The sequence below is a fragment of the Eucalyptus grandis genome, chromosome 11, assembly GCF_016545825.1.
Source record: "Eucalyptus grandis isolate ANBG69807.140 chromosome 11, ASM1654582v1, whole genome shotgun sequence".
Taxonomy (NCBI): domain Eukaryota; kingdom Viridiplantae; phylum Streptophyta; class Magnoliopsida; order Myrtales; family Myrtaceae; genus Eucalyptus; species Eucalyptus grandis.
In genome coordinates this window covers 32,329,725-32,399,196 of record NC_052622.1, presented here as the reverse complement: position 1 = coordinate 32,399,196, position 69,472 = coordinate 32,329,725, and the positions used below count along the sequence as shown (strand labels likewise).

The window sequence follows — 69,472 nt, the reverse complement described above, 5'->3', positions numbered from 1 at the left end:
AAAACATCATTACATTTAAGATCATTTGTATTATCCATCGGCCATGCCATATAAGACCGTTGACACTAATTGGATTATCATGTCAGTGACTTCCAACCTAAATTGAATGGGTAGGCTATATATAAAAATTGTCAAAAGGTTTAGAATTACATTAGCCAACTTTGAAAGTTTATGACTCAAATGGCAATTGTAAAGTAAATTTAGAAATTTCTTAACAATTTTTCCATTGGAGTGTCGATACATACTTTACAGGAGAGCAAAGAAATCCACTATAAATTGGAAAATTACAAAGTTAGAGTCACTCAAGTTTTTCCCAACCCTACATTATATTTTCAGCAAAACCCACAAGTGTTATCTCACAATCTCTCAAAAAAAAAAAAAAAACCTCACTCTAAAAATTCATAGAGAAAACACCCTAACACTCCTCTTATATGTGATTTTCGTATTTATTTATGTGACTTGCTAACTCAAAGTACAAACTTACTCAAATTAGAAATTCAACTCCAACGTGGAATTTAGTTCAATATTTTCAGCTTACTTGAATGTTAAACCATAAAGCTTACCATGATTCACAATTTCTACTTTGATCGAGTTTTTTCCTACTCACACTTTGAAAATGGGTGACTTATTATTCGGGAGAATTACCAAAAAAGTCTTAAACCTATTACAATTGTGTCAATTCAGTCCTAAACCTTTTACAATTGCGCTAATTTAGTCCATTCGGCCAAAATTGGCTAGCTAGCGCTAATGTAGACACCGGCCGTTTGGTGAAAGTTGACATGGCAATTTTGTAATATATATATATATATATATATATATATATATATATATATTTTTTTTTTTTTTGAAATTTTTTTTTTTTTGAATTTTTTTTCACCTTCTCTTTTCTCTAGCCGGCTAGAGGTGAGGGCCGCCGAGGCTAACCTCGTTGGCCAATGGCCAAGCCGGCCTCGCCATTGCTGGGCGAGGGTTGACCTCGCCAAACCGGCGAGGTCGACCCTTGCCATGGCTAGGTGGGGCCAAGCCTCGCCAGATCTAAGGCGAGGGTCAACCTCATTAGTGGCCAGCAAGGCTCCTCGCCATGGTTGGGCGAGGCCGAGCCTCGCCAGATGTGGCGATACTAACCTCGCCAACCACCGGTGAGGTCGACCATTGCCTTGGCTAGGCGAGGCCGAGCCTCACCAGATTTGGCGACGGCGGCCTCACCGTTACTGGGCGAGGCTCACCTTCACCAGTGGTCGGCAGGGACGAGTCTCACCGGCCAAAGGAAGGAGAAGGAGGAAAAAAAAAGAATTCAAAAATATTTAAAAAATTTAAAAATTGCCATGTCAGCTTTCATTTGACAACCAAATGTCCACCTCAGCACTGGCCGGCCAATTTTGGCCGAATGGACTAAACTAGCACAATTATAAAAGGTTTAGGACTAAATTGGTCAAAAAAAGTTAATAACTAAATTGGCACAATTGCAATAGGTTTAGATTTTTTTTTTGTAATTCTCCCCTTATTATTCATCATATATAAAGGAAGACAAATGATGATATATCACACTATGCAGAGAGTGAGAAACCTGGACAAGGGTAACACCAAGAGATCGAAATTCGCCACGAAGTTGTAGACTGGAGGGAGGCATTTGAGGGGTGGCCGGTCGAACGAATAGGAAGGTGGGGTGGCCGAATGACGCGCTAGCCCTCACTACATGTTTGCCGAAGTAACCAGTGCCTCCAAAAATGAGTATCTTGCTCTTATTGCAACTATTGCTCGTGATCTCCATCTCTCTCTCTCTCTCTCTCTCTCTCTCTCTCTCTCTCTCTCTCTCTCTCTCTCTCTCTCTCTCTCGATTGATAACTGAATAGATCTACCTCTCTTTATCCAACACTACTTATATAGGATCACATGCATAGCTGATCTATCTTGACTGCACCGCAATAGTATACGACTTCCCTCCTGCTCCATGTGATTAATTTATGAGCATTTCAATCCTACATCATAAGAAACTTAAAGTAAAAGGTACAACAATGTCTTTGGGAAATGTTTACAAAAAAAGACGAAAAAATATATTAAATGATGCTTCTAAGATCCTATTTTCCATCCTAGATGTGCCCATACAATGTACGATCCCTCAGGGAAACCACAAAAAAAGAAAAAAAGTGACCTATGGTGTGGCCCTGTGGGAAGATTATGCTTTATCGCGTTACCCCTCTAATAATGTTGGAATATAATACGCGGAAACAACAGAATTTTGCAATTTATGTCAACGCGAAATTATCAAAGAAATAAATAAGAAATAATAAGAACACCAGAAATTTACGTAGTTCAGTTTGAGTATCGGTACCTACGTCCATGGGAAGAGCCAGCAGCAAATAATCCACTATAATCGGAGAATCAAAGTTTACAATCGCTTACACGCTCGAGTGTTTCACACACCTAGATTTAACCCCAAACCCAAAGTGTTTATTAATAAACAACTCACTTGGACATAAACTCACGGCACAAAAATTGCCACGCGTTCAAGCTCGAAACAAAAACGCGCATGGCTCTCATTAGCTTGACTTGTGCGGCTTGCGGCTCCTTTTTCTTTCTCCGGCGGCTTCTCACTTCTACATAGAGCTCCAAATCCCTTTTATATGTGTGGGCCAAAAAGTCAAAGGCCCACCTCCTTCCGTTTCACGTGCAGAGGCCACCCTTTAATTTTGCAATTTACGTCAACGCGAAATCATCAAAGAAATAAATAAGAAATAATAAGAACACCAGAAATTTACGTAGTTCAGTTTGAGTATCGGTACCTACGTCCACGAGGAGAGCCAACAGCAAATAATCCACTATAATCAGATAATCAAAGTTTACAATCGCTTACACGCTCGAGTGTTTCCCACACCTAGATTTAACCCAAAACCCAAAATGTTTATAAATAAACAACTCACTTGGACATAAACTCACGGCACAAAAATTGCCACACGTTCAAGCTCGAAACAAAAACGCGCATGGCTCTCATTAGCTTGACTTGTGCGGCTTGCGGCTCCTTTTTCTTTCTCCGGCGGCTTCTCACTTCTACGTAGAGCTCCAAATCCCTTTTATATGTGTGGGCCCAAAAGTCAAAGGCCCACCTCCTTCCGTTTCACGTGCAGAGGCCACCCTTTACTTTTGCAATTTACGTCAACGCGAAATCATCAAAGAAATAAATAAGAAATAATAAGAACACCAGAAATTTACGTAGTTCAGTTTGAGTATCGGTACCTACGTCCACGGAGAGAGCCAGCAGCAAATAATCCACTATAATCGGAGAATCAAAGTTTACAATCGCTTACACGCTCGAGTGTTTCCCACACCTAGATTTAACCCCAAACCCAAAATGTTTATAAATAAATAACTCATTTGGACATAAACTCACGGCACAAAAATTGCCACACGTTCAAGCTCAAAACAAAAACGCGCATGGCTCTCATTAGCTTGACTTGTGCGGCTTGTGGCTCCTTTTTCTTTCTCCGGCGGCTTCTCACTTCTACGTAGAGCTCCAAATCCCTTTTATATGTGTGGGCCCAAAAGTCAAAGGCCCACCTCCTTCCGTTTCACGTGCAGAGGCCACCCTTTAATTTTGCAATATACGTCAACGCGAAATCATCAAAGAAATAAATAAGAAATAATAAGAACACCAGAAATTTACGTAGTTCAGTTTGAGTATCGGTACCTACGTCCACGGGGAGAGCCAGCAGCAAATAATCCACTATAATCAGATAATCAAAGTTTACAATCGCTTACACGCTCGAGTGTTTCCCACACCTAAATTTAACCCAAAACCCAAAATGTTTATAAATAAACAACTCACTTGGACATAAACTCACAGCACAAAAATTGCCACACGTTCAAGCTCGAAACAAAAACGCGCATGGCTCTCATTAGCTTGACTTGTGCGGCTTGCAGCTCCTTTTTCTTTCTCCGGCGGCTTCTCACTTCTACGTAGAGCTCCAAATCCCTTTTATATGTGTGGGCCAAAAAGTCAAAGGCCCACCTCCTTCCGTTTCACGTGCAGAGGCCACCCTTTAATTTTGCAATTTACGTCAACGCGAAATCATCAAAGAAATAAATAAGAAATAATAAGAACACCAGAAATTTACGTAGTTCAATTTGAGTATCGGTACCTACGTCCACGGGGAGAGCCAGCAGCAAATAATCCACTATAATCAGATAATCAAAGTTTACAATCGCTTACACGCTCGAGTGTTTCCCACACCTAGATTTAACCCCAAACCCAAAATGTTTATAAATAAACAACTCACTTGGACATAAACTCACGGCACAAAAATTGCCACGCGTTCAAGCTCGAAACAAAACGCGCATGGCTCTCATTAGCTTGACTTGTGCGGCTTGCGGCTCCTTTTTCTTTCTCCGGCGGCTTCTCACTTCTACGTAGAGCTCCAAATCCCTTTTATATGAGTGGGCCCAAAAGTCAAAGGCCCACCTCCTTCCGTTTCACGTGCAGAGGCCACCCTTTAATTTTGCAATTTACGTCAACGCGAAATCATCAAAGAAATAAATAAGAAATAATAAGAACACCAGAAATTTACGTAGTTCAGTTTGAGTATCGGTACCTACGTCCACGGAGAGAGGAAGCAGCAAATAATCCACTATAATCAGAGAATCAAAATTTACAATCGCTCACACGCTCGAGTGTTTCCCACACCTAGATTTAACCCCAAACCCAAAATGTTTATAAATAAACAACTCACTTGGATATAAACTCACGGCACAAAAATTGCCACACGTTCAAGCTCAAAACAAAAACGCGCATGGCTCTCATTAGCTTGACTTGTGCGGCTTGCGGCTCCTTTTTCTTTCTCCGGCGGCTTCTCACTTCTACGTAGAGCTCCAAATCCCTTTTATATGTGTGGGCCCAAAAGTCAAAGGCCCACCTCCTTCCGTTTCACGTGCAGAGGCCACCCTTTAATTTCCATCGGCAAAAGAGGAAACTTAGGTGTGAATATTGTGTGTGCGCGTGTGCCCAAAAGTCAAGGTCTTGACATTTGGGCCCCGCCTGGATAACAACCTTAGGCAAGCTTCCGCAGAAAAGAAGAAATTCGTATCTTTTTTTTTTTTATTTCTTCTACTTGGAAAATCTTTATCAATAAATTTTGATTTAACAAATCGTCATCTGAATTCAAACTCGAGACATTAATTTAATAAATAAAATGAAAATAAATAATTGCAAATGTGACAGATACATCTTCAAAAACAAAAAGCTCGAGTTAATAAACAAAGAAGACCAAAGGTCACTTGTGTAGGAGAGGTCTTCAAGGCCGGCCTGTCAATAACAGTCGACATCTAAAGACCTAAATCTATTAAAGTAAAAGAGTTAATACTCTGAAAATTTTTAAATTGATACACTTGTATGATAAATTTATCTTAAATTAATTTTTTGACCACCAAAAATTCTAAATTGATACACTTTTGACAAATTTACCCAACTAGTATATCATTTATTAGTTTCTGTTAAATTTTACTATCAAATTATAAAATTAGATAAGACCTGACAATTGATCGATTTATCAATTTGAGATTTTATTCATCATTTGTCATAGTTGTACCACTTTTATGGTATTTTGTGGTGTTAGTCTAATTTAATGGAGAGTATATTTGTAACGGTTTTTAGTAGTAAAAAAAATTAATTTATGATATGAATGGACCTAGACTTAGAACCAGGGAAGAAGAGTAAATTTTCTGCAGGTATGCATCCCACAATGGGCGAACAACTCCCGTTCAAGCCCTACAGGGACAGCCTTTTAGCAGGAAACCACTCGCCCTTTAGTTCAGAGCCTAGAGACACTCAGAGATGCCAAGATGAAAACGTTTCTAACCTACCCAAGCTGCATTTCTTGGAGCATCCTATCAGGCTGGAGAAGAAGAGGAGTTTAGAAAGCCATAGAGAGAGTTTTCATAAGACACTCACTTTACTTCAAGGGACTCTGCCCAACACATTACACCCTCCATACCTTATATAGACAACTGGAGGTCACAAGGCAACAAACAAGGACCAAGCTCACGAGTCTAGAAACAAACAGAGGCACCGGAAACTTCCGGGAGGGAATTATTCGCACACTATGAACAGTAAATGTACTGTGAACAGTACTTTTCCTAGCCTAGTGTTACAGTAAAAATGAACAGTGTCTTGCTACAGTGAAATTGTACGGACTTAGCGGTCTCGTCCGTCACGAGCATTGTAGCTACAAACTGAGTCTTCTGAGCTGTCTTCTAGGAGATGTGCCTCGTATTTCTGTTCAAGGTCTTCAGGTGAGAGGATTTGGTTCAGCCTTCGTGATGAGGATGCTTGCTCATGAGCCCAATGTGATGCTTCTTCTTCAGCCCAGTTTGTGTTTTCATTTTCTTGAGCGTCGGCAGGAATTCTTGGCTGAGGCCAGTTGGATGCCTGTGCATAGAAAGATATGTCCATGCTTTGGAATAAGGATGAAGGTCTCTGTTCGTAGGGATCCTGGGACAGAGGACCTCCAAAGCACGCATAAGGGTCCTAGGTGGATTGGACAATGTCATCTTCACTGGTCATTTCATGCTCTTGGGACGATGTAGCTTGTCTGTATTGTTCGAGTGCTTCCTTAGCTTCTGGTGCTAGGTCATAATGATCCCACGTAGTGGGTATATTATGCCAAACATCTCTGGGAATGGTTTTGTTTTCCTGGCACAGGATTCTCTGGAGTTCTCGGTATTCGTGTTCACAAAATCTAACAGATCTTGGATAAGATTTGTGAATCCATGCTTCTCGGCTGTCCAAGTAAGGTTTATAGGATGTGGTTCCTATTTCCTGTGAGGCATCAATGATTCTTCCATTGTTTGTGAAAAAATGCCATGGACATCTAAAAAATATGATGGTATGGACTTTGGGATTCGGTGTCATGGTTCTCAGTTCCTTCTCCAAGAATTGTTTCCAGTAAGTAGGAGAATATAACCAGTTAAGAAAGTCTAAGAGATTTTTATCACTTTCTTTTTCAACATTTCTTCCAAGTAAGAATATCTTGGTGAGGTTGGCAATGAACCTTCCGGTTGGAATTTCAATGGCTATCAGGTACTTATTGGTTAAGTACCATAATAACGTCTTGAGCTGTTCAGGGAAATCATCTTCCTTCCAAATAAGAGGATGAATAAATGAATAATTCATATATAACCCAAAAGGGTAAAGAATCGAGCCTCCATTGAATCTGAATAGGTCCATGTGGCTTTGCCACATGAGATTCTCCAAGTTCTCAGTAAGGTTGTCATTCTGGATTTGCTGAATAATCTCCTAGGGATGTTTCCAGCTTTGCAAATATTTGATCTTCTCAATTTTGTATTTCACTCCATGATTGAGCATATGGAATGCAAGCCTCTTGATGTACATGTTGATTTCGGCTGGTGCTTTTGGCCTTGATAAGAAGTCAGCAAGTACATTCTTCTTTCCAGGAATATGTTTGGTTTCAAAAGAGTATTTTGAGAACCATTCAGCCCATCAAAGTAGTTGGGAATTTGGAATCTGTTTATGTTTAAACTTAGTCATCTGAGGGAAAGATGCCATGTCTAATTCTACCAGGAAGTGGTGGCCTATGAGATGAAACTCAAACTTTTTTATTCCATTTTTTACTGCTAAGATTTATTTGAATGTGGAATGGTAATGCATTTCAGCTTAAGAAAACTTTCCACTTTTGTGAGCACAGAGGTGTCTCTTACCATCAATTTCTTCAAAGAGGATGGCTGCCCAGTATTCATCACCGGCGTCAGTTTGAAGGATTCTTTTCCCTGTTGATGGTATTTGTAGTGGTGGGAGATTCTACATAATCTCCTTAAGCTCATCGACTGCTTTGGTCTAAGTTTTTCCCCAAGGTGAGGAGTTCTTCTTCAGCATGGATTGCAAAGGAATCAGAAGCTTTGCAATGTTTGGGACAAAAACCCTGAGATAATTTATTATCCCAAAAAATTGCTGAACTTGTTTTGTTGTGAAGTTATCTTGAGGAAACTTCAATAATTCTTGAGCGATATGTGGCCCTGGATAGTATGTACCTTTGTTGAAGTGCATACCAAGAAATTCGATTTCTATTTGGGCAATGTTCATCTATCTTTGAGAAAGCATAATACCATGCTTTTTCACGATTTCTGCAAACTGCTCAAGGAGTTGACAGTGTGACTGCTCATCAGGACTGTAGAGCAAAATATCGTCGATGTATACGGCTGCACTCGACAAGATTGGTTGAAAAATACGACACATGGCCTTTTGGAAAAGGGATGGTGCTACATTTAGGCCAAAAGGAAGAACCTTCCATTGGAAGTGCTGGTTCGGGATACAGAATCCTATTTTGGATCTGTCTTCAGGATGGATGCCTAATTGCCAAAATCCAGCTTTGAGGTCGAATTTGGAATAGATATGGGCCTTGGTTAGACCAATAAAGAGAGAATCTCTAGATGGTAAAGGGAACTTATCATCTTGGAGAAAAAGATTGAGAGGTTGATAGTTGATCACCAGTCTCATTTTTCCTCTGTTTTGCTCGGCGCGCTTATTGACATAAAAGGCTTCACAAGCCCATTGAGAATCGGAGATTTCAATAAGGCATTGTTGCAATAGTTCCGAGCATTCCTTTTGAGCTAAAACTAGATGTTCTGGTTTCATTCCCATGTGGCTCGCCTTGGTTAGGTTTATGTCTTCATTTTTCTTGAAAGGAAGGCGAACAAAAAACTCTGGATTTTCCCATAAAGGATGGGAACATTTTTTAGCGAATTCTGAATGGGATTCCGAACAAGATTCTAACAACTTTTGCATGATTGGATCTAGTAGACTCATCTGAATGGAAAAGAGTCTCTGAATATTGACGAACTCAGAGAATTGATCTTTATATCTAAGACCTTTTCCAGGAATGATGCGAAGCTAAGAGATTTGAGTCATGATGTCCCACCAAATTATCAGGTCTTTATTGGGGAGGTTTGATCTAAAGATTTTTGCATTTATAGAGCACTGAGAAAAGAACTGGACAGCCGATTCTGGAGTGGTCCCGACATTTGTGGAGAAAGTATCTCCTGAGGCAGAGTTGAAATATCGGACATAGGGAGTCCAATATTCTTCAGGCAGAACTTTAGTATCTAAGATGGAACAACTTGCTCTGTATCAATGAGAGCAATGACAGTGATAGGTTTGGCAAACTTCAAAGTGAGAATTTTTACAGGGAAATGGGGACAGTGGGTTTGACTTGAAAATATGTCAAGATTTGATTCTGAAGATGTGGGGTTTATATGAAAAATGTCTTCAGACTCTGAGTCTGACTCAGTCTCACTGGAAGTTTGATAAGAGGGAATGACACAAAGAGTTTGTTTAGATGGTTCTTCATCAGCAGAGAATAGGGATTCAATATCATCATTTTCAAGAGAAATACCTGTTTCATTCTCAATGTGATGAATTAAACGATTCTGACATTTTCTCGCTTGAGGACAATTTTTGGCGAAATGTCCTTTCTGATTGCAAATGTAGCAACGGTTTGATTTTTTGTGGCCTGTGCGATCCTTCCTTTTGCGTAGGTATCGCCATTTCTTCTTTTTCCGGAAATGCTTGGAGCCGTGTTTGGATTTATTTATCCAAAACTTCTTGTAATGTTTCTTCTTCCGGGAATACTTGCCACAAGTACCATCACAGTCTTTCTTGGAGCATTTGATTTTTAACTTCACGGCGAGAACAAGCGATTCAAGGCGCTTGTCGTCTGTGATGTAAGTACGGACCATCTGGCGCTTTAAGCACAATTCTTCGAGACATAAATGAACTTCTTGCTGTATTTCTCCCAAGGGAATATCTTGTATTCTCCTTTGTTTTCCAAAGAAAGATCTTTCAACCATCTGGGATAGTTCTTTAGGGATGGAAGTAAGGAAAACATGCTTCAGATTTGGATCTGGTCCAACTTGGTAAATAGGCTGAAGCATTATTCAATAATGCTTATCAAGATGCTTCTCCTGGAGGGAGCAGCATCTTCTCTCGAAAAACTCTCTTCTTTTTATCTCTATGAGATCAGTGGGTTTTCCCACAAAGACATGATATAAGAGAGTGATGGCATGGCTGAAATTAGGTGACATCAGAAAATGAATATGGTCTTATTCTAAAATTGATTGCCACTAGAGTTTGAGACTTCCTGTGAATCTTGTAACAAAGTTGTATAGGACATCATTCATATCATGGTTAGTGATAGACTAAGTATTCAGCCAAGTATGAAATTCTTCAAGCCTTTCTGGCCATTTGTGATAAGGAATATCATCAATGGTGAAGAATTGTTTTGATGCTATAGACACATGCTGAGCAGGATTGCTTGTCTGACCAATTTCTGGGTTAGAATAGTTTGATTCCATTTCATCATCTGGGGGGTCAGCCATGAATGTTGATGAAGTTACTGGCGCAATGGGGAGGGAATCAATTGTAGGAATTGAGAAGGATGAAGAGGAGGAGAGGGATACTTAATCGATTCGCATCGGGAGAAGTTTGTTCCACTGGGAGCAGAATCTGTTTTTCTGGAACGACAGGATCAGGCTGTTGGATAACAAGGTCAGGTTCCTAAGTACCTAAATCCTTTAGAAAATATTCTAATGGATTTGATAGCATCATCTGATCTGGCCTTTCTCTTATAGCAATGGACCTTGATTCTGTAGGCGGTATTTTTTCTTTCCCTTTTTCCTTCTGCAGGGCCTTAAGGCAATTTCGTATTTCTGCCATATCTGGTTCTCTTCTGTAGGGATCTTCTGGAATAGTGGCAAAAATAGATGTCTGTGGCGGTGGAGGTAAATACCCGGTTTTAACAGGAGGTGCTAATGGGTCAAACGGTCTGAACCTTCCTTTTTCAAGAAGTTGAATTTGCTTCTTGAGCTTCTCTATTTCTGGCTTTGGACTTTCAAGATAATGATACCCAAGATGTTGTCCTGATTCCAAGGCGTGAAGCCTTTTCTGGAATTCAGAAAGTATCTTTTTGGTACTTTCATCATACCTTCGAAGATCTTGTTGCACATTTCCAATTCTGGAATCAATTGCCTTGAAGGCATTGTTTTATGCCAACAGAGTCTCTAATTGCCAATTTAGAACAGCTTCAGCGGCAAGGGGTTTTTTTCTGTCTCCCATGTTCATCCACATCAGTGGGAGTAGGGATTTTAGGAACATGGCGGTATCTGCCATGGGGATCAATAAACTCTTCTGCAGCAGGGAACGAGAGTTTAGAACTTTCCTTGACAAGAGGAGGAAAGTCGGTATCCTGGAACATAGCGATAGAAGAAGTGGGTGGTGCTTCTGCTGAAACTTCAAGGGGGTAAGACTGCTTCTTAGCCCATTTGAGGATTGGCTTATAAAATGGAGAGAGAGCTTGCTTTTTCTGGGGAGGAGATGGTGGGGGTGTTTTTGGTGGATCTGGCAAGGCTTGGGATGTAGTACTGACCTCTGGCAGTGGGGGTGGTGCATAAGCAACCATGAACTAGTATTTGTCACATTCACCGAGAGTATCAATGGAGGAATCTCCGTCTAAGTATCTTTGGTACATCTTATCCTTTGGCCTTTTCCGTCGAGGTGGAGGTCTTGCAAAAGGGTCTACCTCGTCAGGAGAATTTGTACAGGAGGAACATTGGCAGAAAGGATCCCAAAAACAATTACCATAATTGTCTTTATAGTAATGAACAGGATGTCCATCACCATTGAAGTGTCGAACAAGCTTTTTTGGATCTGGCTCGGAAATAGATTGAGGAACACATGGTTCGATCATAAAGAGGGTTTGGAAGATAGAAGGACTTTCTTCCTTTTCCTTGCCAAATTTGATGGAAACAATTCCATCTTTTTTTCCGAACGAACTCAGAGTCCGTGGACTGGAATGGTTTGTTGTGCTGATGTAGCTTTTCGTAGTTGGTAATCCAAGTCTCTAGAAGGAGCTTGGCCAATGTATCCTTCGGGATCTGTCTAGGAACATGGATACAGGATGCTTGGTCATTCTGCATGGAGATAAACAAAGCATCTTCATTACCATTGTTAAAGTTAAGATCAAGGGCATGGTTCTGCACTCGATAAACCATTTGGTAATGTAGTGTTACAGCTACAAAGTCAGCAGTTTGAGGGACTCCAGTAAGTTGGACTTGGACTTTCAAAAAAAAGTAGCTGAGGATCTGAAAGAGCGATGTTGAAATTTGGATATAAAGTCACAAAGACTGTTCCGACATTCAAAGTAGTTTGAACAGTTCCGATGCAAGCATGCTGGTATTGTAAAAATCTGGTATCTAACAACGCGATTCTTGCCACAACTAGCAAACCCTTACGACCATGGAAGTTGAGAGCAAGACGAACGGCACCATAATGAACATGAGAATATCCCTGTTGAACCCATTGTCTGGGAAATTCTAGAGGGATCTGAAGAGTAACAAAGTACTCTTTTTAAGTAGCAGGAATAGGATGCTGGTCAAATTTGGAGGATTGGACGTACTCCTTTACTTGCTTTGGGGTTTGATGAATGAGCTGGCGAATGGAACGGATGGGTGAAAATGACGAGTTTGGTTTGGCAAGGCGGAGTAAAGATTCATGAGAGGAAGTTGGGTTTCAGAAATCTTGGTTTCATCGCTAAGAGAGACTTCATAAAGATAATCTATCTTAGAAGCATTAGAAACACGAAATTCCGGAGGTGTTGAAGATGAAGAAGAGGGAGCAAGAGAAACTGGTGCTTCGAGGATTTCTAGTTCTGTAGACATGATGAGAAGAGATCTTCTCAGCACTGGATTCACCTGTCAAGCGCATGGAATGGATAATATCAAAAACGAAACCATGGCAAAAAATTAATTTTATGATTTTTTATGATCATTTGAGGTAAATTTATCATAAGTGTACCAGTTTTGAGTTTTTGGTGGTCAAAAAATTAATTTGGAGTAAATTCGACACAGATATACTAGTTTAGAGTTTTTTAGAATATTAACCTAAAGTAAAGGCCTGTTCCTAGCAACTTTTGCTTCTTCTTTGTTTTTTCTTTGAAACTACGTAGACAAAGAAAACGTTTTGGATTTCAAAGAATTACAAAATAAAATAAAAATCATGTAATTTTCAATATGTTGAAACGATAAGATTTTGCAATTTACGTCAACGCGAAATCGCCAGAAAAATAAATGAGAAATAATAAGGACACTAGAAATTTACGTAGTTTAGTCCGAATATCGGTACCTACGTCCACGAAGAGAGCCAGTAGCAAATAATCCATTATAATTAGAGAATTAGAGTTTACAATCGCTTACACGCTCGAGTGTTTCCCACACCTAAATTTAACCCCAAACCTAAAGTGTTTATAAATAAACAACTCACTTAAACATAAACTCATGGTACAAAAATTACCGCGCGTTCAAGCTCGAAACAAAAACGCGCACGGCTCTCATCAGCTAGACTAGTGCGGCTTGCAGCTCCTTTTTCTTCTTCGGCGGCTTCTCACTTCTACATAGGCTCCACAACCCTTTTATATGTGTGTGCCCAAAAGTCAAAGTCTTGACTTTTGGGCCCACCTCCTTCTGATTCACATGTAGAGGCCACCCTTTAATTTCCATCGGCGAAAAAGGAAACTGAGGCGCAAATATTGTGTGTGCATGTGCAGCCCTGCTTGGACAACATCCTTCAGCAAGCTTCTGCATAAAAGAATAAATTCATATCTCCTCTTTATTTCTTCTACTTGGGAAATCTTTATCAATAAAATTTGGTTTAACAAATTGTCATATAAATTCAAACTCGAGATATTAATTTAACAATTCTCCACATTAGCTCGATGTTTGAAATCAAGTTATAGTGCCCATCATCCATGATGCTCTCTCAATGCCCCGACGAGCGCTTACTCTCCACAGACGTCAATAAAGCTCAAGCTTTGCTTGAGCTTCGCCAAAAGAACAGACTCAGTCATCATGTATGCCAAGTTATAGTTTAGGGTAAATGTGTCACACAGATAGAAGTTGGGGAGCTATCTCACAACAAACTAATCGGTGAGGTAACAAAAAAGTGACTATCCAAAAGAAGAAAAGGGACTCTCTCTCGAGTCACTGTTCATCAGCTCGAAGTGATGCCGATTCCCGGAGTTCTAGACGTCGGAATGGGATGATTTTTGGAGGGAAGATCCCTCTCTTCCTCCTCTCTACTTCCACCGAAGGATTTCGCTAGAGCTCCTCTACATTTCGAGATCTTCCTCGACCTAAGGGGCTGGTCGAACTGCAGTCCTCTGCTGGTTTTTACTGGGCAGCTCGAAGTGATGCCGATTCCCGGAGTTCTAGACGTCGGAATGGGATGATTTTTGGAGGGAAGATCCCTCTCTTCCTCCTCTCTACTTCCACCGAAGGATTTCGCTAGAGCTCCTCTACAACTCGAGATCTTCCTCGACCAAGGGGCTGGTCGAACTGCAGTCATCTGCTGGTTTTTACTGGGTTTTACTGGTTTTATTCCTTTCCTGGAATGCGCCCGGTTCTGGTTTGGGACTCACTGTGGGCTATCGAGCTATCACCTGGTCCTAAATTTCGTGAAGCTTTCGGCCTCTTTATGGCCCTTTCTCGGTTTCTATAGTAGTGCACGCTACGTGTTCGACGAATGGCCTCAACCGCTCTTGGCAGGGTTGGGCCTCCCTCTTCGAATCAGTTTGCTGCTGGAACCTCCCGTGGTGGTGCTGGGAAGGAAATTATGGGAACGACCGATCATTCCCTTGCTGCCCCGACTGATGTCTCGGCCCATGCCCGTTCAGACCAAGTCCCTGCTGTACCGAGAGGTAGGAGGAGGGGAAGATCGGGATCCAAGCGCCCTCAGCGGGCGATATCCAGGAACTCCAACTTGCGCAACTGGGCTAGTGTTGCGGTGGCAAAGGTGGCCTCCAAAGGCTATGACTTGGAATATTTCCCCCCAACTTATGTTGGAAATAGAGCGGTTGCTGAGATGACCGAAGACGACATTCAAGCGGCCGACCCTAAACTCAAGGAATGCCTAGTTGGCTTTTACATTGGCAAGCGTATACCGTTCAAAGTGACTGAAGCAGCCTTCAAGAAAACTTGGGGGTGAATCTAGCCAAAGTAATGGCTAATGGAAGAGGACTTTTCTTCTTCCACATTCCGGATAGAGAATTTCGTCGTAAGATCCTTGAAGGGGGGGCTTTCACAGTCTCGAAACAGCATATTGTTCTCCAACAATGGAGGCCAACCCTGGAACTTCAAAACAGCACCCTCATGTATGTGCCGGTGTGGGTTAAACTCAAAAATCTTCCCATTGCTTTTTGGTCCTCTCAGGCAATTAGCAAGGTGGCAAGCTTTATTGGGAAGCCCCTTTATGTTGATCTAAACACGGAATAAATGGAAATGCTCGCCTTTGCGAGAGTGTGTGTGGAGATCACAGCGAATCAGCAACCATGTGAGTTCGTGGAGGTGGTTCTCCATGGTGAAACATGTGTCGTTGAAGTCGAATATGAGTGGAGACCTTTGGCATGTGCTGAATGCGGCATTTTTGGCCATAAGTGCTATCCTCCGCCTGCTCAACAATCGGCCAAGAACACTCGCCAACCTGGTGTAGCAAACCCTCATTCTCCTCGGGGTGGATCCTCCTCTTCCGTTCCTGACTCTCAGCCGGCACTTCATCCACAGCAAGTGCAGATCAACGAAAGAACAAGAGACAACCCGTTGTATATCAATAGGCCTGTTGCAATTCGTGCCCCAGCTGCTGTGGACCCTATCGCTTCGGACAAGCTTGCCGATTCGGTTGCTATTTACCCACAGCTTTTCTCTTCGCCTGCTGTGTTGGTTGATCCTATCGAAGACTAGGAGACCGCCCCGCTATCGGTTCCTATCATCCCTCCTTCTGCCTTGGACCCCTCTTGGAAGCAAGTCAAGCGCAAAAAGAAGAAAGGCCAAGGGAGCAAGGTGGCTGCCTCCTTCAGCTTTGACCCGTCAAGTGAAGATGGCCATCCCCAGGTGCCCCGCAAGCTCATCGACAGCTCTCTTGCTTCATCGAAATCCCACGCAAGTTCTTCCTTGCTGGCTCGGCCGAAATCTACCACCGTACCTGTGTTGCTGCCGGATGGTTCCGATGAGATATCTAGTGCTCATGCTAGCGCAGATGATGAGGATCTCTTATCAGTTGGGTGCCCATCCCCAACTTCTTCTCCTTTGGGTGCTCCGGCCGAGTCTATACAAGATAAACTGTTATTGATTTGCCCGGACCCTCCTCCCTCCTTGGCTCCGTTGCCGATTCCTATCAGGAAAAAGGTTGCCAAAAAGAGGTAACCCCTCTCCTCCTTGTATATATGTATATAGGAATATGGAATATTAGAGGCCTCCATGACCCCTTGAGGCGGGCCGAAGTTAGGAGTTTTGTCTTCAAATATAATCTATGCTTCGTTGGCCTTATTGAGACGAAAGTCTCAGTAGCTAACTTTGATTCAATGTCATCTTCTTTGCTAAATGGCTGGAATTGGATTGCAAACTACGATTTCTCTAGTCGGGGTAGGATATGGGTTGGTTGGAACCCCGATGTCGTTAGTTTTGATACCTTGGCGATCAATGACCAAGCTGTTCATGGTCGTCTAAAGATCAACCTATCTGGCGAGTGTTGTTGTGTTTCTGTAGTTTATGGGGAGCATACCTTCTCCCGTCGTCGGCCTCTTTGGGATGATCTCCTACATATGAGCACTATTCTCCAGGATTCGGCTTGGTTAGTGGCCGGGGATTTCAATGCCATAAAGGATCCCTCTGACCGGTTCGGAGGCACCAACACCTGGATTCCTTATTTTGATGAATTTGCTAACTGTTTAGCTCAATCTGAATTGGAGGACCTTAGATATATTGGACTTCGGTTCACTTGGTCGACTTCTTCTGGGTTAACAAGAAAGATGAGAAAAATCGACCGGGTATTGGTTAACTCCAAATGGAACATGGATTTTTCTTTCTCGGAGGCATCATTCCCGAACCTCGGGCATTTGAGACCATTCTCCTATGGTTGTCAGACTTCTTAATCCGATTTTTAAGAGAAGACCCTTCAAATTTTTTGATTATTGGTCAGACCATCCGAATTTCTCATCCATTGTTCAACAGGCTTGGGAGACACCAGTTATTGGATTCTCCATGTACAGGCTTGTCTCCAAACTGAAAGTGCTGAAAGGTAGTCTGAAGCAACTAAATAGAGAAGCCTTTTCCAATATTTCTTCAAGGACAGAGGAAGCTAGAGAAGCCCTTCGGCTCATGCAAAATGACCTTCAACTTGATCCAAACAACTCAGGGTTGGCCGATCTTGAGAAGAAAAGCCGTAGAATTTTTGTGGACCTGCGCCAAGATGAGGAATCTTTCTTCAAACAAAAATCCAAAGTTCGGTGGCTTAAGGAAGGTGATCAGAATACCAAATTCTTTCACCTTTCCGTCAAAAAAAGGCAACTCAGAAATAGAATCCTCTCGGTTAAAAATATATCGGGCGAGTTGATCACGGACACGAATACGGTCCCGCAGGTTTTTGTCTCTTACTTTGAGGACTTGCTTGCTCCTCATTCATCACTATCCAAGCCTTCGTTACAAGAGGTTAAAGAGTTCGTTCGAAGACCCTTATCTACGAACCAGGTTAGTTCCCTCTCTAGCCCGGTTCTTGATTCGGAAATTCGGGATACTGTTTTCTCTCTCCCTAGAGGCAAAGCTCCAGGCCCCGATGGCTTCACGGCGGAATTCTTTAAGAATAATTGGGAGATTGTTAGCCCTTCTGTCATAGAGGCGGTCCAGGAATTCTTCACTTCGGGTCGTCTCTTAAGAGAGGTAAACAATACTATCCTCGCCTTGATACCTAAAGTGCCTAATGCCTGTGCGGTCTCTAACTTCAAACCCATTGCTTGTTGTAATACTATATACAAAGTCATTACTAAGATCTTGGCTAATCGCCTTGCTACTGTCTTGAACGAAGTGGTTAATCCTTCCCAAAATGCTTTTATTAAGGGTAGGAGGATAAGGGATAATATATTGATAGCTCAGGAAGTCTTTGCTGGATTTCACCTTGACCCGTACCTCCCTAAATGTGCTGTGAAAGTTGATTTTCAAAAGGCCTATGACACGGTTGATTGGGATTTCCTTGAGCTAACTCTAGTAGCCTTTGACTTTCCTGATTTCCTGATTCGGTTGATCATGATATGCGTTCGGACGCCGAAATACTCATTATCAATCAATGGAGAACTTCATGGGTTCTTTCCTGGTGGCCGGGGCCTGCGACAAGGCGACCCGATGTCCCCTTATCTTTTTAACCTAGTGATGGAGGTATTCTCAGGAATTTTGAGTGCTCGCACCTCCCACAAGAAATTCAAATACTTTTGGCGGTGCAAAGCGTCAAGCTTTCTCACCTTTTCTTTGCCGATGATGTCTTTCTTTTTAGTCAAGCTGATTGGGCGTCCATTACCTTGCTGAAGAAAGGCTTGGACTTGTTCTCTTCATGGAGTGGCTTGATTCCAAACAAGAACAAGAGCGAAACTTTTCTCTCGGATGGTTCTCCGTCTCTTCGCAACTACATATCCTTAGCCTTTGGGTTTCAAGAAGGTAAACTACCAGTACGCTATCTGGGAGTGCCTATCATATCCTCAAAGCTTGGGAAAGCTGACTGCATCACCCTTATTGATCGGATTACAGCTAGAGCCCAATCTTGGGCTCATCGTTTCCTCTCTTTGCTGGAAGGTTGCGAGTTAATCGAGTCGGGTCTTGCACTCCATCCAAACCTTCTGGTCGAGTGTTTTCACATTGCCGGTTTCGGTTCTCAATAGCATTGAAAAGATTTTAAGGCAATTTCTTTGGAAAGGATCCGCCCTCGGTAAGGGGGGGTCGAAGGTGTCGTGGGATGATATATGCCTACCAAAAAAAGAAGGGGGACTTGGTATTCGAAAATTGAGAGATTGCAACAAGGCGTCCATGATGAAGCACATTTGGATTATGTTCACAAATAAAGAATCCCTTTGGTGCCGTCGGATTCATTCCAACTTTTTAAAGAGGAACAACTTCTAGAAAGCTTCATCTCCTAAAATTTGCTCTTGGGCTTGGAAGAAAATTTTGCAATTAAGAAGTGACTCTCGGCTTTCCTTCCTTTGGAAGATTGGAAATGGACGCTCCACTTCGTTATGGTTTGATCATTGGCACTCAAAAGGCCTTCTTGATATTATTATGCCGATCCCGTTATTCAAAGGGTCCGGTCTACCCAAGCATGCAAAGTGGTGGCTGATCTCCTTTCGCCTATGGGCCTTTCATTTCATAGTATTATGGAGAGCTGGGGTCTCTTTATCCCAACGCTCTCCCAAGCTCCGGACCGGTTTTCTTGGCGTTGGCATCCGTCCGGATCTTTTTCGGTAGGATCTGCCTGGAACCACTTCAGGACCAAAAGAAGCGTAGTGCCCTGGGCTTCGCTTATTTGGAACAACGTCATCACTCCCAGGTTCCAATTCAATCTCTGGTTGATTGCTAGAAATCGTTTGCCTACCCAGAACTTCTCATTTCCTATGGTGGAATTGATTATGCCACCCGTGCCCGCAATGATGTTCCTGACTCTATAGATCACTTGTTTTTTGATTGCCAAATATCGGCTTCCATTGCTTATTTTTGGGCTTCTCGATGCAACCTTCCTTGGCGCCCAAGGCCGTGGAAGGAGAATCTCCAATGGGCTACCTCCTTCCTAAAGGGCAATGATTTCTTTCACAACTTAGCTCGATACTCTTTTGCTGCCATGTGCTACTTAATTTGGAAGAAGAGGAATGCTATCATATTCCGCGACGAAGCTGTGGTTCTTGCTACAATGAAAAATCACATTATCAAGATGGTCAAGGACAAAGCTCTCACCTTCTCTGATGTCCCGAATACCCCTAGAAATAGAAGGCTTGAGAGAAATTGGGGCTTCGACCCTTCCATCTTCGTTGATCGTGAGGAGAATGCGTAGATCCGGATGAAGACCAAGCTGTGCGATCTTTTCTCCTTCCCTCCTTGGGTGTCTGGCCCTCGGCCTTCTCCTTAGGCGGCTGAGGTTTTGTTTAGCGTTTTCTTCTCGCTTGTGACCTGTTGGTCTTTGCTTCTTGCTTGTGCTTGTCTCTTTTTCTTCTTTGTAATCTTTTTTGTTTCGACTCCCTAACACTCTCTGTGCGTAGCGCCCTGAGAGTGTATGCTTTGGAGCCGGTCCTGTATTCTTGTCCTAAGCTATAATACCTTTTACCTTTACCCAAAAAAAAAAAGATAGAAGTTAGGGGTTTTTTGTATCACGAAAAAAAGTTTGAGGTAAATGTGTCATAATTGACAAAATTTGGGGTTTTTCATGTAACAAAAAAAAAAATTGGATAAATTTGTCACTTTGGGCAAAATTTGGGGATTTTGGTGGTTTTTTCCCTTCAAATTACTGTAGTTACACAAGACAACATGAAACATCAAAGATGTTAAAAATTAAAATATCCATAGATAATAAGAAAAGGGTTAATGTCACCAAAACCTCCCAATTGGTACTCATGCCTCATTTACTCCAAACTAATATTTATGTTACAAAAAATCACAAACTAGTATGCACAGATATGACATGAATATGTGGTACGGACGATATAAGAGTTATTGTAACACAAAAATTAGTTTTATATGAATGTGGCACGATGTGTACTGATTCTAGAATTTTTGTGACAAAAAAATTAATTTGAAGTAAATGTGACATTAGTAAAACAATTTGAGGTTTTCAGTAGCATTAATCTCAAAAGAAAAAATGCCCACGAGAGGTCATACTTTCAATCGTTTACCAACTTCGTGTGGGCCCGTACTCGATTGAGCACGTGTCGTCGTGCAGCGAATTCAATCGTCTTCGCAAATTCGGGATTTTCCACGCGATCAAAATGATTTGGAGTGCGCATTAGAAAAGCCAAGCGCTCTGCCGACGAGTCGCTCACGCAAGTCGTCTTTTCCAAAAGAGTGACGAATCGTTTGATTGTTTCCACTTCTGGAAATGGCAGTCCATTGGTTCATGTACCTTTAGCTTTTTCCGGTGCTCGGCCTTATTCATCCTCATCTAGTCAAAAAAAGATTTCTTGTACTCTCACATTCTTCTGTTTGGCTTTGGACATTCGGGAGCCTTTGGACTTATGGTTCAACTCAAATGGTATTTGAGCGGATGAATCCCACCGGCACACGTCCTAGGTGGTCGATGATTCCAATGTCTTATTTTATCTCTGCGTAGCTAGGTTAATTATTCAAAAAAATCACAAACCAATTGTACGGCGGCTAATTCAGTTATAAACACTTTGACTCTTTCCTAATATAGTTCTTCCAGCTAATTTTGGTAAGAAATTGCTCATGTAAATGCCAATCATTTTACATGGCACAGCTAGGGCTGAAATTGACAGTTTTTTCAATTTTTTTTTTAATAATTTCTGAAAGCAATAATCGAGAGGTTCCCTTACTTCAACTTCGACAAAGCTTAAGTGAGCAAGAAATAGTTTAGCTGATTCTTAACTTCCCTTACATCTCAGGAATATTTTCCCACATTCTTTTTGGGTCTTCTATTGGAGGGAGGTTGGCAGCAATGTTGGGAGTTATAACGTTCTTGATCCAAGTGCGGACAAAATCATTGCATTCGTGCCAAAATCGTCACATTCAATTGTTGGTCGGGAAGAGCACGGTACTATCGATGAAGTCCTCTTTGTCTTTGGTTACGAGGGCTCTCCGGAAATCTCGAACCCAAGCGGTGTAATTGTTGGGTCTAGTGAGTTGCAAGGAGATGAGCCGAAGCTCCAATCCGTCGGCCGTTGAGGTATATAATGGATCGCTGGGCTCCATATGGTAAGCGGCAGCTGGAATTGCATATGAGTAGAGACCGAGTTGCGGTCCCAGGTAGGGATTTGCCCCTTGACCCGTCTAACATGTCGAGGGTAGCCAACTCGACCCGTCGGGGTGAGATTCGGAATTTGCTTCCTCTCCGAGTGAGCCGCGTTGTCCGCTGGTCCATTGAACTGGAATCCACTATATTCGTAGCCACTAAATTGGAGCTAAAGACCCAGTGTGTTGCACTGAAACGGGTGTTCTAACTTGATTCGGAGACGAGCATTGGACATCTTGTTGAATTTGGATCTGATCAACTTGATCCAAAGATCTATTCAAAAAAACAAAAAATTGATCCAGAGATTTGTTGTTGGATAATTCCTCCATCATAAGCAAGTAAGAATGAATTCCCTTTTGGTGTGTCGACTTGTTTTGCAGGATGAAAATGCAACAACAAAAAATTGAAGGACTACCGAGGGCTATTCTGATGGATTTTTGTGGAAGTTAGATCAGAAGCAATGTTGCTCTAATACCATGAAAGGAAATGAAGACGATATGTATTTGGAGGAAAATATGATTTTCATTGTATATTCTCTATGCAAGTATGCTTATATTTATTATAGTACAAAAGAGAATTAAGGAAAGAATAAATATGATTATATTTTCTTATTCCATTTTCGAATATTCATGACCAAACCAATTAGAATCAGAATCAATAATAAAATCAATTCCTTCTCAAACATTTCTTCTTCATCTTCACAGAAAGAGAAAAAGCTGATTTCCGTTTTAAGACGGGTGTTTGACGACAAATATAAGAGACAAAGAATAAAATGAAAAGAAAAACGGAAGCCCGTTGACTAAGAAAAGATGGAGGTTTTTGGGGCCGGCAGGGCTTTCGACGTGGGCGGGGCTGCGTGCAGTGGCCGGGCAGCCCGACATGAGGTGGCCGTGCATGTTTTCCAAGAAGGTTTCCGACATAGTGAAAGGATTAGTTTGTTTCGTGAAAAATCCAATAATTTGAAAATTACATTTTCTAAATGGAATAGTTTGCTTAGCTTAAAATGATTAGTCGAATTTTTATTATTTTTATTTATTTATTTATTATTATTATTCGCAGCAACGTCTAATTATCTTCGCCGAACATGACGTTCCCTTCCGTCTATTTATGTAAGAGTTTCTGTTGTCGATGGCAACTGGGTGGGCCCAGAAGGGAGCGGCCTGGGCCGGCAATCCGGATGGGGGCAATTCCGTCATTTCGGGCGTTGCCCAACGGAAATAATTTTCGCTTTCCTCGTTTATTTGATATTTGAAAAGAGAAACAGTGACGTCAGTTCCTTCCTCTTCACAGTACCCACTCTTCTTTTGCTACGGTTACCCTGCAAAGATATTGCCATTCTCTCTCTCCTCTTTATCTTCAAATTCTCCATCTTTTCTCCGTTTCGAAGGACAAAGATTTATCCTTTCTTCGTTCGTTCGTTCGATCTTGAGAAAAGAGGGGATGTTCGAGGCGCAGGGGTTCGTGGATTTGGGGGGCGAGGGCCACCACCCGGGCCTGGCGGTGGGAGGAGATCCGAAGCATCTCTGGCTTTCCGGGGACGCCAACTCCGCCGCCTCGTCCCCGACCCGCCTCCCGGGCGGCGGCGGCGGCGGCGGCGGCGCCAGCAATGTCGACCGCGTCCTCTTCAACGACCTCGTCGAAATCGTCCCTCTCGTCCAGTCCCTCATCGTACTCTCTCTCTCTTTCTCCCCCTTTCTTGAACTTCTTGCAACTTTGTTCGTTTTCGATCTTGAATTTGGTGGGTTTCTTGGGAGTTCTCTCTAGCCGGGAGGCTGTATCGCGTGTTTGGATTTTGGATTAAATAACGGTCGAGCGCGTGTCTCGAGCAATGCGCGGATTGCTCGTGTTGTTCGTTCTTGATTTGGGGCCAATTGAGCGCGATGTTGGTCCTGAATTTTTAACGTTCTTTCTCCGTCTTTGCTGTCTCTATGTTGCTTTTCTTGTTCTTTTTGGCTGAGATTTTCCGTTGTCCTAATTTATGTCAGGATCGGAAACCGAGCAGTTCTTTCACACGGCGGGGATCCATGGTATACACTAAGACGCCTTCCAGAGAATCGCTGTCCAGAAAAGTAAGAACATGACAAAGTTTTGATGTGCTTACCTCGTGGTGTTTTCCTGTCTTGGTCAATGTGCTTACCCCGCTGTGTTCAATCAACTTTAACCTTGAATTTGAATCCATGGTAGTCGTTTTGAAGTATATAGGGAAGGTCAATGTAACAAACATATATCTTGACTGCAAGAGTAGACTATGGAGTGTTGGCTTCTCTTTTACATGTGCTCTTGGTTGAGGCATCCAGCCTTTTAATGCGGGGGAATTTTTCTGTTATGGGTTTCTCTATAACAAACAAACAAGCTTTGCCTGAAAATCTACAGCAATTTAAAAGATTTCTGTTGCTGAATTGTGAAATGCTCATTCTTGCTGAACGCAGATGGAAGTCAACATCTAGTCTTGTTTACCTATTGACCTTGTATTCTTTGTTCTTTCTGCTAATGCCAAACTTCAATTTGTGCGTGTCATGATGCCCTTCAGTTTTGTACTTTCAAATACCTTGTTATGTCCTTGAAAACATGATGTCCAATGGTCACCATTGTATGTGATGAAGGTAAATGAACCAAAAGTCAGAAATGCGGCTCAGTCCATCCCTGCTAAGAAGAGAAGGGATACTGTTGATAAAGAACAAGGTAAGAATGGCAGTGGCAACAACCAAGATGCTGACAACTTCTCAATTTACTCCTCAAGAGGTTTGGAAGCAGAAAGAGAAGAGTTGGTGCTCTTAAGAGCACAAGTGGAAGATCTTCAAAGAAAATTATTGGAGAAAGAAGAACTTCTCAAGTTGGCAGAAGTTTCCAAGAACCAGATGAATTCTGTCCATGCACAAGTTGAAGAGTTGAAGCATGAGGCTTCACAAAAAGATTCTTTTATCAAGTCAATCCAGATACAGCTTTCTGATGCAAAGGTATTGAGCTAATTTTTTTAGTCTGATTAGGAACACAGCAAATGTTCCAAGCAGGATTATGGTCAGTATCTAATGACTTATATAAGTATCACAGAGTTGAAAACTCATTATGTCTGAAGCACTCCAAAAACCCGAGCCTGTGCTGGATCTGTCAAAATTGGGTATTAAACTGCTGTTTGAGCCATTTATAAAATCCTTCAATGGTTTGGGTGGGCAACAGCTGGTGGAGATCTCAAAACCATATTGAGATTGTTCAAAATAAAAGAAAAACTAAAAGGCTTTATTTTTTCTATGTTGATATATCGACATGAGTGTGCCAAAACACTTTTAACAGGCGACGCTTTTTTCTATGTTCAACTGGTTTCTTTATGAATGATCCATGGAACTTCCACTACCCTTGGGGGCAAGGACCTGACCATTGCTAACATTACTTACATTGTTAACTGATACTATTACTTATATGTCTTTTCAGATTAAACTTGCAGATAAGCAAGCTGCACTAGAAAAGACGCAATGGGAAGCAATGACATCTGACAAAAGAGTAGCAAAGCTCCAAGAGGAGCTTGATGCCATTCAGGGTGATGTTTCATTAATCATGTCACTTTTTGAGGGCTTGACAGAGAACGATGCAACTCTATATAGTGGAGATACTGATATCACACCATGCTGTGCAGATGATATTCCTTGGATGGTAAGATACCTTCCTCGACCAGATTGTTGTTTCTTGTTTTTTCTTTGTATATATGAATATATCTCTTAATTATTACAAGGTAACCATGGGAAACCCGTGTAATATACTGACTTTTGAGCAAATTAGCATCATTTTTATCCATCAAAATTGCCAAAGATATTATAATTGACAGGGTATTCTAATAGGATTGCTGATGAAAGTTGAACTTTGAACTTTAAAATTAACCTACTAGTTGTAAGAAGCAAGAGTGATTTTTGTCAGAGCCACTTTTGTTGTAATATCGGCAGTTAATCTAGCACATTATTAGGAAAATGTGCTTGGCACTGTCACGGCTGTTGGCTCCGAATTTTTATGGAGTAAGATTCTGCAAAAGTTAACCTTTTACAGATTTTCTTTTGTTGTGTTTTTTTTCTAGGCACTAAACACAGTGTTTTGTAATTTTTATCACTTAAAAGGTCTTGTGCAGGTGCACATTTAATGAGTTGCAACTATTTAATCTTGCTAGTTGCTTGTGTAAAACCTCCAGCTAAATCTATCTATTATTCATCCGATTTCGGAAAAAAAAAGGATGACTATGAAAACATAGTGTTGTTACTAATTGAGGAAACTAGAATATGAGTGATTGTTCAGAAATGGTACATATCGTTTGATCTGGTTACCAGTAAAACTGTCTCTTTCTAGTTTGTGTCCTAGGAGCTTGTTCCTGGGAATGCCACCATAACAGTTTACTAATGTGTCATCAAAAGTTTAACCTTTGAAGCTGTGACTGATAGTCACAGTTTCCATACTCAGCTCACTGTCTATAGAAACTGTCAAGAGAAATCTTTCTTTTATGAAGTTCTCTTTGATAGAGTACTGGTAAAAATTATGCATGAATGCTTAAACCACCATAGTCAAACTGTCTCCAAGAATGCAACTTCTATATAGGCATCACCTACTGTCTTCTGAGTTGCTTCGAGAACGTGAACCCTAGTGTCTGGAGCTGTAGAGTGGTGAGTTTGTTTCAACCCTTAAAACTTGAGTCTGAATTTCAAGTTTGATTCAACACACAGGAAGATTTGGATGCCACTAAGATGCAGAAAATGGAAGAAGCAAGAGAAGCTTACATCCTTGCTGTGGCCACTGCAAAGGAAAAGCAAGACGAAGAATCCTTGGCCCTTGCAGCCAAAGCAAGGTCGTATCTGCAGTCATTTGTTTTTAGAACTGACGATATCTGTGATGACGAATTCGAATGCGGATGGGAACATGCTTAACACTGAGATTTGGCTTTCTTTATTTTTTCTTCTTCGGGAAAGTATCTCCGGGGCTGTCTGTTTGTGTTGGCTGTATGCTTATTGATGCTATGTACATGTTGATCAATCCCTCATTGTAAAACTCCACTGGGTCTGATGTAATGTTATGTTACTCGTTTGTGTTATTGAGAGTTGAATTCCTGGAGCACAAGATTGCAAGCAAGATATGCGAGATAGTCACTGACAGACAAAAGAGTCGATTTCTATATGGAGGCACTGGTCTTTTTCCCTTGAACACGAGATTGTGAGCAAAATGTAACTTTCTTGCCCTGTACCTTATTTGTCTCGTGATCAAGGATATTTGAGATTTTTTGCTTATGTGAGTTTTTTCAATACTTCCATGTCAGGATTAGTTACTACTAGCTCCAGATACAGTTTTTTTTTAATTTTTTTAATTTTTATTTTGGGAATTAGTTGGAATTTGTTCTTATCTAGTAATATATCTTTGGTCCTTGCGACTTGGTGTGGCGATGGCTCGTCGAAAGGCATGTCTATAATGAATCGTGTAGGTGATTTTGGTTAATTGTTAGAAATTTTGGTCTTTAATGGATGGTTGATGGTTTTGAATTTCAGGATTTGTCCTAAATATTCAATAACTTGATCTATACCAGCGAGGTTCCTGACCGTATATGCTAGGAAAATGCATAAGTTACTTGTGCATGACAATAAAGAGAAACCTTGCGTCAACTGAAACATCCAATCCTTTTCCTTTTTTATTTCTATTTGCCAGAAACCGAATGGCTAATGCTAAAAATATTCAGTGCTTCTACGTTGGCCATCTGTAAATCTTAGACACTGATCAGAAAGAATATGTGAAAGTTGATTGTCTCCCCCTTCTCCGTGAACAAGCATTCTAGGCAGATTATCAGACACAAATTCTGCGTTGGGCATCTGTAAAATCTTGGACACTGATCAGAAAGAATATGTCAAAGTTGATTGCCTCCCCGTTCTCCGTGAACAAGCATTCTAGGGAGATTATCAGACGCAAATTCTACGTTGGCCATCTTTAAGTCCTGGACACTGATCAGAAAGAATATGAGAAAGTTTATTGCCTCCCCCTTCTCCGTGAACAAGTATTCTAGGCAGATTATCAGACACAAATTCTAAGCACGACGGTCGAAATGCCGTCTATGATCACTCAAACCACTTTGAAATATGGGGAGGGCGATGGAAGATTTTTCAGGATTTACAGCACTTGAAACGAACACAACTTGCTGTTGACTTCCCCAATGAGAGGTCTTCTCCTCTTGGCATTTTCACTGGACTACCAATCCACTGCCCATGTAGCCTGCATCGTTGTCAAAACTAGTTACCAAATAAGCCAAACATACGTAATCCAGGCCGAGTTTAGAAAACAGGTTGACAAGCTTTCGACTTACTCGGGAAACGTAAAGGAGTCGGTGCTTCCATCATACTGGCCAGATTCTCTTGATTCTGTTGATGCTCGGGCGCAACCTCCGTATCCCTCCATTCGGAATTCCGTTCTCACGCTGCCAAAGTGGTCATCTTCTTCCCAGGACATTCTCTTTTCTTCGTCATCTTCTTCGTCATCCTGTGGCAGAGAGGTTAGAGAGAAGATACTGGTGACTCTTAACGAAAGGAACAGAGATTCATCGTCGCTTAATCAGCAAAATCAGGATATCTTTTCTTGCTCAAGACAGGATAAGTCATAAGGAGATCAACAAGCTCTACCTCATCGTAAGGAATGAAAACTCGTGAACCTACAGTTGATGTCTCTTCCTTACGTTCTTCGACCGATGCTTCTTGCTTACCTCTAGATTTGAGCTGTTCTTACAATGATAAACAAGCAAGGATTTCAAGTTCTCTTTGAATGATTCTTGCTTTCTGCCACAAAATATCAATAATCTATCACTAACCTCACTGTTTACAGATCTTAAGCTCCTGAGCTTGTGGCCATCCCGGCGATCGGATGTCCGTGAGCTGCCATCTTTAGCTTTATCCAACGACCCATCTTTTTTTATGGAGAACGCAATGAAATCTTTTTCTGCAAAACTAGTTCTATTCCTGGTCGGTGCCCTTTTTGAAGTCGGAAGGGTGCGGTTATTTATCAATCTCACTATGTCGCTCGTCCTGCTTCGGGAGAACCTCTTGTTGATCGCGTCGTCTGTATTGCGGTTGTTAGCGTCGATTCTCGCATTTCTGATTGCCAATGGATGTGTCGGAGGGGAATGGGTTTCTGTATGTTCTCCTCGAAATACAAGAATGAAAAGAGGATGTTAGAACAATATCTACACACCATCAAATTATGATCGACATAACTACACACTAAAAAATTAAGTTAGTCAAGTGATTAGGCGTTTGGTTTGATGTTACCTGAGTTCATCCCAAACGACCAGAAGCACGACACCCAGGGGCTCATGTGATGCCTTTAGGACTTAGTCACACAGTCCATGTCGTGCGTGCATGTTTCTCAATACGCCGCGTTCCGTCGTCAGCTCCGAAGTTCCACAGAGCGGAGACAGAGAAAGGAAAGAGATGGCATGCGTAGAAGAAACGAAGGTTTGAATCATGGGACAGGCCCGACAGGGCACGGCCATTTCGAATTTGAAAAGAGCAATTCATTGACCAGAGATTTATTAGGTAATATTCTCTCTAATGCTTGAAAACAACACGGTCGGTTACCATTCCCAGCATGGTAAGAAGAGGAGAGACGTGGAGAGTTTTTCTTGACCATTACGGACGATGTACTTGCCCTGATAATCGATATTTAGTAATTTTTTTTTTTTTTTATTTTTTTATTTCTTTGTTTATTTTGATGGTAACACATTTATGTTTAGTAGTTCAAAAACTACAAGAAATTAGACAATGGTCCATTTCATTTCCGACGACAAAACACGAGTATACCTTTTTAAATGTTCTTACAATAGGAGAGGCCGAAAGAATTTTCTAAGACCAGAAAAAATAAGTGATAGGTAACGTTTGAGTTTGACGACAAATATAATAGAGAGAGAATAAAAAAAATAGAAAAACGAAAGCCCGTTGACTAAGGAATCGCGGAGGTTTGGTTTGGAGGGCCGGCGGGGCTTTCGACGTGGACGGGGCGGCCTGACATGAGAAGGTCGCGGACGTTTTCAAAAGGCTTTCAGGCATGGTGAAAGGATGATTCTGTTTGTTTCATCAAAAATTAAATAATTTAAAAAATACATTTTCTCAGTAAAATTGTTCATGTGACTTAAAATCATTAGTTGATAGAATTTTTTTCGTTATTCACAGCAACGATTTGTATCTAAATATTTTTCACGAATGGTGAAATCTTTCTTTTCGTTTATTATGTACCAGCATCTGGGGTTGATAATAACTGGGTGGGCGGAGAAGGAACTGGCATCGAGCGGCAGCATTTCCGTCACATCGCGCATTGCCAACGGAAATAATTTCGCTTTCCTCAGTTTTTTTTTTTTTTTTTTTTTTGAGAAAAAGAAACAGTAACCTGAGTTCTTTCCTCTTCAGTCCCCACGCTGATTTTGCTACGGTCACCCCGCAAAAATTGCCACTCCCTCCCTCCCTCCCTCTTATTTTTTCCAGCAAAAATAACAGATGCGTGACACGCATTGCGTGTATATGAATGGTCTGCCCGAGGTGTATTCTAGTTAGAATCAGTAGAAATCGCCAGGTTTGCCGATCTTTATCTCTTCACTTTCTAAGAACTCAGTAACAGCCTTTCTCCGCCATGTCTTGAAACTCCTGCATTTGCCCATGACATTGACAGAGACTAATTTAGTGAAAACTATAAGAGCACAGGCGATCAGAAAAATCATCCCTTCCAGGAAAATACAATTGGTGAGAGTTAAGCTAGAAACGTAAGGTATTATCACAGCAGGTATAATGGATGTCAACACTGTGTGCATGCCAAAGCAAGAGCATGAATGTGCAAGTGTGTGTGCGTGGCAGCGTGAGGGAGAGAGAGAGAAGGCATCAGTCATAGAAGAAGAATATCAACTCTTTTAATTAAGAGACATTTACCGCACAATGTCCATATAATCTCTCAAATGCGTTGGGCTTATTCCATTTCCTGACTCAAGATCAAGATGAGCTACACTTCCCCTCCAGGGAAAGCCAATCTGGAGGTCTCAAATGCAATGTTGATTACTTTTCTCCACATTCCTGCTACACCCTTTGATTGTAGGCTAGAAGCATTCAGTATTGACTGTGGAAATAAAAATGAACCAATCTTTAATTAAGAGACATTTACCGCACAATGTCCATATGCCGAGGGACATAGTGCCCTCCACCAATTCCAAGAAGTACTTTAGGTCGATCGTCTTTCCTGCATATCAGATAATGCGGCAATGTTTAGAGGGCTGAAAAGGTGAAAAAGACTTCTTGAACTGAAAGCACAAAATCATAAATTTAGTGGCACATGACCGACAGCGATGCTTACCTGCTCCAGTCCTTCCCAAACCAACTACATACAGGAGGAAAAGCTCTTTCATCAACATTATTCGAAAGTATAAATTTGTAAATCTTTTTTTTTTCCCAAAACATATTTCCCTCTTTCTTACAGACGGCAGTAGAAGTGACTAATAGGCCCTCACAAGTAGATAAATTAAATGATCTTCTAGCTACAGGAGTTAATACTGTCCAGAGTAAAGACCAGTGCATGAGGTTTGAGTAACAAGACATGGGATATTTATAACCAACTCTGAAATTGGTGGGAACTAGGTGGAGCATGCTGAGAAACCTGACTTGAATAGAGTTGAGTATGAAGTGTTATGCCTCTACAAGTCCTCAAAAGAATGTGATTGGAGTCTATTACTCGGGATTTAAGATAACTACGTAGTAACAGAACAAAAAACACATATGATGACAGAGTTCTCAACACAAGTACTCACTAAAGCAATAGCTTGGGCCGCATCCTGCCTCTCCCAGTACTCCTCTGTACTACCTATTGAAGAAAGACAGCTATCTATGAATCACTAGGATGAAAAAAATCTCTGACCGAATGTGAAAAGACTAGGATTGAAATGCATGAAGTTAAACCTTCAGCAAAGCTTACAGGTCAAAAGGGCAAATCCTATCAACTATAAAATTACGCAACTAAAATTGTATCTATTACCAATCTCTATAAACATTGCTGGTGAACTAATTTCTGGTCCGTGATGAGTAGCCTCCAAAGTGACCTGCAGGTGGACGTGAAATTCATTTATCAACCAATAGTTTCATGATTTTAGCATAAAGCAGAATGTTATGCATGATTACCCCAATTCGTTAACCAACAACAAAACTGAGCTTAACAGCAACGACTACCTTTCAAATGTTATAACACCAGATTTGGAAGAAAAGATGATGATAAACCATAGTGCATTTGTACTGATTCCATATCCTTCATGCTTTTAAATCAGTTCGTGCATATAGATAGTGTAAAAAGGAAAAGCTTCCTGAGGCATGAATAGTCGTCATGACCGACACATAATTGATCAGCCCAGATACTCACAGAATCCAACAAACACCGACAGACCATGAGGAGTTTCTCTCCCTGTAAATGGCAGAATTGTTTGACTGATTGACCAACAAGAACAACGCGGAAAAGAAACACGAAGTAGGGTGGAAGAACCTCTATTTCTTACGAGGCCATTATTTCAGAGTAAAGAAAACCCCTTAAAGGTTAATTCTGCACATACTGCCATTTCTTCTTCTTCTTTTTCTAACCCCAGATCCCCAACAAGCAAGCGAAATTGCTTGTCGCCTGCCTTCCTAATTTCCATTGCCAAATATTGAGAGGAGAAAACTGATGATGATCTTGAATTATGTATACGTGACGAGAAGAACAAAATTGGCATTCAAGAAAGAATGATAAGAAGTTGGACAAGTGACAGAGTGCCTATGACATTATATCTAGCCGATGGGCACCAATCATCTCTGTTCAAATGCTCGGAAGCATTAAAGAAAGTAGCGCAAAGTGAATCTTTAGTACAATTCAATGCGTAAAAGCTACTGCAGAAAGTTACGAAATGGGAAACTGGAAACCTCAAACTCAGGAACTAGGCTGTGCGACTCGGCAATGTTGTTCAAGAGCCTCAGCCAAGGTCCAATCCGAGGATTTGGAGGGGCCGCCCACCCTGGCCTCCCACCAGCCAGCAAAACCTCATCTTCACGCAGATGCGGTGGACCTAAGGACATGCAATGCATTGCATAACAACAGCCTTTCAGTGTCCTATGTTCGTTAAACACGTAAAAAAGAATGAATGCAAATTTCCAACCATTGAAAAAATATCATACCAATCGGATGAATGGTGAGCGCCGGACGATTAGACGCAGCAACATGCCTGCTGAGGAAAATGGCTCCATCAACCGACTCGCCCGTCGCCCCCTCCCAACGCTTGTCCAGGTGATCCTCTCTCACGAGGTGGTTCTCGAGCTTTAACAGCCTCACCTCTTCATCTGCAAAACTCAGCATGCCCTGAAAAGAACAGGCTTCGGTGTTATGATTTGCTAAAGCATTGCCTTTAAATTGTGGCAAACGCAAACTGAGGACAACAAAGTTGAGTAATCAAAAACTCGTCCGGAGCACATAATCAGAAAAAAAAAAAATTATTTTTGAGCAGAAACTGTTCTTTGGAATAGAATGGTCATCGAAAGCATCCTATTCCATTCAAGAATCAGTATGTGCTAATTTGCTTGTAAGGGCTGGTACAACATTTCAGCTGAGAACGGTAGATGCAGAAGCTGCATCGCTAACGTGACGCTAGTCTACCTAATGGCTACAGAAGAATCGAACACAGAACTAATCCCACAATTCGAAGACGGATGCAGAGACGATAATTGGCGGACCTGCGCGGAAGGGCCCGGGCGCCAACCGGGCATGGCCAGAAGGGAAGACCCAGGCCGATAGAAGCCGGGTCCACGGTGGTCGCCGCCACCAGAGTCACCATCCTCCGGCGCCGGGCGGCCGTTGAGCGGCTCCAGATGCCTCCGGACGCGAGCTGCTGACGTGGACCGCCCCTGCAAAAATATAAGCCGCTCGTGACAAAATTCTAGGAAGCGGTCATAAAATCCGACGTAAACACGTGGTGGGTAATTCCTAAAAGACGACAAACAACCTGGTAAATTCCGAATCGCCGTGCCGATATCATTGGGAATATGTGGGTTGAAATTCGATGCGAAAACCATAGAATTTTGCAATTAAATAACACGAAATATATTTTTTATTCCATGGAAAGTTTTGACAACAAATAATTCACTAATTAATCGAAGAATTACTTACCGATCGTTGTCAAAGGCGTGCTTCCAAATTGAGGAGTTAACTTGTCTTGCACGGCCTCAGCGAAGAGCCACCCCATTTTATTTTATTTTTTCAGAAAAACGGATATTCATTACTAAATCGAAGATGCCAAATTACAAAAAAGTTCGAGATCCGAACATAAAATCAACCAAAGGGAACGAGGGATGTTTAACCCAATCCATCGGGAGAGAGCCGACTCGGTAGGCTATAGCAACCCAGTCGACCGCTTTGTTACACTCTCGTCTCAAAACGGATAAAAACTCCTTTTAACCGGCTCAGAAGATTACCCACTTTATTCTTGCGTTTCTTGTGCGGCTCTTATTCTAAAGAAGGAAGAGATGTCCCCTGTACTGACCCGTTGAAGTAAAATCCAAGCTTTCTGTCAAATAGGAAATCTAATTTGAATAGGGAAGTTTTACTAGGGTTTAGTTTCTCTTGACAGACTCATCCAGCATGAGATATGATTTAACGACTTTATCAACTTATGTTCGGATTTATTGGCATCTATTTGATTTATATTTGAATTTCATCGATTGTAATCAAAATTTAGTGCTGTTGATATTAAGTGGTTGCAACTTCAAACTTATAGGGCATTTAAGATTTTTTTCTAATTTTTTAATATATACTTGGTCTATATTAAAAATTAAAATCTTTTTTAATATTTTCTTGTGTTTTCCAGTTTCAAAACTAAAATTAAAGAGTTTGATTGTGCATTTGATCATCGGACAAAAAATTTAGGTTGTCGGGCCTAACTTAAAAAGAGTTGGAAAGTGATAATTTGCTACTTAAATTAAATTTGAAATTGATTATCATTCGACACTGTCGAATTTTGAGATTACGAAGTAAGGATTCGTAATGCCTTGTAATCAATTTAATCTAATAAAAAAAAAAAAACATACCTACGGTGTCTAATTATGTATCAATATAAATTTGGTCAATTAAAAAATTAACTCCTATAAAATATTGAGTTCTCCTCAAGCAAGTTCGCAATAAAAGGCATTACCATTCACTCGCTCAACAAAATAGAAGTTAAGGGTGCATTTGATAACGATTACTGTTCTCGGGAATAATTTTTAATCATAAATTTTTTTTTCTATTCTCAGAAACAATTTCTAAGAAAAAAAAATGCACTTAGTAATTGTTCAAAATTTCCATTCCTGAGATAGAAATGCATTTGGTAGGATTCTAAAATTATTTTATTTCTTTTAATTTTTTTAATACTTTTATTATATTTTTCTTATTTTTCCTTTTCTTTTTCTCTTCTTCCTCCCCTTCTTTGTAGCCGGTCATCGGCCATGGCGGTGGCCGACGACCAGCTAGGTGAGGTCTGGTGAGTTCGTTGGAGGCTTACCTTTGCCTCGCCTAGGTAGCACAAGGTCGGCATCACCTTAGCCTGGCGAGGCCGAGCCTTGCATCAACTAGCAAGGCTGAGCCTTGCTTTTGCTATGCGAGGCTCAAGCTGGCGATGCTCCGGGTCAGTCGTCAGGGGTTGGCAACCAACCAAAAGGAAGAAGAAGAAATGGGAAGAGAAGAAGAGAAAAGAAAAGAAAAGAGGAGAAAAGAAAAAATAAAAACTAATTCTAGGAATTGTTTTTTTTTTATGCCCAGGATCGCCGAGCTTGTCGGGCTTACGCTGGGTAGCCCACGGCCCATAGAGTGCGCAGTGCACCCCAAACCAAGTATCAATACCTGGAGAGAAGTTAAGAGCGTTTCCACGAGGTAGAACCTCCTCAAGGAATATAAGGTTTTCATGAGGCTGATCCCCCCACTTAAGACGTGTTAAGCAGCTGCAGAGTTTCGACCCTAGGACCTTTGCGATGAAGTGTCCAAAATCGAACCAACTCATTTGCTCACCGGTGGGTAATTGATTATAGGAATTGTTCTTGGGGACAATAAGCTACTTTTTTTTTAAAATTTTTTGATTCTATTACAAATCTATTCCTAATAAAAAAAAAAAATAACTTTTTGTTCCTAGGAACAAAAAATTTACCAAACAGATTTTTGTTCTATTTTCGTTTCTGGTAACAAAATAACAGAAATAGTTATTCCTCATAAGGTTAACAAATAGGGCTATTTAACAAACAACAAATTAACACAATTTATATTCATAAATATAAAACACATTACCCACAACGATGCTCATAATCAATGAAAATACATACTATTGAATTAACATTTTAACTTTTCCTAACCCAAATGCTAAAAATTGTGTAAATTCCGAAATGTATAATTTTCATAATGTTATAAAATTTAGACGACATTTTCAATTTCAGAAGGAAGAAAAAAATATTAACAAGTACTAAACACCTAAACACAAGTGGATGGTTCATTATTGATGTGATGATTTCTTATTTTCATAATCATGCAGAAGACAAAATAAAAATTGCAAAAAAGAAAAAAGACCATGAACAGAAAAAGAACAAAAACACTGAAAATCAATCTGGAAAAAGGGAAAATCAAGACCCCATCACGTGCCGGTGCTGGAAGCAACCGTTGCAGGGCACGTGACCAGAATTCCCCGCCACCGCGCGCCCCTATAAATTCCCAAAAACACAGTCTCCCATCAAACCCAACATCATCATCATCATCGGCCGATCGAGTTCGCCGGAAATGGAGAAGAGCGAGCGATCAATCCAGGTCCGAGCCCTAACCGGCGAATCGACCGCCGTCTCGATTCCGATCGACAAGACCGTCCGCGACCTCAAGCATCTGCTGAAGCAGACCTTCCCTCTCGCCGCCCGCTACCCTAACTTCAACCTCTATCACAAGGTCCCTCCTCTCTCTCTCTCTCTCTCGAAGCTTTGCCTTTTCCTTTTTAACCTTTTCGCATCTCGCCGATCACTCTGCTCGGCGAGAAACACGAGCCGCGAGTATTTCTTCGTCGCTCATGCGTGTTTCTTGGGCCATTGTGCGTTAGGGTGTCAAATTGAGCTTGCAGAATCGGATCAGTAGCTACTGCATTGATGTCGGAGAAGTGGTGGGTTTCGTCCCCGTCGTCAAGAAACGGTCGGCGGAGGCGGAGGCGGAGGCGCAGGCGCGGACACCTTGTGGTTCTGGTGTTGCTGGCCCTAACGAGACGCCCATTTCCAAATTTGCGGATTCTGCGTGGTCTGATATGATTCGAGAAATACGTGATGTGACGAGTCGGGACGAGAGAGCACGCGAAGGTTTACCGAGCAAAAGTCCTGAAGTTGAACCGGAAACTGATGGGCAAGATACCGTGTCTTGTTCTTATCTTGGGAAGCGTAGAAGGGATTCGGATGGCGAAGCAAAAGGATGGCCGGAGGATCTTGTCCTTAGCATACTGCAGTCTTCTAGCGAGGATATGCTGGACGAGGGGAATCACGAGAAACTTCTTAGTGTTTTGGAGTCGGTTAATTGCCTGCAAAATCCGGATACTCGAAGCTGTTTGTTTCTCAGTAAAGGCAGTTTAAGGGAAGGCGTGCTTGGAGAGTGGAAAGAGAATATCAGTTCATGCTTGTGCCCACCGTGGTTGTTGACAATAATGAAGGCATTTACTTTCTTAAACATTTATGAAGTCTTTTTAAAATTTAGGCGGGAAAGAATCACGACGAATCGTGTAAAGAAAGCTCTAAGCTGGATTGGGAGGTTTGGGATCAAAGTCAATATGAAGGACATCGAGAATCTTTCGATTCTCTGCCCTAAGGTAATTTATTAATGTCTGAGAATCTACACATTACAGTTTGCCCTTATTCGTCTAAGGTGTTGCCGTTGCATTAGCCAATGATGTGGTCAGTATGCTTCCTAGGTTGTTTAACAAAGAAGCTATGCAATCCAGTGCCATTGGTTCCCCTCCCCACCTCACCCGAAGCCAGTTTGCTTAGTTTGCTTCTTAATGTCATGCATGGTTGTTTTTTATTTTTTATTTTTTTGTGACATCTTTGCCAAAATGCCATGTACATATATTTTGGAACAAAGCCTATCACAGTTATTTCCTCAAAGGTGGTGTTTACGGGTCCAACCTGCTTTGCTCATTTACAAGATGTATTCTGTTTGCAGTTTTACCCAAGTGATATTTTTGTTCTTAAATGAATTTTCTCACTCTATAGCTATGTTGGGATCAATAATACCAGAATGAGAAAAGAATGCAGGAACTTACTCTATTGTCATTCATGCATTAAGGTGTGGATATGGAAAAGAAACGGCTTATTGAAATGATTTTGTGCTGACAATATTTGTGGAATCAAAATATGTGCCATCTCTTTAGTAGGTGGTGTCTTTTGTTGACTATGGTATGGAAAGGAAGAAACTCGGTGATGCTCTTGTTGTTATGAAGTCTCCTACGGAGAAGGATGATCAATTTGAAGACATCCCTAGAATTGGTATGTACTAAGAATGTTTGCTTTTGCCGCTTCCTAAGCCTTGCTTGACTTAAATCGTTTGCCTGCAGCTGAAAAGAAGGTTTCCTTGTCGAAGCTTTTCTATTTAATGGAAAGACGAGAAAGGTCCTTCAGATATACTATCAGATCAATAATGGTATGTGGAATTCTTTTCTTTTATTTATTCAGTAGAAGATAGATTAATCTCAGATGATTTCTGCTGCTATTGTTTAGTATTATACCTAGTGCAAGAAACAGCTTCAGCCATAAAAATAAACAAAGTAGACATTTTGGATAAATGTAATCTCCCACATACTATGAGGGAACCTGTTTTTCCAACTCTTGAGTCTTGCCTTGCATATATACTGTTAGTCTCTATCTATAAAATTCTTCTCTTATTGGTGTTTGGAAGTTGAGTTTCTGTGTTTAGCTAGAAAACTTCAATGTAGAGACTGTACCTTGCAGGGTTTGTAACCTGCACTTTTGTAAATACCTGGTAGTTGTTTAAAGTATTATGGTGGCAGACATGGCGATCGTGGCATAGTGCTATCGGCTGACTTGTAGGGCCTTATTCTAAGTTGATATTCACACAGGTGGAAGATCATTCATGAAAATTATGCAACTAGATAGCTGCTAAAAATGTCTCATTATTTTTGTGGGCAGCCTCTCTAGTTGAATTCTGAATCATCAATTTTTTTTGGCTATTGAGCTCATGAGGATTTATGATGCAGTGTAAACATGAAAATGGGAATACCAAATTTTTGTCCTTGGATGATCTACTCATGTCCACAAGAGAAGGAGATGTTTCTACTAGTAAGAATAAGGATTCAGCAAGTGTAATCGAGAAGAAGCAGGCAAGGAGAGTAGCTTCGACAGCAAACCATGCAAAAAATCAATGTCATGTACGCATCTGTCTTATATCTATACCCTTTTACGATTCTTTAAATGTTAGTGCTAGTTTCACTATATACGAATTGATTAGATTTTTGTTCTTGAGCTTGAGATAGACATTTATAAATTTTTAGTTCTTTGGGGCTTGAGATAAACAATTATATACTCTCAGATCAGGTCAGTTAATTAGGTGCATTTAGCCATTCAAGCAGAAATCATATGATGTCGGATTGTTAATAAATTACTTGAACAGTACTGTCTGTCAATTTGAGTGGAATGCAAAGCAATCTGTTTCTTTGAGAAGTTGCTTGAGAGAAAATAAACCAAATGCGTGGAATAGGAGCAAGTAGCTTGAAAGATTTACAAAGAATATCCACTAGCTTATCATGCTGCCCATGTTTTCATGTTTTAAATCCTCTTTTTCAGGGTGATAGTGACATGCTATATATTACTTATCTCTCGACAGGACACCAATGCATTCCTGCCGGCGGAAATGGTTGAACATCTCCACAAGGTTGTGGGCTCTCAAGGACAGGTTCGGTTCAACTCTTTTAATACTTATTTTCTTGCTCATTAGAATAGGGGGAATGAGTTATCTGGTTTATACCTTTATGGACTATTAAGTAGTATTTTACATTATTTAACTACTATCAAGTGGTATTTCAACTTATTCAATAAAATTTTATGGTTGATTGGTATATTGCTGGAATAGTTATACTTTTGATAATGTATGTGTAAAGAATTAATACATTTGCACTGGCTTTTAGTTTACTCTTTGCTTGTAAAATGTGGAAGTATCAAATGGTCTTTCACTTTATAAGTTGATTGGTAAATTGCTAGAATAGTTATAATCTTGATAATGTATGTGTAGACACTCAACTGCTAGTTGCACTTAACTTTTTTGTTTGATCTTTGCTTGTAAAATGTGGGTTTGGGCATCAATCATGGTTTTGACAGGTTTCGTATTGTCTGGAATCTGATGCATGCTGCTCCTCTTTATTTTAGAAGCAAGGTGCTCTTTGTCATGTACTACAAGCGGTAATTGTGTAGGGACACAGATACTAGTAAAGGAAGCTGTTGAGTCTCCTCTTGACTACTGGATTGCTCACTTAAGTCATAGCTTTGGATTTGCATTACGAGAGGTGGAAATTTATCAGTAATGCTTTCTTATGAGGCTTCTTGAAGTGCTAAAGAGTTCTTCTGGTGCAGATCGTGCATGTTGAAGTGATTTCAGGCAGAAAACCAACTTATATGGAGATCCCAAATGATCTCTCAGAAGACACTAAGCATGCACTTCAACATATGAAAGTCACTAAATTGTATAGCCATCAGGTTAGAATGTGCTCCCAATAGACACTGCTGACGTTTTTCTTGAAAAGTTGGCTGTCTGATTTTGTTTTGATTTGTCGTTACTCCAGGCAGAGTCAATACAAGCTTCTCTTGCTGGGAAGAATGTTGCTGTGGCAACAATGACATCAAGTGGGAAATCCCTTTGCTACAATGTGCCAGTTCTCGAGGAGCTCTTGAGGAATTCATCCTCATGTGCTCTTTATCTGTTTCCGACAAAGGTTAATGTTTGCATGTGCGAGGACGTAGATCATGAATTATAAAAGTTACGTAGATATGAGTCTCCATGACCATAATGCTGCAAATTGAGTTTTTAATGAAGGCAATTTTGTAGAGTGATGGGCATGTTGATCTCAATCTTGATCCTGCGAATTTGGCATCTTGTTGGTACTCCTTTTGGTTTATCAACCGTTTCGACAAATTAATGCAGGCTCTTTCTCAAGATCAACTTAGAGCTTTGACACGTATGATAGAAGGAATTGATGCTGGCCTGTATATTGGAATATATGATGGTGATACACTTAAGGAGGATAGGACATGGCTCCGTGACAATGCTAGATTGGTACATCTTGTGTCTTTTATTCTGATTGGATACCATCTCTCTCTCTCTCTCTCTCTCTCCCTCCCCTCAAATATTTTTGCATAGTTTTATATCGACATTGTTGGGTATCTTTCTACAGTTGATCACGAACCCAGATATGCTTCATAAATCAGTATTGCCATACCATGGAAAATTTGTGCGGATTTTATCAAACCTTAGGTATGTAATTTTGGTGCTTTTTTTTTTAAAGAATGGATAAGGAAATGGGCTTCATTTGTTCTTCTAGCATTATGTGTTGCTTAGGGTGATGTTGTAAGCGATTTGGTTTGGTTCCATTGATGCTGAAAACCACGGGTGGCTCTGTTCCATTTGCCACTGAAGACCAAACTGGCCCAAAGAGGTTCAGCTTGAGGATTTCCCAACCTAAAATCTGAAGGTCATAGCGAATCCAGGGCCTCTGGAGTTGTTGAGACGTGATCTTCAATATGTCAGACAAAGGATAGCTTGTAGATCAGGAGCAAAGCCTGGTTTGTGGGCGAAAAGGAAGTTGACTGCTGAGTCAGTTTTAGGGTTTCTGATCATTAGCCTCTTGGGTTTTGATTTGGTTGTTAGTTTTGGTTGTTTGAAGGATCAAGAATGTAAAAGGATCAGATGCTAAGCTTTGATATTTTAGCTGGATTGTCAATTTGGGCCTTCCAGGTTTCTCCTTGTGTATCTAGAGGTCAATTGGAATGGGAAATCATTACTGATCAAAAAAAAAAAAAAGAAGAAGCTGAAGAACTTTACCAGTATTGAAAAGAACTGGAACTGTTATTAAGTTTGTGCTTTAGCACAACTTCTTGTTGGCACTGCTACTAACGTGGTAGAAATTAACTATCCCAGGGACTGAATTCTCATATCTTCTTATCAGGTATGTCGTGATTGATGAAGCTCATTACTACAAAGGAGCATTCGGATGTCATACTGCTCTTATTCTTAGGAGGCTTCGGCGGCTCTGCTCACATGGTACTTTATTCAAGAACAGTTGCTAAGAGATAACATCTCTTTTTTGATGTTGATGCTCTCTTTATGCAATTTGGGGTCTAAACAACTATTTGTTTCATGTATAGTCTATGGCAGTGATCCTTCGTTCATCTTTTCAACGGCAACTTCTGGAAACCCTCGTGAGCATTGCATGGTGAGATTTTGTACAATACTATGACTTCTATTTGGGAAAGAATGCTTGAGGCTGTCATTATATGATGATGTTCTCTAGTACATATTAGTTCCTTTGTTTAGTACTGCTTTTCTTGGCAGACAGCTGCCATAGCCTAGTGTGAACTCACCTACCAATGTATAGTTGCTGATCTTTTTTCCCATCATCATCTGCGTGAACAATGCTGAAGAGTACCTCTTTAGGTTTCCACCAAAAAAGGTTGAATTATAGTTGATGGTTCTTTTAGAAATTAGCCCGTAAAGCAACATCATGTACTGTGGCATTTTTAGTTTCAATAACTGTGAATATAATTGCAAATTTGCAATTATGGTATCCTTTCTTGTTGTTGGGTATTTCAGGTGAAATAGAATTATGACACCTTTGATGATTTAGGAACTTGCAAATCTACCATCATTGGAGCTAATTCAAAATGACGGGAGTCCCTCTGCTCAGAAGCTTTTTGTTTTATGGAATTCTTCCTCGGTTGTGAGAATAGTACCTTGTTTATTCTATAACATTGAAGGTTGTCTGCCACTTTCTTTCTCACTAGTAATTTTCGGATGCAGGGCCTGCATAAAAATGACAACTGTGTAGACGCTCATAAATCAGCATATAAGGGTTCGAGGTTGGATTCTCTACATGTCTTCAAAATATAAGAATTTGTCCTTATATTTCACAAATTACCGACACATATTGAGGATTTTTTTGCAAGCCTTCATATTCTTTTGTTCATTTGATAATTTATTATACTCAGATTTTGTTTCACTCAAGTGAATATAGTACGTTCATCTTTTCTAGATATTCTTAGTGAGTGTGATTTATAATCGGTGATATGCCCGTACAATTTATACATATTTTTTTTCAGAAGTCATACATATATAGGTTGTACATAGATCATCACATTGTATCCTTATCTGCTTAATTCACTCTTGCAGTCCGATTTGGGAAGTGTCTCGTCTGTTTGCAGAAATGGTTCAGCATGGACTAAGATGTATAGCTTTTTGTACATCACGTAAACTCTGTGAACTCGTTTTGTCCTATACGTAAGTTACATCAGATAAGCATTATCTATTAGCACTTTTGTGGCCTTATCTAATCCAGCATTTAAGGCTGCTGTAAGAATTCATCATCAAGTCAAAGAACAATGGACTAACAGGTGCCTGGAATATTTTTTTTCTCATTACCTGTTATCTTATAGGCAAGAGATTCTTCGTGAGACAGCTCCAAATCTGGTTGACTCAATAAGTTCTTATCGATCTGGATATACTGCTGAGGTCAGTTTAACATAAATCTTGTCATTGTTGTTGTCATATTTTATGCTTGTTACATTTTTATGTTTTCTCATTGTTCTGTTGGTAGTTGTCTTGTACGCAATGGAGCATGATGTAAACTACAGAGAATCCATAGAAGAAATAACTCATTGTTAATAATGTTTTTACATGGGAGATGCCTTTGTGTCCAATGCCTTTCCATCCGGTCTTAACATGTGCATTGGTGAATTAGAGAACTTCATCTCTCCTTCTGACTTTTTTGAGCATGAAAAGTAAGAAGTCCAAGCTTCTGGATTTTCTCGGCTTTTAAAGAAAATTTAAATTCCCCGTACATGTAAACAATTCATTTTATGCCAAATTAGAAAAACAGACAGTTTATTTTGTGCCAAAGCATGGTGTGGAACTCAACGGAGTAAATTATAGTGATCCTGCCAGTTTTCTGAAAAAACCTGCTAGTGGAGGAAGATGCAAAGAACTCATTGGCCCTAAACTATACGAACCTGGTATAAGATTGCTTCTTTATGTCTTCTTTTTTGGCTGAAGTCACTTGCATTTCCTGATACATTTTTGTCATCTTGGGGATGAACTTCTTGTAGCTTTGTATAATTGACTGAGGAATAGACGCAAACCTCAGAAAAGTTGGCTATAAATTAATGTTGCATTTCCATTGTTGGTACAGGATAATGCACACCACAAATTCAGTGCTTCTTGTCCATTCTTCTTGCCTCTTATTACATATGAAAACTGTAAATGTTCATTAGCAATTCAATGTTGACCAAGGTTTTATATGGGCTGACTATTAGAGCAGATCAGGAGGGCAATAGAAAGTGATTTTTTTGGAGGGAAGCTACGCGGAATTGCTGCTACTAATGCTCTTGAGTTGGGTATTGATATTGGACATCTTGACGTAACTCTGCATTTGGGATTTCCTGGTAGTATTGCTAGGTATGGCAATCAATTGTTCAATTGCTTTGCTCGTAAAAGAGATTTTCTACTGTCCTTTTAAGCATCATTTGCATCTGTATTTGGCTATAGCCTGTGGCAACAAGCAGGAAGGTCTGGACGAAGAGAAAAACCATCTCTTGCAGTGTATGTGGCATTTGGAGGGCCACTGGACCAATATTTTATGAAGCATCCGGAGAAACTTTTCAAGAGTCCAATAGAGTGCTGCAGTATAGACGCCCAAAATCAGTTGGTCGTTATCATCGGATACTTAAATTTCCCTATGTAAAAGTTAAGCTTGAGTCGTGATCTTCAATGCCTTACACTTTTTGGTGCTCATTGTTCCAGGTTCTTGAGCAGCATTTGAGCTGTGCTGCCATAGAACACCCGTTAAGTTTGCATTATGATGAGAAGTTTTTCGGTAATGGTCTCAGCAGCACCATAACAACTCTCAAGAATAGAGGATGTGTTAGTTCCAATCCATCCTGTGATTCCTCAGCTAGAATATGGAATTATATTGGGCGTGAGGTACAACTCTGACTCATCAACAGAAAACAAAAAATCCGAACTATCCTTGTGTCCTGTCGAGACATCATGTGGTTCTTTTGTTGGTCTTTTATCTTATGTTATCATTGATTATAGTTTTTTTCTTATCTGTGACCTATGTTAAGAAAAAGCCTTCGGATGCTGTCAACATTCGAGCAATAGAGACTAGTACGTATCTAGTGATGGATATTCAAAAAAATGAAGTCCTAGAGAAAATTGAGGAAAGCAAGGCCTTCTTTCAGGTATTACTGCCTTTCCATAGTTGTTCTTTTCAAACTCAAGTTTGGGTGCAGTCTTCATTCTAATCTGTTCATGATTATGGTCTCTCGAGTTGACATAAGTAAATTCTTCTTTTAGTTGCGTAGTGTGCTTACGTTTTAGATGTGAAATATAGGTCAAGTTTTTGACTGATTATATTCAAAGCAGGTACATGAAGGAGCTGTGTACATTCGGCAGGGCAAGACCTATCTGGTAAAAGATTTGGATCTGTCAGCTAAAACTGCTTGGTGCCAGGAGGCAGATTTAAAGTATTACACAAAAACTCGCGATTACACAGACATTAAGGTCCTTGGAGGTGATATAGTATGTCTCTCTCTCTCTCTCTCTCTCTCTCTCTCTCTCTGTTTGTCTGTGTGTGACATCGTGAAGAAAGCCATCCACAGAACTACATCCTTTAGAAGTTACCTGCCATTATTAGGTTTCTTTTGTGCACAAAATTAAGGGGGTGTGAGGAAATTGGGACAGATTCAGTTAGAGCAGCTGAATCTCATTGAGAGTGCTTAATCATTTAAGAAAACGATTTACTTTGTTGCTTCATTGATTTTTTAAGTTATGAGGTGGACATTCCCAGAAAAAAATAAAATAACAAAGTTCTATTACTAGATGAGCAATTGTAATTCTTCATGAGTATGGGATGATGTTGTCATTGTAACTTATACAAGGCTTCAAGCACTGTCGTTCACATGAAATGAGATGCATAGTCTTAAAGGAACAAAAAATTGTTTAGAAGACTGGAAGAAGAGTTTGGAGAGAAAGGATAAATTGTGTTGGCCAATACTGATTCTCTCAAGAGTATTCTTCCCATCCTTTTGGTCGATATCTAGTCAATATGTTTGAAGTTTATTGTATTCAGATTTTGAAGTTTATTTTATTTAGATTTCTACTGTTTCCTTACCCTAATTCTCATCATGTCTCCTGTATCTCTGCTTTCTTTCCTATCAATAGTTTCTGAAGTGAGATCTTACTGTCTACTGTTATTCAGGCCTATCCGGTGACCATGTCCAATTTTCCAAGTACAAATGTTGGAGCAAGTAAAATTCTAGTAACGACTGCTCTGGCTAATAGTTGTAAAGTGATTACGACTTGGTTTGGATTCCGTCGACTAAGCAGAGGCAGTGGTCAAGTCTTGGATACAGTTGACCTTTCACTTCCCAAATATTCCTATCAGTCACAGGTGCTCTTGCGATATCAATTTCACTTGTTTAGTACAATTGCTGTTTCCTCTAACTCTTTCCCTACATAAAAGTATATTTTAACCTTGCACATGCAAACAGGCAGTATGGATTTCAGTTCCGCAAACTGTCAAAGAAGCTGTTGAGATGAAAAGTTTCTCTTTCCGTGCGGGCTTACATGCTGCTTCACATGCTCTTCTAAATGTTGTGCCTTTGTAAGTCTTGGATTTGCAGCTTGGCAGCATTCTTTAGGCTATACTCCCTATCAGTCATTTGTCAAATCAATGCAAAGCTCATCAAAAAATTCTCATCACATGACGATGTTAGTTAATATTTAGTTATGCATTTGCTAATGTCGTGTTCCATGCAATATATCTTTCTTTTCAGTGTTGTAAAGGTGACAGCAACCTCTTAATTCTCAGTGGAGGTTGGTTAGGGGTTATCCTCATTCGTAAGATAGGAAACTTTGTTAAATATACTTTTAATCAAACACATCGATGGATATTTCATGTGAAAGTTTATGTGAACATCTGGCGCCAAGGAAATTGTAACTGCCATCAGCCTCTCTCAGGTTCAACTAAATGGTGAACATATTAATTTGGTTATATGTGTATTTAGATATACAAACTTATCACATGTAAGTATGTGACAAGGATCCTTCTTTAGGTATATTTAATTGAGTCATAGGCTTGTGCTGTACTACGATGGCTAAAGGTGCAAGATCATTTCATCTATCTGCAAGATCCCTTGATGTTGCCTCTACTTAGAAATATTTATCTGCCCACATGTCAAAGTTTGTGCTGTTACCTTCATCTGCATTTTATCTGTCACTTTATTCATCAAGCTCTGGCTTTGAGTTCCCTTCAACTTTCATATCATGTTCAATAAATGGAGCAATTGTTTCTCGCAAGATAACAATGATTGACCAAAGACAATGAATCAAAGTCAATAGGTGAATAAAATTAGAGTAACTTAAGTGGTTTGAGAAGAACCAAGGGTAGACATGTTTACTGGAGGATGTTATAATTATCGCATGCACCATCTTATTTGTTATGTCTTAAAAGTTATGGTTCTTTCCTGCAGATGCATAATATGCAATTCAGCTGACTTGGCTCCAGAGTGTTCAAATCCGTTTGATTCACGGTCTTTTCAGGAGCGGATATTGTTGTATGACAAGCATCCTGGAGGAACTGGTGTTTCATTGCAAGTGAGTAATGGGAAACTCAACCGTGTAAATTTAAAGAAAGTAACCAAGTACTCCAGGCAGAGCACCCGTTTTTCTCTTTCATAATTTTGCTAAATGGCTATGGCCTGCTCAAATGAAGATGCCTTGTGTTACAGGTTCGTCCCTATTTCATTGAGCTACTAACTGTAGCTTTGGAGGTTATTTCATCTTGCTGCTGCATGGGAGACACTGGCTGCCCTAAATGCATCCAGGTCAGTTCAGCTGGGGGATAAGAACCTGTTCTCGTATAAGCCTCATTTACTAAAATTTCAATTTGACAATGTACTCTTGCATGATGCAGAGTATGGCTTGTCACGAGTACAACGAAGACCTACACAAGGATGCTGCCATTATTATCATCAAGGTCATTAAGCTCGTTGCTTCCAATCTCTCTATTCTATGATCTCACGACACTACTGAGTAGCTGACTGATTGCCTTTGTTGTCTAGGGTGTTCTGGATGCAGAGAAAGCTCATTTTGGTCATTCTCCACACTCCCCAAAAGACTCTTGACTAAGGTAGAGCCAGTGGCTTCCGATAGTCACTTTTACGTGTGGATAAAATGTAGCAGTACGCCTACCTGGACGACTTTCTTTTGCAGGGATGTACTTGAGTCGGTTCTCTAAGTTATAAATACGGTCGTCATTTTTGTTGTGAAGATGTAGGTGTAAATCGCATCATATTCATTCGACCTGTTAAGACGTCGGTCATCTCCAGGTAGTTTAGGTCGTTCTTAAAGGAGGATTGAGTCTGGAGAGAGCAGAAAACAACAGGGAAGAGCCATTGCAGAGCATGCGGGTTCTGTAGGGGACCGTTTTTGCATTAATCTTACTATGCAAAGAAAAAATACGTCAGATCTTAATATGTATGGGAATGTATATATTCACTATATCTTCAATTACATAAGCATTGTCACGTATCGATCCATAGTGTACATAATTATTGCGCTATTGTTCATGGTTTTCATTCCCGTTTGGCTTTTGAAATCCCGTCTCACAAAATCCAACTCGTGTTTTTTGGTTTTTTCATGTGTAGATGGGTTGAACATACTTGGAAAATTTTTCGAGAGGCCACATCATCATTTTCCTAAACACAATTTATAATATGGAAATTAGGTGACCTATTGCATGTCTAGATTAAGAGCACGTTAAGGTCCCCAAAATTTTCCCGTGCTATCTCGCAGAATTCTAGGGCTCCGTTGGGAAAGAAATGGAAAAATTTTCATTTTGGTAAACTTATAAGAAGCTCGATAAAAAAATCTTATTTTGTAAAAAATAAATGATTTAGAAAATATTTTCAAAAATAATCTTTTGCATTGCCTGAAATAACTAGCAAATGATAAATGTGTTCATTATTGATAATAATTTATGTCTAAATGTTTTTCTAAGATGGTGAAAAAAATATTTATTTTTTATAAATAATACAAACAATAATTTCAAGATTTTTTTTTCAAATCATTCATTTTTTTTTTTTTGGCGAAATAAACAAGGCCTAAATTGTTTGTATAGTTACAATAGAGTATTTCAAATTTTCAGTGCATATTTCTTTTTTAAAATCATCAAATTATCAATTTTTATTAACGTCGTAGCTTACCAATGCAACTTGCCAACTCTTGTACAAGACTACTAATCTTGATTTAGGTGGATCACCAACTATTCTAAGATGAAGTTACTAACTAATTTAAGTCACTAACCATTCTTTATTTGATCGATACTGAATTGCCAACTTCTACTTAAGTTACCGATTTTTATATCAAATTACCAACTTTATATGTTATATGGAATTCAATTCGTATTTTGCGAGACCGTTAGAATACAATATACATCATAGACTAAGATAAGAAACGGCATTATTAACATATGTTATGACTTGAAGAAATCGAAAGATGCGTATCGAATCTGCATTACAAATATGAGGGATAGTGTCGCGCATGTTGGGCCAATTAACCGATCTCCAAGCAATTGGAACTCAAAACAATTTCTCAGGGGGAAAAGCTACAAAACGTACCAAAGAAAAAACCCGATAATTAGAATTTTCGGTTTCCAGATCCGGATAAGACCAGTTATGACAAAGTTCTCATTTCAAAGTACGCCACAGCTTGAAGAAGATAAAACCGCAAACCTGCCAGCCAAAAAAAAAAAAAAAAAGACTATCCCATGCCTCTTCATTGTATGATAAATACACTTTCTCTGACCATCCAATGTGTAAGAATCAAACCGTGAAAGATGTTACACTGGAAAGGGAGAATAAAAAATTGTCCTATAAAAGTAGCTGTTCTACTTCTATTTGGCATTGTAGCAGTGATGTTGAGGTTCCGGAGCGACCAAATTTAAAAAAAAAAAAAAAAAAAAAGTCTCATAAGTTAACCTCATCTGAAAAATGACTCGCATGTCAACTCACAGCACAGTCTCGGATGTACGGATGATGCTGATGTAAATACCTGGCCCAGAGAGGTTTATACCTGCTAATGGCCAACTTCAGCCACGGCTTCATGTTACCGTTGAAGTGAATTACTGCTGCACTCTCGATCAAACGGTCATCTAGGTTTGTATCATAGCCTAATCCTAACACATGCCATCTCCGATCGAGTGGCTCAGTCAGTCCATAGAAAGCTAGAAGGCCAGGAGGCAGAGTACCTAGCTTCCACAGCGTCCTGCCTGAGTTCCGCTCTTGCCAGTAATGATACCTTGCAGTCACATTTGCTCTCCTCCAAGCAACCAAGTCGAAGACATTCATGCCGAATGCCCATGCGCATGCCTGTGGATCAAACTTTGAGCTGATGTCTGGATTGGAGAAATTCAGATACTTGTAGTAGCGATGGAAGGTTTCAAGACAAGTCTCCACAGCCCCATTTACATTCCCGTGCAGGTCTATTGTGAAGAGCGACGTCAAATCCTTCTGGACAACAACATCGTCATCCAGAAAAACTACCTTTTCCAACTGAGGATAGATTTCTGGAATATAGAATCTAAGGTGGTTAAGAAGTGAAATGTACTTTGGGTTCCGCAGTTTTGGCTCATCTTTCGCATCTAGAGGATTACCGAAATAGTAGGCCCGAGAATCTGCATCAGAAAGCTGTCTCAGTATAGGAGCATATGAAGAAGACAGCCAAGAGAACTCCTCAATATTTTGCACTATAACGGTGGAACCTTTGAAGTTGTTACTAAGGAACCATGCTTGCATTGCTCCATAATTTACTCCATTTGTGAGAATGTGGAAAACGATCTGCTTTGGATGGTTGGCATTAGAGACGGTAGAGTTGACAACTACAGAGGTAGCAAGAACATTGTCTGAGAATATGCAGAAATGATGAAGATTGTTGTCGACAAGTTGAGGATAATTTCTTGTGTTGCCAGCAAGTTTTTGCAGAGGAAGTTTCTTAAGCCAATCCAGAGATAATTTGACACTTAGGCAATGGAGGCTTTTGGGAAGTGCTTCAGCTGCCAATTGTCCAAACACAGCGCTCTGAACTAAAGCTGCATTAGCGCGCTCTTCCAGGGCTTCAATATGGGATCTCATGGTCATTATGGTGGTTGCAATGTCATAGTGCATGTCCTGTGCCTTGAAGATCAGGGACGATAGGCTTTTAATTAATGGCTCTGCTTCTTCTAATTTAACGGGCTCTCGTCTCTTTGCACCCTTTGAGAGTGCTAACTGGCAAAGTCTTATCTTTGAGCTCAGTTCCCATGCTAGGTGAAGATTGTTGTGTTCTTTCGCTACAATAAGATAAGCCTTTGCAAGGATCATTTGCTCAGCCAACTGCCTAGAATATGACATGGCGCTGACTATTTGCTCCGTAAAATTTGAATTCCTATGGCTCTCCTTTAATAAGCTCGTACTTTTATCCTGAAAATACAAAAGCAAGAAAAAACAAAGTTCTAAGTCGAAGCCTAAACCCAAGAATAAATTGCCAAATGATAGAACAGTTCACTCAAATCACATCAAAGGGTTAACAAGTTACTGAGAACGAATCGGAGCTGCATTGGGAAACATAGGAATATATGCTCTTGATAGGATACTGGATCATTTCAAATGCATATATCTGCACATCTAGAATCCCAGATAGCATGGCAGAACGGAGGCAAATGACTTAATTTGGACTGCCTACTTTTCTTCCAATGAACTAAAGATGTAATATATCTACTCGAAAGCAAATCTTTTTCTCTCGACATTGAGGGCCTGCAGCTCAAACCCATTCACTGCAGAAGCAAACACAGGTGCACCCTCACAGCAGAAAATCTTGTTCTTGACAATAGATAAGTAGATCACAAAGCCTAAAGACATAGCAAACGAGCTCTATCCCGCAAAGGAGAGAGCACCGGCATCACCTTAAATTGCGGTCCATAAGTCCATGAACCAACTACTACAGTCATACTATGCTAAACGATCTAGCAGTAATGTGAAGCTCAGCCGAGAACAAGAATTCGGCGGCGACGGGTTCTCATAAAATCAGGTGGCCTTCAATTCACTCTGCAAGCGATTCAATTGGAAATCACTTCCCGATTTCACGTTCATCGGTCGCTATCAACAGGCATAACGAGAATTCATTATGCAGAGACGAGATCCACATCCAGATTAGAAAACGAAAGTTCACTCAAAATTTCCAATTTTTCAATCCGAAAGGAATAGTCGAGATCCCCCTGTCGAAACTCAATCAGGAAACAGAGCTAAAAAAAAAAAAAGCGTCGAGAGCCGTTACCGTCGCCGGCTTCCTCATCACGTCGCCGCCGTGATTGTGATGGAGCGCGAACAGGACCAGCCCCGCCACGAAGAAAACCCCTAGGAGCGTCCAGATCCGGCGCGAAAACCTCCGCCGCACGGGCCGCCGGAAGTCCGCCGCCCGCCGCCGCATCCTCCGCCGCTCACGGCCCGATCGTCGGGGATCTCATGCCCCGGCTTCCCGAGCCAAGACGGAAACGCGCCGGAGCCGAGCCCCGAGCCGCGAGGCAGCCGCGCCGACCGACCGGACTCTTCGCGACCCGATCCGAGCGTCTCGCTTCAGGCGTCGAGCGAGGAGGTCTCGAAGAAGGAGAAGGAGAAGCGGGGAAGCTCTCTCGCGCGAGCGACTGACTCCGTACTGTCAAGTAGAAACGACGTCGGCGCGACGTCATCGATCCTTCTCTCTCTCTCTCTCTTCTTTTCATTTATTTTATTTTCTTCACCTTTCATCTCAAATCATGCGTTGACACTGTCTTTTCGTAATCAATGACATCATTAATTTTAACCTAATATGTAATGCGGTTCCTAAACTTTACCCCAACACGTAATACGACCCTTAAATTTTTAATTTGTTCGATATGATTCTTGAACTTTTTATACATATTTAATTTAATCCTTAAATAATTCAAAACATTAAATAGTTGAGAGAATAATACCATATTGAATAATTTAAAAGGTCAAAGACGCATTACGCATTGTGAAAAGTTCAGGATCACATTAAATATTGGATCAAACATCAAGGATCATTTGTTCCATTTTTCCTTTTTTTTAATTGATCAAGTGGACACTCGAAAAATTCCTTAAGAAACACACTAGCATAGAAAATAACAATCACACAGATTACATCATAATTAGCAATTACGACCCTAACTCAGGATCTTATTTACAGTCTCATCCAGTTCGTACCGTAGCATAATGTCCACAGCAAATCTCTCTTTTGATAGATATCACGTAAACAAGGTTTTTGCAAGTATCCCCACAATGCATGTACTAAGACATGTTACATTATGGTTACATAATCGACTGGATATATACGATAAGAAGCATTAGATAATATTGGTAATATATGGTTCCCATGCAAATAAATTGGATCATTATTCTTGGAGGTGGCTAAGCATCCATGAAGGAAGAAGGGTGGCATTACGATGTTGAGGTGGACCGAGGGCCGCTCCCTCCTCAATTCCACTCGGATGGTAAGGACCCCTGCCAATTGGAAAAAATGCACATACCCACTTAACTTTCCAATCATAAATTCATAATATTAATAAGACATAACCTCAAACAAACGAAAAAAAGGAAATTCTTTTTCATTTCTTTGTATTATGTATCTATATCTTTCTAATATGTATCATTTGACTGGATTGATTTAAAGGATGACTTATCATTTCGTATCGCTATGTTTAGTTTAAGATTACATTATCAATTTTTCCTTAATATGCCAAATTGTAGACATCATTCATACAGAAACAATAACAAGATTTAAATAGGTAGCATCCATGTCCCCATCATAATATAACTTATCCGTACAAATTTTGCATTTAACGAGCATCATTAATAGATCATAGCGACTATAGATGAACACCATCTTTGGTCAGGGAATTGAAAGAAAGTCTTTCCATCTAATAGATCCACCATATATAATATATTATATTACCCGATAAATCATGTGTATCATATAAGTGAATGATATGTTTCATTAATAAGCTGGAAACCATCATGTTTTTATTTTGAAAACTTCTGACGTATATGATATAGATCGAGTCATACGTGAAGTCCCACGAATATATACCATTTTTAGACTCTCATTTATATATTAGGTATTATATAATAAAGGTGTGTGTGTGTGTTGGAGAGAGTGAGAGAGAGAGAGAGGGAGAGAGGGAGAGAGAGAGAGGACCCAATGTTGACAGGCTGCAAAGATTGAGAGAGAATAACCGAGGAAGAGGTGAGGCCATCATCTTGCGGGTTGTCCCATTGAGTTTGCTGTGCCAGTGCCTTCTCCTTCTCTTTCACCTGATTTAGTTTTGTTCAGCACCAAAACTCACCTTTATTAGGTACACGGCCATGCAAAGCAACCCTATTTATTCTAAAGCTATACGATCTTGCCTACATCACGGAACAAAGATCATCAAACATCACCTTCTTTGCCAGCATGTTGTTTTGTTCTTGCAGCGCCTTATCCTGTCGCCAAACAAAAGGAGAAAAAAAAAAAAAAAACTCAATTGATTACTCTCTGGTATCAGCACTATAATGGATACACAAAATATTTCTACACTGCCGATGAGACTGTGATAAGATTGATTTAAGGGAGATGTGATGCCAAATTACCGTCTACACATGTTATCCACGTACTTCATCATGAATGCTTGACCCGCATTGGCATGGAAAATCATAATCTCACATCAAGCAAATTTAACAAACATATATGTTGATAAAGTGTTTTGAACGTGTCATATCAATTATCACTTTTCAAATTGAAAATATTAGTTTGTACGTTTGCTTCAAGTCCGCGGAATAGAATTCATGCCCTTCTCATATATTGATCTATCAATGTGTGCGTGCATGTGCGTATGCAAGATATGGAATATAATAAATCTCGAAACCCGTGATTTTTTGGGGGCATATATCTGCGGCAAAGTAGAAATCATGGCATTTACAGGACTCACCTTTCTCTGAAGCTCAGAGATGGATTCATACATGAGTTGATTCTGCAGGTATGAGGAGGACAAAAAAAATGAGAGTATAATTGGTGAATAATCTTTAAGTAACATACTGTGCTAGACTCGACCTTTGTTAGATGAACTGGGTGGCGATCTCATAAGAAAGAGACTGTCTCCCTTTGAAGGATAAAATTGACTCTAATTTACACTATTGAGAGACCGACACATATCAAAATCAAGTATAATGTTCATAGATCAATATTGCTGTTCCCTTTTCTCTTTGTTATTTCCTTTTCTCTCCTTTTTTCCTGATCTTTTTTCACTATTCAAACCATCATCAAAAGATAATATTCCCATCGCCGTCAAAGGTTGTTGTCGGACTCAGCCTTTCCTCAGCACTTTCGGTGTCCTCCGCCCCCCAAATATTTGCCTCCCTCTACTGCCCAATTGTCACCGTAGCATTGTCTGTGTTTGCTAGGAAATTCGACAATCTAAGATTGGTGTCAGTGGAGTGCAGCAAAGTAACAGCACCAGGCGTGGCAGCGACTGCTGTTGGCCGGGGCCTTGGATGCAGGGAGAGGGAGCAAGGGAGATTCTCCGGGGTTTTTTGGTTGTTTAGGATAATTAGCTGATGCATTGCGATTTCAGACTTAAATATTCTGATACCCTCGTGTCAATTTTGTCAAAAGGGATGAACTGAAGATGTCAATTTACCTCTAACGGACCCTTACATGTGAAGAGAATCTTCACACCCCTACAAAAATTTGAGGCCTAGTGCGCACCAAAATGTTTACCTTTCTAGACCGAATGTGCTTAAGAGCAGTGTCAAGCTGATGCTCCAAATTCTGAAGCTCTTTGAGGCTTAGAGAATCGAGTTCTTCTCCCATCAGATTCCTGTAAGGGATTGGAAAAATCAGTGAATTTTTCTGCTCTTCCAAAAAGTTGTAGTGCCCAGAAATTTATTGTATCTTACTACAATGAATTTACTTTTGATTTTTCTGCAGAATCTCCATCCTGGCCTTGAGTTTTGCATGTTCCAAAGTCCAGTTCCCCTAAAATAAGAAGTTGCATATCGGATTACTGTGTTAGTAAAGCAAAAATTTACATAGATTATCCAATGAAGATGAGTGAAAGTGAAAAGAAAATGCACTTGTGCACATATGGATATGAAAATCTTCTCCTAGATACATGAAGCTCGAACCATTAATTGGCTAGAATGAACTTGATGAGTCATCGAACATCATGAATTTGACATTGGAATTGGAAAGCATACATTGGTTTCGGCATTGTTTGTGAGAACCTGGCTCTCTGCATATGAATATCTCTCATAACGCTCGAGGATCCTCTCCATGCTGCCAAAAAGAAATATAAGTAGGGTTAGATTAATGGCATGTTACTTTATATCGCCATTTTGTTGCTAAATTACATCTTAATCAAGCTATAATTAATTAGAGGAAATTTGAACAAAGGTATAGTCAGGGTACATGAAGTTATACACGAGGTGGTATTTGGGTACTAAGTAATATGATTAGCTTTTGGTGAAAGCCTAAGCAGGCAATGTTTATAAAAGGCGCTATCATAGTAAATACATGGTGATTAATCAGTCAACGCATGCTACATATTTTTATAGCCTCTTAGAATTTTCCCACTTTCTTGTCATGCAAACCTAATAAACTTAGTCTCATTGATAATGAAGCAATCTCTAATGGATAAGTTCTTTCAAAATTTCAAAAAAGAAAATCAAACCATTGTAAACGCGATATAAGAAAACCCCAATAGAACAATAACCATCCCTAATTTCATTTGCCATATGCATCAAGACAATATTCATCTTGTTTTTTGAAGAACTAGAAGCAATCTTAGACTATAGGAAATAGAAGGTGAAATAGTAACACATGGCCTCTTTTTCTATGATCATTTCTGTATCCTAGCTCCTTCAAATCTATTATTAGTAATTTATGAAGATTATCCACTATTTCTTAAAAATATTTGTGGCTTTGATTCGAAGGCGAAACCTAGTAGTAGGAAACGACAAATAAAACTACAATCTTAGTTGAAGTGAAACTGTATAGAACAAACTATATTCGAGAGTACTATTAATATGCACAGTGGACATTTTATCACGTGCACCAAGTAGAATGTTTTGTATCCATAAGCAATCGTACATGGGTAAAGTCTAATTTGCAAATGTACCAAGGGCTTCGCAATCAAAAGATTGCTTGTGGGAAGTAAAAATTTCCATGAGATTGTTCTCTATCATATTTCATTTAATTCATGAACTAACATACTACAACTAAAAAGAGAATTGATATTTCGATGACAAGCGCTTAAAAAGTGCAATGGATATAGGAGATGTATTGTCCTACGCTACTTAGCAAATCCCATTTTTTGGAAATAACAAGTTGGACAAGAACATTGAAAAGGGTTCCACAAGCATCGAAAGACTTCTAATGCTGTCGAAAATTCAATCTTGGTGAGTCTTTTCGCAGCTATAGGAGATGTATTGTCCATGACTCTGCATCCCACTGTGATGCTCCATCCGAAGAAGGTAGTCGATGTATCTTTTGTTTAATTGGCCAAAGAACAGCAATTAAGATGTGATTAGACCAGACCATGCTACTATCATGAGCAGTACACACTAACGCAACTAAGCTTTCTTTTCTTTTCTTTTTTCTTTTGGGCAAAAGATGCACATAGAGAACTTGGAAAAGACGTCTTTAAAAAAAAAAAAAAAACTCATGGAAAGAGGAAAAGATGTTTATCGAATGACATGTTGTCCGTATGAAAAACCAGATTTTGATCTGAGGAATTCATTTGAAGCATAACTCCTGATTTGATCGGCTCATGCAGAAGAATCTTCGTTTTCTCTACCATGACAAACTACTCCTCTGATTTCTTGCAGCAGATTCTAACTTTATTCTTCCTTAAAAAAAAAAGGGTTCTCCTTTTGGGTGCCTGCTTAGTTTTAGTCAGTAAATAAATTGCAGGCTTTGCTTCTGAGCGCGGTCAGTGCCAACGGTCCCATATTATAATCCTGAGTATGTGGTAATCAGGACGCCGCGCATGTTCTTACCTGAGAATAGATGTATAAAAAAATGTCGTAATATGGATTATCCAAGAAGGTCCCCAACTCCATCTCCGAGAGAAAAGGAGCTAAAAAAATGGTTTTTATATTAATAAAAACGGAGTAGGTGCGCATGAAACTTTCTGTCTCTGCCTCTTGTCATAAAACTTCCAAATTAAACGATGTACGCTCTCTCTCTCCAGTATGTATCTGCGCTTGAAGAGAAGAATGACTTCTGGGAAAAAAAAAAAAAAGAGAGAGAGAGAGAGAGAGAGAGAGTCTTGATATTTTGCTGCTTGTCAAGAATAAGCAGCACTCACTTTACAGATTTATGAGCATATTATCCATCCTTTTTGGCTGGAATATTTTCATTGATGTTTCAAGAAGAACAAGAAGACAACGCATCTCAGCCCCATCCAGAAAACAAATAAACTCTACGAGATAATTAGGAAAAGGAGCAGTAAAAAAATAGGAGAGAGATAAACCCTACTGTACAGGGAAGAGATCAGCCAAGTCACTGCCAAGAAATCCAGACGATGATCCCAGAAACGGAAAAAGGAATCGACACCCAGAAGAGAATTTTAGCAGGAAAAATGCAGCTTTCCAAAATAATAGTAAAAAGAAACAAAGGGTAGGGTTGGAGATCAGAATAACGTGCAGATCAAGAAACGGGTACTGAACCTCGCGACCAAAGAGAAAATTATACACAAAAGCAGAAAGGAAAGAAATGAGAGGGAAAGATATAGATCAGAAATATAAGAGCAAACAGATGAAGGAGGAGAAGGAGAAGGAGGAGAATTCGACAGATCAATCGCGAGAGAAGCAGATGTAACGCGCAGAGAGGACATACCAACAGTCGGTGGCGTACTCGAAGAGCTTGCCCTTGGTGGAGAAGACGATGAGGGCGACGTCGGCGTCGCAGAGGACGGAGATCTCGTGGGCCTTCTTCAGCAGCCCGCATCTCCGCTTCGAGAACGTCACTTGCCTGTTTATCTTGTTCTCTATCCTCTTCAGCTGCACCCTCCCCCTCCCCATTTTCCCCCTTTCTCTCTCTCTCTCTCTCTCTCTCTCTCTCTCTCTCTCTCTCTCTCCAACCACCACACCACCGGGCGGACGAGAACAACGTAAGAGCGAGCGTCTATATAAAGCACGCACCGCACGCACCGCACGCACAATGAGGTAGAGAAGATGATGCAATCGATGTCTCTGTGTATGTATCTATCTGTCTTTCTGAACTGTTCCAGTTGAGATGAGCGGAGACATGAATTAATGAAACGAATGCCCTTTCTCTCTCTATCTCTATCTCTCTCTCTCTCTCTCTCTTACTGCCTATGATCCACCTTTCTGAATGAAGAAAGCAGGAGTGGAGAGGGACGGGTTCGTTAAGCGATTATATACGCAAATGGAAATAAAGACGAAGGAGACGAAGAAGAGTGGGGGAGAGCAAGAGAGAGAGAGAGAGAGAGAGGTGGTGGTATTGAAAACCAGCGAGCGGTTTTGTCGTAAATGCTGTCGAGCTCTCATTGGCGGAGAACCACCCCCGTACTTGTCCTTTGTCATCCTGCCTTCCCCAAGCCGCGCCTCCTCCCTCACGGTTACACCCATATTTACTATTTCTTCTTTTCAGGATTCCTTCCTTTCTTCCTTCTTTTTTTTTGGAAAAAAAAATTTCAAATTGATACATATATAACAAATTTATTCCAAATTAATTTTTTTTATTACCAAAAATTCCAAACTAATACAATTATAACAAATTTACTCTAAATGACCATAAAAAAATCCAAATTAGTATATTTACAATAAATTTATCATAATCTATTTTTTAACCTCCAAAAACCGGTATAATTGTGACAAATAAATAGTAAAATTTCAAACTGGCGCTTTTTATTCAACTCAGCAATTTGACAGTAAAATTTAACGGAAACTAACAAAAAGTAAATTTATCTAAAGTGTACTAGTTTTTGGTAAATTTGTCAAATGTGTACAATTTTTTGAGTTTTTGTAATCTAAAAATTTGTTTATAATAAATTTGTTATAGATATACCAGTTTATGGAATTTTTTGTAATATTAACCCTTAAAAAATTTTATGTTCTTGTATTGAGAAAATTAAATAAATGGTCCATAAACTTTAACTTAATATACAATGTGAACCGTGAACTTTTAATTTGTTCAATGTAACCCACGAACATTTAGCCCAATGTGCAATGTGGATTTTTTGTAATGATCAATTTAATCTCTTGATTATATGAAAATATTTATTATTGTCCTTGAACTTGAATTAGTCAAATGAAAAAATTGAACATTTTAATATAATTCATAGATTAAATTGAATAAATATTGAAAGTCTAAAGATCAATTACACATTGAGCAAAGTTCAGGAACCACATTATATAAATTAAAAGTCATGATAAAAACTCATCGACTATATATGTCATTATCCCTTCTAGGATTAAATAGTTAGACCTAATAGCGGGCAACCCATTGGCTTAATTGAGTTTTTTACGCTTGCTGTATATTTTTTTTTTAAATTACAGAATATATTCTATTGTTAGTTTACCTAGATATGTATAATTCATATAACGGGATAAGATAAGGTTAAGTTTCTAATATGCTAGAGAAGACTGGTAACGAAACTGATAGGTATAGTAATAAATTGAGGAAGATCTGAAGTTATTTTTCATTTGTTCTCCAATTCCATTTTACATTTTCAGCTGAAAATCTAAAAAATAAGAATTAAAAAAGAAAGGTGGCCGGATAGGGCCCAACAAGGCCCGGCCCAAGCCCGATCAGGGCCGTCCAATGAGTCCTCTCGTCTCCTTTTTTTTGTCTTTTCTTCCTCTTTTGAAGATGCTATTGCGGTTACCCAAAAAAAAAGAGAAGAAAAGAAAAGATGCTATTGCGGTGGGTGTTCTTATTGCGGAGGTTGTTAATTATTTTACTTACAGAGGAAATAATGAATATTGAATAAGGCATTGTATGTTTAAAAACAATGCCAAGCTAACTATATTTAGAAAGTGATGCAACCATTTATTTATTGTGTTTTTAAAGATAATAGTGGTTCGCTTATTTCAATATCCCATTGAAATTTCGTCACGACATTAGATATTTAGTATTTTCCTCTTTTCTTTGACGGGAAAGCAAGCCAAAGGGGAAAAGGTTCTAGAGGAAAAGGCCAAGTTTGCTCATGCTGATTTATACAATCAATTTAACAAGCAACGCAGTGAACTGCCAATATAACCCGCTTATTTAAGTAAATTGTCAACTTGAAAGTAGGAGAGATTATTAAATGAACCGAATACATGCAAACTTGGGGCGGCTCCGTATATATCGCATACAGATTCTAAGTGAGTTCCGTGAAATCTGCTAATGCAGATTCGATTTACTAAATATCCTATCGTCGTGTAATTGTTACCTCGATAGCTAAGCCCCTTCGAGTGATTTCTATTTCTGGATTCTACTTTTATGAATTTTGGCAGCTCACACGTTCCAAACTTTTCTTGAGCGGAACACACCCTATCCCATTTTTTAATGTATGGGAGACTAACTTTTTTTCTTGAATAAGCAAATCCTTTGTTTTCAAGTTTTAAAAGGGTTGGCAGTGGGTTGGGGGCTCAATGGAAGTTCATTTACGAATCCTATGATAGTGTTTGGGACACGTCTGGAATTTGACTTGTGATGCCTAAGCCTTCAAACCCAACACAAAGTTTACTAATCACTCTTCTAAAGATGCAAGTTCTATGTACCCAAAAAAAAAAACAAACTGTTTTATTCCATTTATAATTTTCTTTTCGCTTCGACAATAATATTTTAGCTTTTTACGATACATAGATTTTACGTAAAGAATTTAGAATCGAAGTGGTTGTGCAATCTCAATCTGCTTGATTGCAAGTACGCAACCAAAACATCGTTTGTTATTTATTTGGTCTTCGATCACTTTTTCTAAGAAAAACAGCCAAATGTACACATATGAAAAGAAATCTACGAACTTCCATTCGAGGACAAAAACACACACACCGTTAAGTTGTTCGTCCTTCGGGGCGGCACATAATGACGTGGCTAACGGTGCTCATGCATTACGAGAAGACAGGCGCATCCGCAAGAGCCAAAACACGCCACGGGCCACGGACACATCAGCAAAACCCGAACGACTTCGTCTCCGGTTCCGCGTAATTGGGACTGCTCCGCTTCACGCTCACTTCAGAAAATCATTTGCGCCACTTTTCTTCACTAATTCGTTTGTCTAAAGCGACATCGGTAGCCGCATATTGTGCCGCGTGGGCTTTTGCCCGGATGGAAAATTCAGCGATGTGGCAATGATGCGCCTAGCAACCCCCCCCACCAAAAAAAGTCCTGGGGTATCTCTGTCCTGTAGACAACAATTTAGGTTCTGTTTTTCAAGATTTTAAAAATGAAAAACTATATATGAGAATATAATAAAGGTAGGAGTTTCAAGACTTCAATTGGTACTTGATGACTTGATCTAATGCGACGAGTTTCGAGACTACATTTGCATAGCCTCATTGGGTAGGGGATGAGATTGGAAGATACTTAGGAGTTAGTGGGTTGGGTTTGGGATGAGATAGCCAATCCCAAACTCATCTCCGAACCTTTTTTTTCTTTTTATTTAGTCATCCCAATATGGGTCTTAATTAAAATTGCATTGTTCTTCGATCGTATTTTGACAATAGCTGTATGTAATAGGGATGTTCGGGAGATGATTTTTTTTTTTGGGGGGGGGACCTGTGTTGGGATGACTAAATAAAAAGAAAAAACGGGTGGGGAAAGATGACGAAGTTTAACATTAATATCGTGTTAGAAAATCTAATAGGAACGTCTTGATGTTGATTCGTTAACTCCCCTTCTCGGTCCACGAATCATGCAGTCTTTTCATTTTGTACCCTGTAAGCTCCTTCTTCCGGTCAAGAAATGAATTCACTAATGTCCACACATTTTGCATGTACTTGGCCACATATTTTGCATCAATCGGTTCAATTGCGAAAGGCAATCAACCCAAAACCAGAATGCAATGTGCTCCAACCACCTCGTTTTCCACAGAACGAATCAGGGCAACAATCCGTGCGCATATACCAACCCGAAAAAGTGTGTGTGTGTGTGTGTGTGTGTGTGTGTGTGTGTGTATAGTAATGCAAGAGTTTAATGAAATTTGTGGTAGATTGTTTCACTTTCAGACAGCAATGGATACCCTCGAAATTAAAAATGAAAATACGTGAGTAAATATAGTAATAATTGCACCTCGAGTGGATTAGTTAGGTCTCCAACTCTTCATCTCGAGAGATGGATCGCTTTGATTGGCCAGATTGGGCATTGAAAAGAGGTATCGAAAACGACGTCACAGCAGTCGGCTTCCTTTCATGTCCCATGGCTCCCTCTTGCTTTTCACACGTTGATGGTGAGTTAAGCTCGAAATCTGGCTCTTTTTTTTGCCTTTTCTGTTTCATTATAGTCTTTTCACTAGGTGGGTATTCAGAAATGATAATACTAATAACAAGTAGATAGGCCAAAGGAAAAAAAAAGAAAAAAGAGAAAGGAAAATGAATTTTTTTTTTTTTTGGTCGAATGAGGAATTGAAATTCGAGAATCTCGTCAGAAAAACCTAGCATGTTTGGTTTGGCAAAAAGGGTATCACCAAAATAAGCCTTTTGTCTCAATTTCCAGCGAAAATGCAAAAAACTATGGTCTAATTAGCTATTATAACAATTTGAGATGATTTAATTGTCATTTTTTCAAGATGGGAAATGTCTCGTAAATCGAATCCCGAGTTTCCAACACTAAGGTCAAATTAAAGGTCAAAATGTCCCCTGATGCTGGCCTTGCTTTGGTTAAAGATATTAAAAGGGCTACTGCACTCTCATTTTGAGTTTAATGTATAAGATACTTTTAGGAAAGAAACTACTATACTGACTGACTTGCTAATCTTAGAATCGGCGAGCCCTTGAACACTAGTTTTTTTCATTACCTCCTACAAGTTTACTTCATGTATTATTAGGTGATAAAATAGGGATAGTAGATTCACAACGATAAATTTTTGTATTCTACTTTAACCCTTTTTCATATGAAAAAAAAAAATTTGTCAAAAGACATGAAGAGAACTTATAATTTTTTCTAGGCGCCAAAACCAATGATTCTGTTTCTTCTCGCCCCAGTTATTTATGGGCTTAATTGGGCTTAATGTGGGCTCAAAGCCTGGATCCTCAGGTTAACCAACCCAGGACAGATTTTAATGGGCCTGATAATAACTAAAAAACCACACAAGGCCCAAATGATAAAAACACCAGTTATCTCCGAACTTCACTTCCATCCACCCTATAGTGCTATCAATTTACAAGAAATATAAGAAATTTGATAACACTCGACATGTGATAATTGACCTAAATGGAAGAGAGATAATTACACAAATGGTCCATGACTTTGGCCCAACGTGCAACGTCATCCTTGAATTTTTAATTTATTTAATGTAATCTTTGAACTTTTGATAAATGTTCGATCTAGTCTCTAAAGTGTATGAAAACATCCAATATCATCATTCCATTAATTGAAGTTAATGAAATTTATTCATTTGGCTTCCAATCAGTTGAATTCGAATGTAGGACAAAAAAAAATGTACATGTGAATTATTTACATAAGATATCCACATAGAATAAAGCTATGTGTAATTAACAAATTCGGATATCACATTGAACAAAGTAAAAATTCAGGGGCGATATTATATATTTGGCTAAAGTTCATGAACTACATTGAACAGATTATAAGTTTGAGATCGATATTATAGATTGAATTAAAATTAAAATGACCATTTGTCTCATTTTCTCAATGGACAAAATTGTGATTTGAAATATCTTAAGATTTTCCAATCAAACAATTGAGAATAATAATGTAGATGATAGATTTGAGGAATTTTTGTTTAATTCGATATATTCATAATGAGGATTACATCAACTTATTTATAGATTTTATAATATGACAATTAAAGTAACATATCAATCAAGGGCATGCACTACCAAATGAGATATATACATAATATTGAGAGATATTCATAATCAAGTAGATCTCCTAATATTGCTAACATCCCTTCAAACGCAAGATGAATTGAAACAAATCAACTTGAGTTTAAATAAAATAATCTAAACAATATCACAAATGAGCTCAACAGATCTAAGGCGAGGTGACGGGTGGTGGTGCATGTGATGACTCCAGCTTTCGTTGATAGGAAGGTTTCAATATGTTAATTGTCTGATAGCGGTGAATCTGGTGGTGGAGTCGGCTTCTTGAAGTGAGAAGTGAAAAGTCGAGAATTGGAGGTATTGGAGCTGAGCATCATGCATCATTTGCAATTGATTTTGCTATCGAGATAGTAACTTAAACGTGATCGATTTGGCGACATGTTAGAGACATCATAACACAACCATCATAGTGCTTACTCAGACACGAATGATGCACTTAGGTGAACATTATCGAGCAGCAGGGATGGATTTGCTTGCTTGGGGTGCAAGGGTGCATCTTTGAGAATGATAAAGAGGAAAAAGTAGAATTGGGAAATTTCTAAGATGCATTAAAGTGCACCAGTTGCTCTAGGATTGTCTTAGGAAATGAGGCTCTAATACCAAGTTGAGAATAACAATGTGGAATACAGATTTAAGGAATTTCCGTATAATTTAATATAATTCATCATAAGGATTACATCGGCCTATTTATAGGCTTTATGAGATGATTATTGAAAATAACACATTCAAAGATATGCACTATCAAATAAGATATATGCATAATTTTGAGAGATATTTATAATCAAGTAGATCTTTTGATATCTTTTAACACAAATGATTACAAAAACCATACGAGGATCATGCTCCTCGACCAGTTAAAAAATGTTAATCATTGTCACGGCACGAAATTCATTTTTGTTAACTTTGTCAATATCTTTTATGGTTTGGGAGTATCTGTTTATCTTATTTTCAAAATGCTATGGTTAATAATCCTACAATATTTCTGAAGTATGCATGAAGAAATCCAGATTCCTCAATGATGTCTTCCCGTTCATATTAAGATTTTGATGATTTATGATTAGGAAAATTAGAGATTAGGTGGAAAAAAAATACAATGAGGCTCCATTTATTTCGAGAAAAATGAATTATTTGAAAAATATTTTTTTCTAGAATTTATCACATATTTCTTACAAAAATGAATGAAAAAAATATATTTTCATTGTCCATGAAAATTTCGACATATGTTATCAATAATGAAAATATTTGGACAAATATATCGACATATGTTATCGGCAATAATGAAAATATTTTTCATTGATTAATTATTTTTAGTGATATAAGTGATCATTTTTAAAGAACCGTATTCCAAATCATTCATTTTTCATGAAATAAACAAAACTTGAGTTCGAACGGACACTTTAGAGTTTTTCGAGCATATATGTGCGCGTGTACATGTCAAACCACCTTAATCAACTTGCTTTAAACGGGTGGAAGCCGGAGTGTTAAGGAAACACATCGATCTGGAAAGTCTTTCTTCCACATGCGACACTGGTGAACGCATCGTGCATGTATATATCAATGTAACTATGGCAACTAAGGAAATCACAAAACCATTGCCGATGTAAAGAAAATTTTAACGTATGACAGTGGACGGAATTATCCGGAAAATATTATGTACCGACTCTTTCTAATTGTACTGGTGCATGCTATAAAAGTCAATAGAAAGAAATTTGACGGACTGATTTAAACTCGGGGAAATTTATCTAATTAGTCCTAAATCTATTTGAACATATGCCAATTCAGTATTAAATTTTTTTACGAAATTTCAATGTTGTCCTTATGGCCGGTAATAACTACATCGCCACATAAGTAATTTTTAGTGAAAATTGATCAGAATGACTGCATTAGAATTAACACAAACGTTTAGGACTAAATTGGCAAAATTTAAAAGTTTATGACTAAAGTGATATCCGTATAATTAAATTTGGGACTAATTAGGTAAATTTCTCAAGTTCAACTTAATCACTATATAACACGTGTAGGTTAGGTAAAGGCTCTTTTGGTACCATGACTCTATATATGTTTATACACACACATATATATACATAGACACACACACACACAAATATGCTGGGTGACATTTGGAAAGTTGAAGTAAGGCAACTACACGACATGCATGGCGCCGCAAATGTAAACATTCACAATCAAAAAAGGATTCCATACATTAAATAACATAGATGAATTCCAAATATCAGCAGCACAGATGTTTATTCTTATACAAAATAGTAAGCTAGATTGGATTCATACTGTCCTTCCTTTTAGGGTACGTCCATGGACAATATCCACGAATGATGGATCTTCGTATAGGTCATCCAGAAGAAGAAGAGTCATATATCATAGCAAAAACTGGAAAATGTACTTGATATGGAACTTCCAGCAAGCAGTTCACTTGCGGAACGATTCAGAGCATCCATCCGGGAATGAATCCGTTGGGATGTTGGTCGGCAGCCGAAACATTCAATTCATTCGAGCCTGCAGGATTGTACCTGTCGAATTAGAAAAGTAGATACGTCACAACTTCGAAATGGCACGATCTATTTGGAATTTTTAGTGGGAAAAAAAACCCTTGAAATGTAGTGTCGATCCATGTGTCAAAGATCGAATTACCCGATCTGCAATGTCGGGTTGCCGCCTAAGGGCTGGAAGATCAATCCTTGCGACTGCGTGGGAAGGCGGCTGTATGAAATGTTATTGTGATCCTCAGCTTCCCATCCAAGGCGGAGAGGGATTCTTGTATTGCTCTCTTCCAGCTGATGAACAATATAGTCAGTCCAAGAGCAGATTCAATGACAGCATCAAGGCTTGAAGCTAATATGGGATCTATAGGAAAATGAGCTTCGGCAACACTAACAGATGCGAAGTTCTGTGAATATCATCAATGCAGACTTCTGCCTCTAGCTTGAACTATAAAGTCTCATGAACGTCAATGATTTAATTTCATAAATGTGATATTCGATATTTTCTAGCTGTGATCTAACAGTCTTAAAAAACTAATGCCGTATATATTTGAACGTGTGCAACGCTAACATGTGTGTAGATGAACTTTTGGGAACGATATTACCTTCTTCCTTAATTCTCTGTTAGCTTCAACCAGCATTTGTTCCTGGGTACAGATGAAATGAATCAACAACCTAAATTAAACGTAATTTCATAAAACAAAAAACGTGGTGATAATCACACGAGATACAACACATACCTTGTGCTGAAGATGAGCCAGTTGATCAAACATGAATTGGGTCTGCATTGGATATAACACACGAACGGTCAACAAGATTTTTTTTCTCGTGTAAGTAGTCAGCAAATTACACGTTTGAACGTCGAGTTTTTAGTGCTGTGTTCATCACCTTTGCAGACCGAATTTGCTTCAGAGAATTCTCCAACTGGTGCTCAAGTTGCTCCAGCTCCTTCGAGTTTAGGGGACCCAACTCTTCCCCAAGGAGGTTTCTAATGAACCGAAATTGAGTGTTAGCCCGAAGAGCATTATAACGGTGATGACAATGATCAAGTGTTATCTCATAAATCCAGGTCCGGCTCATGGATCCTGTTACGTCGTCTCCTTTACTCACGACACCAAAATTCATTGAGGAAGTCACGCCAACCGAAACACCAAAACCCTTTTTTTTCATTTCTAGTTTGGGACAGAAATGTTCAAGGATACCGATTCTGTAGTTGATTAATTACCAGCATGAACGTGTGAGTTGATTAACAATTTAAACTGGAGAACTACCTCTGAGATCGTTGGAGGACCTCCACTCTTGATTTTAGCTTCAAATAATCCTGGTAGCTGTTCTGTTTAAGCCAAAAAAGATGGAGCTATAAGAAGAGTCGTATAATATATATTTCAAAGAAGGCGGAAATGATTAAGTTCAATGGCGGTAATTAGTCTAGTGATTAGAGACAGAAACATAATTAATTAGTTAAAAGAAAAGGTGGGGGGGGGGGCGCTATACCTGCATCTCATTGATGGAGCAGTTGGTCTCAAGTGAACCATAGCTGCACTTCTGGTACTTCTCAATTGTTTTCATCATGCTAAGAATGTCCAAGAGACAAATTGGGAAGAGAGACCATAAGATATATGACCCAAAAAGGAATCACAAAAAGTGAAGAAACAATAACATACACACAAATTTTTAAATTAGCTCGAGCATTTAGCAATCTCATTTCCACATATATATTAGTATTGATATAGGTGCATGTAGATGTATAGCCATTGTTAGCC

At 39.6% G+C, this 69,472-nt stretch overlaps 7 protein-coding genes across 11 annotated transcripts in view; 2 read left to right on the top strand and 5 right to left on the bottom strand.

The window, feature by feature from the left end:
- LOC108956285 (eugenol synthase 1) overlaps window positions 1-1,818 on the bottom strand; it is a 3,599-nt gene extending 1,781 nt beyond the window's left edge. Inside the window, exon 1 of the mRNA XM_018865475.2 lies at window positions 1,568-1,818. Within this exon, the coding sequence (XP_018721020.2) occupies window positions 1,568-1,771 (204 nt within the window). The 5' untranslated portion in view covers window positions 1,772-1,818. The remainder of the gene's footprint in view (window positions 1-1,567) is intronic.
- Window positions 1,819-23,124: 21,306 nt separating this feature from the next.
- LOC104426040 (protein MICROTUBULE BINDING PROTEIN 2C) lies at window positions 23,125-27,093 on the top strand. The gene is made up of 5 exons (XM_018865473.2): window positions 23,125-23,488; window positions 23,806-23,889; window positions 24,424-24,777; window positions 25,250-25,468; window positions 26,521-27,093. The coding sequence occupies exons 1-5, from the start codon at window positions 23,261-23,263 to the stop codon at window positions 26,719-26,721; spliced, it is 1,086 nt and encodes a 361-aa protein (XP_018721018.2). The 5' UTR covers window positions 23,125-23,260; the 3' UTR covers window positions 26,722-27,093.
- A 4,273-nt stretch (window positions 27,094-31,366) lies between these two features.
- Window positions 31,367-33,674, bottom strand: LOC104431597 (D-aminoacyl-tRNA deacylase-like). The gene is made up of 5 exons (XM_018867506.2): window positions 33,550-33,674; window positions 32,998-33,178; window positions 32,746-32,888; window positions 31,835-31,898; window positions 31,367-31,663 (listed from the first exon to the last, which is right to left on the bottom strand). Exons 1-5 carry the CDS (start codon window positions 33,580-33,582, stop codon window positions 31,551-31,553), a joined length of 534 nt encoding a protein of 177 aa, XP_018723051.2. The 5' UTR covers window positions 33,583-33,674; the 3' UTR covers window positions 31,367-31,550.
- A 2,902-nt stretch (window positions 33,675-36,576) lies between these two features.
- LOC104426038 (uncharacterized ATP-dependent helicase YprA) lies at window positions 36,577-48,669 on the top strand. 4 transcript variants are annotated; one of them, XM_018865472.2, is made up of 27 exons: window positions 36,577-36,769; window positions 36,918-37,667; window positions 38,232-38,343; window positions 38,412-38,497; window positions 39,072-39,242; window positions 39,698-39,766; window positions 40,441-40,563; window positions 40,650-40,799; window positions 41,009-41,140; window positions 41,259-41,338; window positions 42,030-42,124; window positions 42,229-42,296; window positions 42,708-42,797; window positions 42,881-42,939; window positions 43,250-43,357; window positions 43,513-43,588; window positions 44,394-44,530; window positions 44,621-44,780; window positions 44,876-45,055; window positions 45,199-45,315; window positions 45,500-45,655; window positions 46,335-46,526; window positions 46,627-46,739; window positions 47,608-47,731; window positions 47,866-47,961; window positions 48,051-48,113; window positions 48,199-48,669. In XM_018865472.2, the coding sequence occupies exons 1-27, from the start codon at window positions 36,611-36,613 to the stop codon at window positions 48,259-48,261; spliced, it is 3,729 nt and encodes a 1,242-aa protein (XP_018721017.2). In that variant the 5' UTR covers window positions 36,577-36,610; the 3' UTR covers window positions 48,262-48,669. The 4 variants fall into 4 exon arrangements, with proteins under 4 accessions (XP_018721017.2, XP_010037264.2, XP_010037263.2 ...); XM_010038962.3 differs by having other exon boundaries at window positions 42,708-42,800; window positions 45,205-45,315; XM_010038961.3 differs by having other exon boundaries at window positions 42,708-42,800.
- Window positions 48,670-49,803: 1,134 nt separating this feature from the next.
- LOC104426037 (hexosyltransferase GAUT11-like) lies at window positions 49,804-52,839 on the bottom strand. The gene is made up of 2 exons (XM_010038960.3): window positions 52,448-52,839; window positions 49,804-51,594 (listed from the first exon to the last, which is right to left on the bottom strand). The coding sequence occupies exons 1-2, from the start codon at window positions 52,598-52,600 to the stop codon at window positions 50,140-50,142; spliced, it is 1,608 nt and encodes a 535-aa protein (XP_010037262.1). The 5' UTR covers window positions 52,601-52,839; the 3' UTR covers window positions 49,804-50,139.
- A 446-nt stretch (window positions 52,840-53,285) lies between these two features.
- LOC104426036 (agamous-like MADS-box protein AP1) lies at window positions 53,286-59,590 on the bottom strand. Of its 2 annotated transcripts, none has more exons than XM_010038959.3 (8): window positions 59,042-59,590; window positions 56,401-56,479; window positions 56,115-56,179; window positions 55,922-56,021; window positions 55,134-55,175; window positions 54,607-54,648; window positions 54,403-54,480; window positions 53,286-53,670 (listed from the first exon to the last, which is right to left on the bottom strand). In XM_010038959.3, exons 1-8 carry the CDS (start codon window positions 59,224-59,226, stop codon window positions 53,644-53,646), a joined length of 618 nt encoding a protein of 205 aa, XP_010037261.1. In that variant the 5' UTR covers window positions 59,227-59,590; the 3' UTR covers window positions 53,286-53,643. The 2 variants fall into 2 exon arrangements, with proteins under 2 accessions (XP_010037261.1, XP_010037260.1); XM_010038958.3 differs by having other exon boundaries at window positions 54,365-54,480; window positions 59,042-59,587.
- Window positions 59,591-67,398: 7,808 nt separating this feature from the next.
- EGM3 (developmental protein SEPALLATA 1-like) overlaps window positions 67,399-69,472 on the bottom strand; it is a 4,522-nt gene continuing 2,448 nt past the window's right edge. The window contains 9 exon segments of the mRNA NM_001302713.1: window positions 67,399-67,739; window positions 67,861-68,003; window positions 68,315-68,356; window positions 68,450-68,491; window positions 68,598-68,683; window positions 68,685-68,692; window positions 68,695-68,697; window positions 68,981-69,042; window positions 69,204-69,282. Coding sequence (NP_001289642.1) covers window positions 67,655-67,739; window positions 67,861-68,003; window positions 68,315-68,356; window positions 68,450-68,491; window positions 68,598-68,683; window positions 68,685-68,692; window positions 68,695-68,697; window positions 68,981-69,042; window positions 69,204-69,282 — 550 coding nt within the window. The 3' untranslated portion in view covers window positions 67,399-67,654.

What these genes read in the sequence shown, in the direction of transcription:
- LOC104426036 (XM_010038958.3), bottom strand. Translation starts at nt 59,226, where the DNA reads ATGGGGAGGGGGAGGGTGCAGCTGAAGAGGATAGAGAACAAGATAAAC. An exon ending in ATTCTGCAGAAAAATCAAAA is followed by an intron (nt 56,022 to 56,114) that starts GTAAATTCATTG and finishes AATCCCTTACAG; the next exon opens with GAATCTGATGGGAGAAGAAC. An exon ending in ACAACATGCTGGCAAAGAAG is followed by an intron (nt 54,481 to 54,606) that starts GTGATGTTTGAT and finishes AAACTAAATCAG; the next exon opens with GTGAAAGAGAAGGAGAAGGC.
- LOC104426038 (XM_010038961.3), top strand. Translation starts at nt 36,611, where the DNA reads ATGGAGAAGAGCGAGCGATCAATCCAGGTCCGAGCCCTAACCGGCGAA. An exon ending in TGAAGACATCCCTAGAATTG is followed by an intron (nt 38,344 to 38,411) that starts GTATGTACTAAG and finishes GTTTGCCTGCAG; the next exon opens with CTGAAAAGAAGGTTTCCTTG. An exon ending in GAACTCGTTTTGTCCTATAC is followed by an intron (nt 43,358 to 43,512) that starts GTAAGTTACATC and finishes GTTATCTTATAG; the next exon opens with GCAAGAGATTCTTCGTGAGA.
- LOC104426040 (XM_018865473.2), top strand. Translation starts at nt 23,261, where the DNA reads ATGTTCGAGGCGCAGGGGTTCGTGGATTTGGGGGGCGAGGGCCACCAC. An exon ending in CTCTCGTCCAGTCCCTCATC is followed by an intron (nt 23,489 to 23,805) that starts GTACTCTCTCTC and finishes AATTTATGTCAG; the next exon opens with GATCGGAAACCGAGCAGTTC. An exon ending in TACAGCTTTCTGATGCAAAG is followed by an intron (nt 24,778 to 25,249) that starts GTATTGAGCTAA and finishes ATGTCTTTTCAG; the next exon opens with ATTAAACTTGCAGATAAGCA.
- LOC104431597 (XM_018867506.2), bottom strand. Translation starts at nt 33,582, where the DNA reads ATGCCCGGTTGGCGCCCGGGCCCTTCCGCGCAG. An exon ending in GCCCGGGCCCTTCCGCGCAG is followed by an intron (nt 33,179 to 33,549) that starts GTCCGCCAATTA and finishes TGTTCTTTTCAG; the next exon opens with GGCATGCTGAGTTTTGCAGA. An exon ending in GCCTAGTTCCTGAGTTTGAG is followed by an intron (nt 31,899 to 32,745) that starts GTTTCCAGTTTC and finishes GTCCACCTGCAG; the next exon opens with GTCACTTTGGAGGCTACTCA.
- LOC104426037 (XM_010038960.3), bottom strand. Translation starts at nt 52,600, where the DNA reads ATGCGGCGGCGGGCGGCGGACTTCCGGCGGCCCGTGCGGCGGAGGTTT. An exon ending in TGATGAGGAAGCCGGCGACG is followed by an intron (nt 51,595 to 52,447) that starts GTAACGGCTCTC and finishes TTGTATTTTCAG; the next exon opens with GATAAAAGTACGAGCTTATT.